At 44.4% G+C, this 72,089-nt stretch overlaps 1 protein-coding gene across 1 annotated transcript; it reads left to right on the top strand.

Moving 5' to 3' along the window:
- Window positions 1-24,644: 24,644 nt before the first annotated feature.
- CILP (cartilage intermediate layer protein) lies at window positions 24,645-68,532 on the top strand. Its single transcript, XM_083184314.1, has 9 exons — window positions 24,645-24,751; window positions 44,301-44,427; window positions 52,799-52,894; window positions 53,003-53,272; window positions 55,874-56,059; window positions 56,503-56,811; window positions 60,322-60,430; window positions 61,972-62,129; window positions 64,139-68,532. Exons 2-9 carry the CDS (start codon window positions 44,361-44,363, stop codon window positions 66,478-66,480), a joined length of 3,537 nt encoding a protein of 1,178 aa, XP_083040440.1. The 5' UTR covers window positions 24,645-24,751; window positions 44,301-44,360; the 3' UTR covers window positions 66,481-68,532.
- The last annotated feature ends 3,557 nt before the right edge of the window (window positions 68,533-72,089 follow it).

Below are 72,089 nucleotides of genomic sequence, written 5' to 3'. Positions count from 1 at the left end.
CTGTCAATCACTTGACCGCAGTTTATGTCGTTTTTTTTGCACAGAGACAAAGCATGTTTCCTATTAGCACTAAACTAAAATTATTATACTGTTTTAATAAAGTGAAGAATAAGGAAATCCTTGGGATTCATTTGAGAGTGTTTACTGCATACATTGGTTGCCCCACTCTGGGAGGGAGGGGTCTGTGCCCAGCAATAAAGTTGTTTGTTCTGGAACACAATCACGTCATCATGGCTCCGCACCCTGCTATACAGTGCCGCTGTATAGTGGTATAGTGGGGGGCGGGGCTACGATGGCACATATCAGCATGAATTGCATCATTGGGTTCCTTGGGTGAGGGGTATCTGGGAGACTTGCCTGCCATTCCGGATGGGGCGGGAGCACCATTTGATTTTCGGCTATTCCTGGAGGGTAGGTATAGTGCGGTATAGTATGGTTTACTGCTCATTTATATACTTTGCCATGCATTTCACTAAACCATTGAGCAGAACATATTTCTATACATGCAGTGCACTATACCCTTCGCCTGGCCGATTTACACCCAACAACTACCCTATGAGGTAGTGAACACTTTTGTGCGAGATCCCACTGCATTTTTTTTTCTTTTTATACACAGAGAAAAAGGACCTTCATTAAATAAAACAGTGCATACACACATGTAAAGTATTTACCCACAGAGAGCTGTTTTAACTCTCTAGAATGTGTTTTGAGATTTGCCTCAGAGAAATGAAAAGGAAATGTAGGTTCAGATCAACACATTCTATAGTGCCCTTTCACCTTTGAAAGTTAGAAAACAGCTTCAAGAATGTGGAAATGATCAACACAGATGGGTAATACTGCTACAGAGGCCTCTAGTGATGTGGACAGTGTAACCAGAGCATTTGGCTGTGTGCTAATCCAACTCCTATTAACATACCTCCCAACGTTCTTGGTTCCTAAATCGGGGCCTGCTGCACTGCAGGCATGCCCAGTACAAAAAAGGGGCCGAGCTAAGGTACAGGTGGGCATGGCCTCTAGTATAGGGGCATGGCCTAGCTCCAACAATCCTGTTTTTAGCAATTTTGAGGGCATGCCCAGTGCTCTCCTAGAGACTGGGCAGCCCCTGGCTCCCTCCATCCCTGATTGGGATAGTCTCCAAATAGCGGAACTGTCCCGTTGTAATTGGGACAGGTAAGAGGTATGTATGAAGGGGCATATTTACTAATTATTTAGAACTTATTCAAGCTATTCGTGGCAATGAGAATTTAGCATTTGCCGAATGTACAGTGGACAGGGGATCTGAGAGCAGCCTGTCCATGCAATGTGTAAAAATGTGCAAAAAAAGGTGTAAACATACTTCACTAGAAATGTTGTTACTTATGTATGTATACAGACCCATAGTGTAATATTAATGGATATGTATTATATATCTGTCCTAAATTGGGGTACCACCACTGACAGTTAGACATTACTACATACAAAAGGAGAAAAACATTTTCTTACTGTATGTGCTGCATCACATAAAACAATCTTTTGTCTTTACTATGTGGATAGAAGTGAGATAACCACAAAAGAATTTCATATGTACAGTATATCAGGAGCTGGGATCGTCCTGTGCATGTACAATCTGCAGACCATGTACAGTATGTGCAGTGGCCAGTGGGGTTGAGAGGGAGGGGAGCAGAGCAGTGGCAGATCTAGACTTCTCTTCTAGGGGGGGCAGTTTACTGTTTAATCTTGACCCTCCCCCTCCAGTCCTGACTCCTCCCATTGTAAGACTGCCCCCCCAAATAATAATACAGGTTGAGTATCCCATATCCGAATATCCGTTATCCAAATTATTCTGAAAACCATACATTCCAGAAAGTAACTAAAAACTCACTGGGGACATTTGTAACAGCACTACCGAGGACATGATATGTAACTGCCACTATATATGTGCAAGACAATGATTGCTTGGCTTTCAAATTCAATATCTGAGATAGTACACAAATTTTGTTTCATGGTTTGAAACCTTGATTTTTGAACAAATAAAATATATTTGTGTGCATTTCATGTGGTTGATGTGTTTATACAGCATAAATGCAAGATACTTCAAAATACATCATTGAAATATTAAAATATTCCAAAATACGGAATAATCCGTTATCCAAAATTCTCCTGGTCCCGAGCATTTTGGATACGGGATACTCAACCTGTAGTAATAATAATAATAATAATAATAATAATAAAAACAATAACAAATGTAAAAGAAAAAACCCTGCATGGGGGGTCTGCATTGCAAACACACTGTATGTGCAGCCGGACACACCAGCGGCCGGACAGTGCACACACAAGGGAGCTCCAGGCTGTGGCTGCTCCTGCTCATAGGGCGACTTCATCCTGAAACCAGGCACACACCCACCGTGTGCCCGCCGGGCAGTGCTGCAGACACAGCCCACCCCACACTGTCTGTGAGCAATCAGGGTGGCAAACCACCTAATTTACAGCCCACCAGCCAATAGGACGGCAGGATGGGGAGAGAAAGTCTCGCTATATCAGCTACTGGGTGAGAGAGGCGGCGTCATCATCTCCCCATCATCACTACAATCATTACTTAGTAGGTGCGGGTGCAGACGCGGCCGGCAGCAGTGAGGAGTATACCCCTCCCCCCCGCAGTGATTCCACTGGCCTAGGGGGGGGGGGGGACCGACCCATTTGCACCCCCTTAAATCCGCCCCTGGAGCAGAGCTCAGTGCCATGTGCTGAGCGGGGGAGAGAGACAGCTGCAGAAGCAGCCTGTCATCTCTCTCCCTCTCATTTATTTTTTTCATGTGGCATGCCCCCCCCCCCTTCTAGAGTCCCTGCCCCCACCCAGTGGCCACGCCCCCTCCTTTTTTTGGTTCCCCAGGCAGCGGCCACTGATGGATAAAGCCATCTGGAGATGGTTCTATATCCTATCCTGGCTACTTAATGCTTCTATTGGTGAATCTAACATCTTTGCAAACCCCATAAAAACCTAGTTTTGGTACCTTTATAGTACACTAAAGGGATCCTTAATCTCCAGAATGTACTAATGAGCCTTACCCTAACCATAAAGGTTTAGGATTAGGCTGCAGGGGAGGTAAGGGTTAGGTTATAGAGAGTGGTTAGGGTGAGTGGGAAAACTGTTTTTATTGTTTGAATTCTGAAAGTGCATAAACTTGCCTCTTTGAGCCATCAAAACATGTCAAAAAATTTCAGCTTGATCGATTATCATAATCTGTCAGAAGCAGAGGCCTGAATTATTATTGTTTTTGCATTTTTTGTGCTCTAAATGAGAGGCAAACCCCATTCTCAGCCGATTTTCTGGTGCAAGAACAGTTTGATTTACAAGATAAGATTGTCATAAGTGCAGCTCTTCGGCAATGTTTTATGTAACAGAGTGACTGAGAACCCACCTCGCGGAGATGGCTTCATGTTGCATTACATTTGTTTTTTGTTTGTTTTTTATTTTTAGATTTATTTTTACTTTTTTTTAATTTAGAAAAAAATGAACCATAGCTCTTCTTATCACCATACCATTTAGAGTTATTGGCCACTCTTACAGAACAATGATTCTCTGTCACAAGCTTGAGTGGACACTTCTTTAATGAGCTTATTATTTTTTTACATTCTGTCATGCATGCATCTATTGTTTTATTGCTATAACTAAATTTGCTGCTAATTAATTAGCACGTATAAAGCTGATTAAAAATTATTTTTATTATTTACTCTTTCAGTGCTCCCACTAATTTTTTACTTAAGTGGTTAATGACCTTCGGCTATGTGTATTGTCAATAATATTGACTGTACACGTTGGATGATATGCACACGATGTTGTGAATGATATTGTCCATATTGTTAATGATATATCGCCCATTGTGTACCCAGCTTAAGTTTTGGTGCTTTAGGACAGTTAAAATATAAGTATACTAGGTGGCCTCTGCAAAAATAAAAATAAAATACGATTAATTTTATAGGGAGATTGATGGTTTGTAGTAGGATGAAAGAAGAACCGGTTCATTTTAAGCCATTTCAAGTAGCTGAGCAAAACCAGGGCTGAAACTATGGTTCAAGGCAAGGCAGTCAGGCCAGGGCAAGGCAGTCATTTGGTGGAGACTGGAGGTACCTACATGGTGGCTGGACAGATGGTGGTTGGACGGGACTTCTAAGCAGTGGGCGTCTTTCACCAGTGGGCCGAAGTTAGTGGCTCACTAGTGCCCCCCTTATCCAATGCCTGGGTTGCATGACCCCCTAGACCCCCCTAGTTACGGCCCTGGTAAAACTGATCATCTTAAGGAGCCTACACATGGGGAGATGCTGAAGCATTCAGCAGATAACTTCATCTTTAAAATGGTACCTCATTTATCGATTTTGGGTAAGTATGAAGTGAGAAAAGGGATCGTCACCAAAAATCGCCTTCTAGAAATAATATATATGATCATTAAAATATGTTAGATATTAATGTATTTGTATTATCCGGCAAGTGATGTATTTTGGTATAGAGAAAGTTGCTTCATGAGCAGAAAAGAGAACTGCCTACCGCTACATTGATGATGTAACCAATATAACAAGGACCAGATCTGTCTACAGCTTCTGGCACACTCCCGAGCAGTGTATTTCTTTCCAGGGATTTTCTCATAAGACCTCTCAAACTAGTCTAATTTGATCTTGACCATTCCGCTTAACAGAACAAAAATACATCAGCAAGGCAAAGCAGCTCCAGATTAATAATAAAGTCATGTAATTAGCTAGCTAAAAAAAATCCCTTAATACAAAATCCCATTTAGCTTTATGGATCAGCAAGGGGAATTAATTTACTTTTAATAGACCATTGAGTAAGTCCTTAATCTAAAGTGCTATCGGGACATTTTTTTTTACCAGGAGCCACCACAACCGAACTCCCTGTCTTCCAGTAAGATAATGTTCATACCATCTCAGATGGTTTGATGTCCGGAGATCCAGCAATAGGAGATACTGTACAGAGGCCTCTTTGTACCCCCTTTTATTGTTGTGTGAATCCATGGATTTGCTAGGTTAAATTAAATCCAGTAATGTATTTATAATGAGTGACATGTGAGCGATGCACATGGACCCCTGGTCCACGCACTGCACCCATTTTTTAATACTTACTACACTCCTGTGATGAAGGCAGCAGCACTGCTTGAATTGCTGAAAAATGGGCACCGCAACCTTGTTTTATAGGTCTGCGCATGCACAGTAGTGCTCAGATTCTATTGCACTGCACAGCGGGACGCTGTGGCCAGCAGAGAGGCGGGGGCCCGAATGGTGGAAGCTGCACCTTCTCATCTCTTAAAGCACCCCTGATTCCACCGGTATGTATGCTGGCACTTGTAGTATCATAAGAGCTGGCACTATATTTGAGCCTTTAAATCTGGTACCCGCTGGTCAAGAGGGATAGAGCAGTATGGAGCATATGTAGGACCGGGTTCTTACACTAGATGGCCTGCCTGATGCTGAGCACGATTACTGTTACAGAAGGGAATAGAGGGTGGTTTGCTCATTTATTTTGTTTATTTACCCCGGCTAATGGGGTATGGGTCATAGGGTCGACAGCACTAAGATTGACATGCATTGGGCCGGCCACTGAAGGCTGACATGAGCCAAAGTCGACACATGGGAGGGTTGATATGGGCTTAGATCGACATGTAATTAGGTAGACAAACCTACTGTTAAGGTAACATTAACATTTGCTAGGTTGCCCAATCAAAAGGTCGGCATTGGGGGTTTTAATTTTTTTTACCTGAATGTCGAACACCACATCAGTGCACAATGTCTCCACGTGGGTTGGGATCATTTGGTCTACAGCATGATGGTCGACAGTCATTAGGTCAACATGGGAAAACGTTGACAAGGGTCTAGGTGGACATGGGAAAAGGTCAACATGGTTCTAGGTCGAAAGGACATTAGTTCGACAGGTCATTAGTTCAACAATGTCTAGGTAGACAGACAAAAGGTATTTTCCTTGCGATTGATCACGCCACCATTTCCCCAAAGATTTGCACATGCGCAGGACATAGAGTTCCCAGAGACAGTAGCGTAACTAGAAATGTAGCTCCATTAGGACAGGGTCAAGGGCAGCCCCTTATTTCTAGGGTACATCCCCTCTAGGGACATGGTCACGCCCACTCTGATCTAATCTTGTCAGCTTCCGCCATGAACCATCCCAATTCAATGTCTAAAGCACATTCTAGACACTAACTTGGAATGACAGTCGTAAAGTTTTCAGTTAGTCTAAGAAGTATATGAAGTTGTCAAAAAGTTTTAGAAGCAATTCTTTAGTGACAGTTCGCTAACTTCTAAGGCTGCTGGAACATGTTAAATTACTTCAACTAAGAAAAATGTATTGACTGGAAATCTTAAATGTTACATACAGATTTCAATAAGTACAAATTTGTTTTTCCTCGTGTAACCTATCCAGTTTCCTTTTTGGATATGCAGTCAAAACTTCCCCTCAGCAAATTCCAAAGTCTGATTACTTTTTGGGTTTCTTAGAGGATATTTTGTGTCATCAGTGTGGAATTCTCATTTGCTTCACTGCTACCAGGCACCGTCTCCAATGTGCTTTTTTTCTCCTCTAAAAACAATTAATGTAGCTATTGAGGTTAATGGTGATAACATTTGTCATTTCGGCTCTCTGGTGCAAGTGTGTCTTGAAGTAGGAAGTCAGCACGTCTTGAGACTCTTACATTACCTCAAAAAGATGGAACATAAACATGAATCAGGTTTGACAACGTACATCCTTGTTTCAAGAATTGCATAATGTATTCTTCCAAACCAGCCAGTCATGACCTAATACAATGGCATCTCTTACGCAAAAGCTAGTTGTACAGACAGGTCTGAGAACCACTAAAATAGTCATTACTGCTGATACAAGGCAAAAAAAAAACATATTTTGTACACAGGGTCTAATTGAAAAAGGCCCACAGTTGTGCAAAAATCACTAATTGTCGAGTTTCGCACCACTGCCCATGTGCACAGAATATCACTGCATTCTCATCCCAGAATCATGCTACCGCAGTCTGAGTGATGGTGGTGGTGGGACGGCAACCTGGTGTTAGTGGGTCAGATTTTCCGCAAAACTTCAAGTGAAGCTGAATAAGGTCCACTGACATGATCAGCAAATATCTTCTCATACTGTCACTGTGAGGAGCACTGCTGTGCAATATAATAGAGGGGAATGCCATGGCACTAAAGGGAAAGGACATTTTTGCTCTAAATTACAGAAATAACCCTCACCTGGAAAATAAGCAATTTGGATTACGATTATATTGCCGCTATGTTTATAGAATAAATATAACCTTAACGCCGCTCAACCTTTGTAAAGGTATATAGATGGCAATCACTTTTTTATATTGCAGACGCTCAATAAATGTAGTGATATTACTCAGGTACTTATTTTATTTATTATTTATTAACAGTTTCTTATATAGCGCAGCATATTCCGTTGCGCTTTACAAAGGGGACAGTGATACAACAAAACAGGGTATTTACAGACAGTCAAAATGTAGGAGGGCCCTGCTCGCAAGCTTACAATCTATAGGGAAATAGGCATTGATACATAAGGATAGATACTGTATTATTTATTGCATCGATTCCACCAGAATGCAAGGCTCTATGACTGGTTCTGGAATTTGATAAGCTTGCCTGAAGAGATGAGTTTTTAGGGAATGCTTATAGGTTTGGAGACTGGAGGAGAGTCTTATTGGGCTTGGGAGGGCATTCCACAGAGTGGGTGCGGCCCGTAGAAAGTCCTGCAGTCGGGAATGGGAGCGAGTAATGAGTGTGGATGAGAGACGCAGATCTTGGGAGGAGCGTAGAGGTCGTGTTGGATGATATTTTGAGATAAGAGAAGATATGTATGTTGGTGTAGTTTGGTTTATGGCTTTGTGTGTAAGTAAAAGAATTTTGTATTGAATACGGTAGAATGCAGGTAACCAATGAAGTGACTGACAGAGTAGCTTTGCAGACGATGAACGTCTGGCTAGGAAGATTAGCCTTGCAGCTGCATTCATAATGGACTGTAGTGGTGAGAGTCTGTATTGGGTAAGGCCAATAAGGAGACTATTGCAATAATCAATGCGTGAGATGATGAGAGCATGGATTAGAGTTTTTGCAGTGTCTTGTGTCAGGTAAGGGCGAATTTTAAATATGTTTTTTAGGTGCATGTGGCATGATTTTGAGACAGATTGAATGTGGGGTACAAAGGAAAGTTCTGAGTCAAGGATAACACCTAGGCAGCGAGCTTGAGAGGTAGGAGTGATTGTCATCTTCTCAACAGCGATAGAGATATCAGGTTGGTAACTACTATTTATTGGCGGAAATATAATCAATTCTGTTTTTGAGATATTAAGTTTGAGGTGGCGAGATGACATCCAGGATGAAACAGCAGAAAGGCATTCAGAGACACGACTCAATACAGATGGGGACAGGTCCGGGGAGGATAGGTAGAGCTGAGTATCATCCGCATACAGTTGATACTGAAATCAAAAGGAGCTGATTAGTTTGCCAAGAGATGAGGTATAGATTGAGAAAAGCAGGGGACCTAAAACTGAACCCTGAGGTACTCCAACTGAAAGAGGTAGCGAAGAGGAGGTAGAATCAGAGAAACGAACACTAAAGGAGCGGTTAGATAGGTAGGATGAGAACCAAGAGAGGGCTGTGTCTTTAAGACCTATGGATTGTAGTGTTTGTATGAGAAGTGTGTGGTCAACAGTGTCAAAAGCAGCAGAGAGATCTAGAAGAATTAGTAGTGAGTAGTGGCCTTTAGACTTAGCAGTGACCAGATCATTCACAACTTTAGTCAGTGCTGTCTCTGTGGAGTGTTGGGCACGAAAGCCTGACTGATGCGGGTCCATTAAGTTGTGCGAGTTAAGAAAGTGTGTGAGGCGAGTATAGGCAAGTCTTTCAAGTAGTTTGGAGGTGCATGGAAGTTGAGAAATGGGACGGTAGTTTGAGAGAGAGCTTGGATCAGAATTCTGTTTTTTCAGAATCTGAGTAATAACTGCTTGTTTGAACAATGAAGGAAAGACACCAGTAGAGAAAGAGAGGTTACAGATTTTAGTTAAGATTGGGATGAGCACAGGAGACAGAGATTTGCTTATTTGTGAGGGTATAGGGTCAAGAAGAGAGGTAGTAGAGTGGGAGGCAGAGAAAAGTGCAGATACTTCATCTTCATTTGTGGGATCAAATGAAGCAAATGCTTCAGAGGGCTCAGGTATGGAATTGAGCATATCACCAACTGAGTTGGAGCATACCAATTCATCTCTGATCTTGTCAATCTTATCCCTGAAGTAGAAAGCAAGATCTTGTGCATGGATAGTGGTTGGTGGCTTGGGTGAGGGAGGGTTGAGAAGGGATTTAAATGTATTAAAAAGACGTTTTGGGTTAGAAGCTTGAGCAGAAATGAAAGTTTGGAAATATGTTTGTTTGGCAGTTTCCAGGGCATAACTGTAGTACTGGCAGGGCCGGATTTCCCATTAGGCCCGTGAGGCACGGCCTATGGGCGGCACCTGCTGGGGGCGGCAGGGCATCACTCCCCCTCCCCTAACAGGACGTAATTTGTGTCTGCAACCCCAAGCAGCCGGCTCACCCTTTCTTCCCAGCGACTGCTCTTCCACTCTGGACCATCTGAACTGTGGGCATGGTAGGAGACACAGAGCCAGGTGCTGTCTCCGTCCTCAGACACTGTCCGATGCGGCGGCGCTTACAGTGACGATGTGTGGCGTGGCTCAGCATCAGTGCTGCTGCTGAGAGCCTGAAACACAGCAGAGCACTTTGTGCACGCACACCCTCTAGCCGTGAATCAGCCTGTGCGTAAAAGCAGTAAAGCACAGGCTGGCGGCGCATGCGCAGAAGGTCATCAAGGATGCTGGTGGGGCTGCACACAGGGTATGGGTGAAAACCGGACCAGGACAAAACCGCCGTACCGGACATCAAACTCTGCATTTTGGAGCTTGTAGCCTCCGGTCCGGGGGGTTGTCCTGTCCGGGGCGCTGCCTGTCACACCTGTCATCAGGTAGTGGAGGAGGGGGAGAATAAAGCCTCCCTGTATGGTACGGGCATGTAGCAAAAACCGGACAGTCCGGACCACACGGGGAGGCTGTAATTTCCCCTCCCCCATGTCCCAGGTGATAGTTATCACAGGGACCCCCCCGACAAGACACCCCCCGGACCGGACCCTACAAGCTCCGGACTGCAGATTTTAATGTCCTGTCCGGCGGTCCGTAGTGTAGTCCGGTCCGGTTTTTACATAGTCCCCTGCAACACAGCGCTTCTCTCACAGTCTCCAGCCAGCAAGTCCCAGCCAGTGCCTCAACTACTGTTGTTAATGTTACCATGTGGTAGGCTGTGAGGAGCCCTTGCCCCCCTAGCCCCTGCTGCTGCCTAGAGCTCAGGCTGCCCTAGCAGGGCTTGGACATGCTCCAGCCCCGTGTTTTTGGGCCCACCCTTTAAGGCCTGTAGCTGTCACTGTGTGGCAGTCTCTGAGGAGCCATAATTTGCCCTACTGGCCCCTAATGCCCTGCCCTAACAGGGCCATCCAACTCGACCTGTTGTTCATAGGGCAGGCTAAGTGCCACTGGCATCACACCAGGTGTCACTGGCTGGCTGTCCCAGAGACCCCAGTCAGAACATGCAACTAGTGGCGTTGAGCATGAAACCCCTGGCAACGAGCAAGAAACCCATAGCAACGAGCATGTAGGTAAGTGGCACTTATGTGGCGTAATATGCAGTAAGGCGTGTGTTCTATATAATGGGAATTACAGTGTGTGGCATAATGTGTAATGGGCAGTACAGTGTTTTGTAGAACGTGTAATGGGCATTACGGTGTTTGGTAGAGCGTGTAATAGGCATTACAACATGTGGTTATAAAGGAAGGAGGGGGATGGACCCGCAACAGCTTTGATTAGATTATTGGTTAAGGATAATCTGTACCAGCATTATGAACCACTCCTGGCTGATGCTTGTGGTTATGGTGCTGGTGGTGCGCCCAGCGTTCAGTAACTAAACTGAAAGTGGGGAATTTATTTGCCTCTGCAAGGGTGCAAAACAAAAGACAGCAAAACGCTTTGTGGGCGCACTCTTGTAATGGAATAATTCAATGTATTGTGGAAATTGATTAAAACTTAGCTTTTATTATAAACTCTTATTAAAAAGAATTAGGCGCGTTGACAAATTTTGTCCGAAATAGAAGGTATTATTTTGCTTAAGTTTTGTTGTGTAATTGTTTAAGATATATTCAAATATAGTATATCTAATGAAAAAAGATTACAATCACACTTTTATTTATCATTTAATGCATATAATCATCTCAGGTACATGAGCCCGAGTGACCGTAGGCTGCAAAAATGAGTTGAATCCCCAAAGAAAGATTATTTTTTAAGGGGATTAGCTGCCCCACGTCAAGAAAAATTATATATATCTCTCGTATATTTATTGTGGGCCTGGATTGGCTGATTTACTGGGAACACAAGCAGTAGGCGGCTCTGAAGCCACTGATTCAGCGACACCAGGACCCCACACGACAAATACCACACCTGGACTTCTCCAGGGGTCACCCACCTGGGTACTGTCCAGGCCCTTCACTGCTTGGCTTCCAAGTTCGGAAGGATGTTGGGCAGACCAGTGAGGTATGGTGGTATACTATATGGGGACCTTGGTCACATACAGTGGGTCCAGTCAACCGCTTGTGTATCCGGGATTATTGATAACACGGCTGTGCTCACACTTAAAATAACACGGCAAATTCTTGGTGAAAAAGTCAATATATAGAGTCACACTGTACTCCCAAGTACATCCGGATTGTATCGGGAAAATTTCACTGTGGGTGACGGTTATATTGGATAGTGCTCCTTGTGGATAGATATGCAGTTAGATAACAAATTACATTGACTTTACAGCAGAGTTATCCATATATTGTACCAAGATTGGGTAACTTATCCACATATGCTGTCGGGTACCAATTCACTGTGAAAATATTTATCTAGTACAGTATCTGATAGGTTCTGACAGTCAGAAAAGGATTCTATAGTGCCTGGTAGCTAAGCTTTCATTGCTGTACACCTTTCTATCGTTGTGTTAGCCACACAATAAGATTACATAAATTGTAGCAATAAAGTTGGTATGGGTTAAAGACCAGGAGAAAATGTAGCACTTTCACATAAAGGGTTACACTGTAACAGGACCCGTCCTTTGTGACTGATAAGTGAGAGCAATGTACAGACGCTAGTGGGTACTGCAATAGTTAAATTGACGGAGCAGGACTTGGACACTGAAAGAGTCCGCGGTCCGCTCCCGTACCTTAACCTGCTTGTGCTCCGGCAGGTGGATAGTGTCTCCTGTGGTGACGCTGGGTGACGCTGGGTATCCTCCGACCGCGCGAGTGTCCGCAGTGCGGTCTTCAGTGTGGACAGCCGCTGATGCAGGCTGTAAGGTCCCGGCGTGGATAGCCGCTGGTGAGCGTTGGATTTGAAAAAGCCGGTCTGTGGTAATCCCGCTGCTGGTTCTCTGATGACGTGGGGGGCGGCTGGACACGTGTTTCGCCTACGACGGCTTCTTCATGCAGCGCGTGTGGGGTCCTGGTGTCGCTGAATCAGTGGCTTCAGAGCCGCCTACTGCTTGTGTTCCCAGTAAATCAGCCAATCCAGGCCCACAATAAATATACGAGAGATATATATAATTTTTCTTGACGTGGGGCAGCTAATCCCCTTAAAAAATAATCTTTCTTTGGGGATTCAACTCATTTTTGCAGCCTACGGTCACTCGGGCTCATGTACCTGAGATGATTATATGCATTAAATGATAAATAAAAGTGTGATTGTAATCTTTTTTCATTAGATATACTATATTTGAATATATCTTAAACAATTACACAACAAAACTTAAGCAAAATAATACCTTCTATTTCGGACAAAATTTGTCAACGCGCCTAATTCTTTTTAATAAGAGTTTATAATAAAAGCTAAGTTTTAATCTATTTCCACAATACATTGAATTATTCCATTACAAGAGTGCGCCCACAAAGCGTTTTGCTGTCTTTTGCTTTGCACCCTTGCAGAGGCAAATAAATTCCCCACTTTCAATTACAACATGTGGTGTAATAGGTAATACGGTGTGTGGCATAATGTGTAATGGGCATTATGGTGTGTGGCGTAACAAGTAATATGTAAAAGGGGTATAAGAAATATCTGCAATCCTTGCCCTGCTCCATACTGTATTGCAAAATGCAGATGCATTGTGCAACTCTTTGTACCACCAATGTCCTGCTTGCTTTCCAGATGTATCTCTGATCTGTATTGCAGGTGCTCATTTTCCTGGATATTCTGCAGTCTGCCACCAGCTTTGAACTTTGCACCATGACCAGGGCCAGCAACAGAACTCTTGGGGAATATAATGGTGTACCGGGGTTTTAATGGGGATGGGGTTATAATTAATAACTGCTTTTTCATAACTGAGTAAGTGACAGCACTTCCACATGGTGACATTTACCAACGCACCTTCCTGGTACCGCTGGTGCCACTTTTCGGGCTCCAGACCATGCTGCTTGTGTTTCTTCTGCAGTCCTACTCCTCCTAGGTGTATAGGCCGTTACTACTGCAGGGACAGAACAGGGAAGAGCTGATGGGAGAGTGCAGCATTGTGCATTATGTGGTTCAGAGCTTTGCGTGATGTAACTAAACTCATTAGTACAGGTAGCTGGACAGGTGACCAGGCCCAGGGGGGCTAACGGTGAGGGGTCCGAGTAAGTTTCATTCAAGAAATCCAGGCCAGCAGTAGGCCGGCACCTTTAAAAATCATCTCTAGGCACTGTCCTGCCACAGCAGAGGATATAACCCCTGGCACCTCAGATCCTTGGGACCCCTTACAAGGTTGGGGCCAGTAACGGGTGCCCCATTTAATCCCCCTGTTACCAGCCCTGACTATGACCTTTTTATCTTTGGTCTGAAGCCTGACCTGAATTTGTACCATGACTTGTTTATTCCCCTGTTTTCTGCCTGTCTTGTGGTCCAAACCTGTTTCGTCATTCTGTAGGTCTCAGAGACCTTTGTTAATACAGCAGTTTTATGTGCCAGCGCTGGCTGAAGAAAAATCACAAGACGGTATGACAATTAATACATTTACTAAATTGATAAATGCAGCAATAAAAACAAATTAATAATACAATACACAATATATTAAAAAGAGAAGACTAATATTAAAGCTCAGTCTCTCAAATTGATTTGAGTGGTATAAATAAAAGTCAAAGGTCAGTTGAACAGGGGTAAATAAACATTACATCCATGGTCCTTTGTAGAAGGATTTGTAGAGGGATTTGTAATCCAAGGTATATGGTTAGATGGACCAGTTTTTCCCAATGCTCTATAATTTCAAGAGCTCAAGACTCCCATTGTCCGATTGAATTAGGGATCATGCTTTTATCCCACAGCTTACAGCGTTCTCAGATTCAGTTCAGTGCGGTGTGCTCATCGGTCGGGAGTAGTGGGTAGGTCCTCAAAGAAGACAAAGGTCCCCGTCAACTGACAATAAAGGTGCTCAACGCGTTTCCCCGTATTAATAGCTGCCTGGCTTCAGCCAGCGATGGTACGTTCATCAGCCAGCGATGGTACATAAAACTATTATATTTCCTTATTCTTTTAGGGGATTGACTACCCCTAGTGGCGGCCGCTGTTAATGGCGCACCACACATATACCTTTTATTTCTTTGTTAGAACAGCGCTGGTTCCTATACTGTGACAGGAGCTGGGTGCTGCCCATAATGTCAGAGTACAGCTCCTGGCTCCTGTCACTGAAGAGGAATCATCACTTTACTCAGGGGCGGATCCAGGAGAAAATGACAGGGGGGCACCATGATAGGAGAGGGTTTGGGAGAAGGAGGGGGGGGGGGTGCTAGTGGTGCCAGTGTACATGCTAAGAGAGTGGTGAGAGAGAGGGGAGAGCAGAGAGAGGGCGGAAAATAGGCCATGGCATTTAAAGTACACAGGCCAGCGGGGGGCTGCCCGGCTGTATTCAGAGTACTGCAGGTTCCAGTTACTTCAAATATTACCCCTTTCACACCAGGATATGCAGGGACTTAACGGGAATATGGTCCCAGGATCATGCAGCGACATTTCCAGGTTGGCCACTTTTGCCTAGTCCCTGCATTTTCTGGTGTGAGGGGAGAGAAAACCACCCCCATCTCCCCCCCCCCCCTTTAACCGGCTATATCTTCGGAACCAACTGACCCATTACAGAGATATCTACCCTCAAAGAACATGAACAGCCATGAAATAACATTTCAGCATACCTCCCAACAGTCCCGATTTTATCGGGACAGTCCCGATTGTCAGGGTCTGTCCCGATGTCCCACCCGCGGGCGGCAGTGTCCCGCGGTGTGGGGGGGCTGTTGGGAGTCCCCCCTGTCAGCTGCTAAACAGCGGGGAATAAACGCTGTGCGCATGCGCACAGCGTCTATTCCCACAGCCAGGGGACTGGGGGCATGGCTAGAGGCTCACAGAGCCTCTGGGTCATGCCCCCATAGCGCCAAAATGGGGGCGTGGCCTCGTGGAAGAGCCGCGAGTATAGGCCACGCCCCAAATTAGGCCACACACACACCCCCCCCCAAAAAAAAAAAATTGACGCGCCTCCGGCGCGCAGGAGCATCGTCCCGCCTACCAAGGTTCAAAAGTTGGGAGGTATGTTTCAGAAATAAAAAAATGGGTTGGTCCTCAGCTACAAATATGTCAGAAATGACAGGGGGCGAACCCCCTTTGTGATGCCACTGGTTGGATGAGACACTGCACATGTGCATGGTCATTGCACTACACATGCGAGTTACCATTGCCATTTGGACCCCTCTCTAGCTATGAAATGAGAGAATTGCAGCAAATATCTGTAATATCTGTTCATTTTGTACGACATCATGGGGATGCTATAATTATATGTCCGTTTATGGGGATTGTCTGCAAAATTACTTTACTAAATATACCCATTGTGTTCAATGAATATGTAGAATATACCTGAATTGTTTTATTATGTCTAGTTGTCAGGCTATGTAAGTATGAGTATCCAATATTGTATATTCATGGCCATCTAATTATGGATAGCTGTACAGATCCATATTTGTATAGAGCAGGCATGTCCAAACTGTGGCCCTCCAGCTGTTGTGAAACTACACATCCCAGCATGCCTTGCCATAGTTTTAGTATTCCCAGCTGGAGGGCCATAGTTTGGACATGCCTGGTATAGAGTGTCTGCAAATAGAAAGGCTCACTGAAGCATAGCAAACAATCAACCCAATCAGAACTTAGCTTTTATTTGTATAGCACAGGATGTACCGTAAAATCAAATGTCCAATTGGTTACTTTTGTAAAGTGCAAATTTTAGACCTAAATGTAATGTTAGTAAATGAGCCATGCATTTCAAACCTTACACATCCACTGACCAAAAGATAAAGGGGGTTATTCTGGTTGTTTTGCAAAAGCAAACTCCTTCTTTAATGGACAAAACCATGAGCACTGCAGGTGGGGCAGATGTAACATTTGCAGAGAGAGTTAGATTTGGGTGGGGTGTGTTCAAACTGAAATCTAAACTGCAGTGTAAAAATAATGCAGCCAGTATTTAGACTGCACAGAAACAAAATAACTCACCCAAATGTAACTCTCTCCGCACATTTTACATCTGCCCCTCCTGCAGTGCACATGGTTTTGTCCATTAGAGGAGTTTGCTTTTGCAAACCAACCTGAATCACCCCAAAAGTCTCACTACAAACAGAGTATTTCAAATGTTGGCAACTATACAGTTTTACTTCTATAATAAAAATATAAACAAATCACTTTTCTGTTGCTTTTATTAAGTGTTTATTAAGGATCTGTCATATTTATTTAATATTTGTAATGTGATGCATTGGTAGTATGTGGCCAATAAAAACAGAGGTATTTAATTTAGTTAGGCTTATACACATATACACAGAGAAAGATGTACTGTGCTTCTCTAACTCAAGCTTTCAGTGCAGCCGATTCTAAGCCCCCCATTGTTGGCTCTAAAGGAAATGGTGTAATATCACAAAAACTCGTCATCAGGGATCCGTGATCCCTGAGGACGAGCAACCTGCTTGAAACATATAGGATTTTGCCAGGCTACAAATGGGGACAGAGTCGACATTTGAGACAAAAAATTTGAAAACCCCATGTCGACATTTTGACTGTCTTCCTAATGCCGACCTAATGCATGCGTCGACCTAATGACTGTGTTAACCTAAAAATGTCAACCTTCAGTGGTCAACCAACTGTATGTCGACCTTCATTTGGTCAACCTAATGATCCGTACCCAGAGCTACAAACTGTCTCTAATTTTCAGGATCATTCCCATTAGTCATGTTACATAGTTGTCATGTATCCCAGGTATTAAACATGTTCTTCTGGAAACTTCTGTCCCTGGAAATGTCTTTTCTTTTTTTAGTACTGGCAATCTGTATTATTTTTTTCCTACCCTGTATCTAGGCTGTTGTTCTCATTATTCATTATTATTATAGCCACAATTTCAAGGGGTGCAAATTAAAGAAACTTTTACTCGCCACCAGATTCCATGTCCCTTTTAAAGTTTAGCTGTGATATTAAAAGTCAGCAGCTGAAATTGATCCCCAACTTGTCGAGGTGTAAGCAGCTTTGGTGCACTGCATGCGGTAGATGTGCTTGCCCGGCTGGACAGAAAACGGGTGCAAATTAGCAAAATGGGTGAGGCCACAGGCAGTGGCAGAACTAAAAATGTTGACACCCCCCCTGCCCAAAAAAAAGTTTCTGGGGCCCTCCTGCCCCTATTTCAGTTGTAAATAAATAAATTGCACGTACCTCTACACCCATTTCAAAAAGAGTGTGTGGCCTCGCTACACACCATAATGCTCATTAGACAATATGCCACACACTGTAACACATTATGCCTCACACACCGCAATGCTCATTACACTTTATTCCACACACCAAGAGAGTCCAGTTTGAGAATCCCCCCGGTACAGAAGAAGAGAATCAGGGCCAGGAATTCAGCAAATTTTAAAAGTACGTTCAATGTTTTGGGGTCAGACATGCCCCGTCAACAGGATAGCACTTTGCAATAAAGATGATGGGGCACCTCTGACCCCAAAACGTTTTTGCCAAGGCACACAGTCTTTTACTTCATCAAAGGGAGTGATGACATGTCCCAGAGTACTTCCTACTCTAGGACACGTGGGCATGAGTTTAGACTAGAGGAAAGGAGATATTGTACCCTTAAAAGAAAAAACTTTTGGTACTCTTTACCTAGAAAGGCGCCCAAGATTTGGATCTTGGGCATCGCAAGGTAAAAAATCGCGTCGGTCGCATCACATGCGACCAAAAAATCACATGCGATGCGACCGACGTGATTACTGCGATTTTACATAGGGAACAATGTTAAATGGCCGAATTGACCCGATTTTACATGGGGAACAATGTTAAATGGCCCACAGAGCCCAAATAGCCACCCTCAAGTGTGAAATAGCCCCCCCAATTGTTAACGCCACCCCACGATCAACGTCAACCCGAAGCGTGGCGAGCGCAGCGTGCCCGCGAGGGGCGGCGGTACGCGTCCTCCGACCTTTTCATACCCCCACTATCCACGTCGGCGTGGAGTTGAGAATAGAAAGTGTGGCGAGCGCAGCGAGCCACCGAGCCCGAAGCGTGGCGAGGGGACGCGGATACCTTCACAGGTATCCGCGTCCCCTCGCGGGCTCCACAGGTATCCATGTCCCCTCGCGGGGCTCGCTACGCTCGCCATGCTTCGGGCTCGGTGGCTCGCTGCATTCGCCACACTTTCTATTCTCATCTCCACGCCGACATGGATAGTGGGGGTATGAAAAGGTCAGAGGACGCGTACCGCCGCCCCTCGCGGGCTCGCTGCGCTCGCCACGCTTTGGGTTGACGTTGATCGTGGGGTGGCGTTAACAATTGGGGGGGCCATTTCACACTTGAGGGTGGCTATTTGGGCTCTGTGGGCCATTTAACATTGTTCCCTATGTAAAATCGGGTCAATTGGGCCATTTAACATTGTTCCCTATGTAAAACCGCGGTAATCGCGTCGGTCACATCGCATGCGATTTTTGGTCGCATGCGATGCGACCGACGCGATTTACATTTTAACATGCATTTTTATGTGAAATCGCGGCCATCGCATCTGTCGCATCGCATGCCATTATAATGTATAGTACATGCAATGCCCACGATGGGCGCCGTTCTAGGTAAGGAGTACCAAACTTTTTTACGGTCAGGGCAGTAAAATTGTGGAACTCTCTACCTGGAGAAGTTGTGTCGGCAGAGACAATAAATTATTTTAAAAGGGGATTTTTGTAAGAACTTACCATTCGAATCCCTTTCTCTGAGTCCATCCTGGTGACACAGCTAACCATGGGATGTAGGAGGGTCCGCAGGAGCCAGGCACCTATGCTAACATCTTTGAGAGGCAGGCTCCTCCCTTCTGCCTCCCAGCATTCCTCCGTTCAACTTCCAGAACACACTAGGATACAGGAATTTAAGGTCAGCTGTCATTTACACCACCTTATATATGTCTTCCAGACTCTATAATAATTGGCCGCCGACACAGGTTTCCGAGAACTGAGCATGGTTCGGATAATTGCATCCGAGGAACCTTTCTTCTTTAAGAAGGAGGTTTAAAAAGCCAGGCCATCAAATTGAGACGAGCTAGGTCCTGGTGTTGAAATGGTCCTTGCTTGAGTAGGTCTGGGCGAAGAGGAAGAGGCCATGATGCTATCGACAACCTCAGTATGTCGGAATACCAAGACCTCCTGGGCCAATCCGGAGCTATCAGGATGACCCTCAATCCATGTGGACAAGCGATCATGGGAAACGGTGGGAAGACATATGCGAGGCTGAAACACCACGGAACTGTCATGGCATCCACTGCCCACGCTGTCGGATCCCTGGTTTGTGAACATAACTTATGTACCTGAAAAATTGTGTCTGGACGCCATCTGATCCACCTCTGGGAGATACAAGAGAAAAGAGAAAAAGTATGTCCTTAGTATGGTGCACCTAAATTTTATTAAGTATTCGTAAAATTAGCTGTGAAATATAAAAAGAGAGAAAACACATTCAACATAAAGGGCCTTATTTTGGTTCACTCTTTCTGAAAAAATACTTCTTAGATGGACAAAACCATGTGCACTGCAGGGGGGCAGATGTAACATGTGCAGAGGGAATTAGATTTGGGTGAGTAATTTTGTTTCTGTGCAGGGAAAATACTGACTGCTTTATTTTTACACTTCAATATAGATCTCACTTTGAAGTAAAACCGCACACAAATCTAATTCTCTCTGCCCATTTTGCATATGCTCCCCTGCAGTGCACATGGTTTTGTCCATCTAAGAAGGATTTTGTCAGAAAGAGTGAACCAAAATAAGGCCCAAAGTGATATAAAGACAAAGACAATAAAGTGTTTACAAATAAGGTGGCGAGCAGGTAGCACACTGTATTAAACACTTTTAATTCACAATGTTTTTTGTTGGTTGTGAATTTGCTAAACTGTGATGGATATTTAACCATGTTCAAACTTATTCCCTTTAATAAAGGCTACATAGCCTGGGACTTGTCTGCAACGTTTCGAAACATTTTATTTCATATTCAATCAAGAGGAGATTTGTAACAATCTATTGGGGGTGCTGGAATTGCAAATGTGTTGGTTCAAATAGATATGTTGGAGATTTGTATCTCTAAATTTTGCTTTGATTAGTGAAAAGTGGGCTGACTTTATCAAATAGGGTTCACAACCTAACCATACACACACCCCCCGCAGCCTATAACCCTAACCATACACACCCGCAGCCTATAACCCTAACCATACACACCCTGCAGCCTATATTCCTAACCATGCACACACCCCGCAGCCTATTACCCTAACCATACACACACCCCGCAGCCTATAACCCTAACCATACACACACACCCCGCAGCCTATAAACCTAACCATACACACACACCCCGCAGCCTATAACCCTAACCACACACACACTGCAGCCTATAACCCTAACCATACAGACACACACTGCAGACCATCTTTGGCGCACACTGTACCCATTTTGAGTGTGGGGGGGGGGGGCAAAGCATATTTTTGCACCTGGGCCTACAACTCGCTAGTTCCGCCTCTGAGTGCCCCGCTGCGCTGGTGGGCACCTAAAACGAACTGAGGAATGCTGGGATGCAGAAGGGAGGAGTCTGTCCCTCAAAGATGTTAGCATAGGTGCCTGGCTCCTGCGGACCCTTCTACATCCCATGGTTAGCTGTGTCACCAGTATGGACGAAAGAGAAAATAAGGTTGAACAATCATCTATTGGGAAGAACATGTAGGGTTACAAATAGCAATTAAAATCTGTATATACTGTACTGTAATTAAATTAGGTTTCAATTTATATGAGGTGAAGCAAATAGATCATGCACTTTTAAAGGTTGAACTTGATGGACGCAAGTCTTTATTCAGCCTTAACTACTGTGTAACTAATGCAAATATATATACTGTATATCTTTCAAAACCAGCCTGAACGGGCCTACTTTATGAACATCCCAGCAGATCCCCTCCTCTCCAGCATCTCACACGCTGTACTTTGGAGGGACATGCTGCACTCGGGAGGGAAGGAAGTGACAGCTGTGATCTGGGTCCCTGCTTCTCCCCCGCCTGCCTGTTGGTACAGCAAGCACCCGAGACCCAGTGCTGCCACCAGACTCTGCCGGCACTGGCCACCCCAAGCCGCCATGGGGTCAGCGGTCCCGTTGTTATACCACTGGCCACAGGTAAAGGGGATGTGGCCTTACAGTGCTCCCATAAGAATCAATAGAGCTGGGAAACACTGAAAAACAGTACAAAGCCCTTTTTGGCCAGTGCAGACCATAAAAAATGGCACTATACTGGCCAAAAATGTACAGTAGGAGGGTGTGCACATTTGCCTCTAAATCTCCCATTTTTGTTATAGTTATGTTTGTTCTTTGTTGCACTTTGCATCCAATGACAGTCCAATGACAGTCACACTGTATAACAACTGTTAAGTGTTCTTTATGGTAAAAAAGAAGGCTGTAGATGTATGCTCTGTGTATTTTGAGTTGGTGGAAGTTACATCATTGCCAACCACTTTGTCTTACAGAAAGGGATTGTTATACATGAAGTGTTTATTATATGGGAAGTGCCTCTACAGCCATTTTGTTTAGTGTGAATCCACTGAGTGAAAAAAACACTTCTGAAGCTCTCCTCAGTCTTATTGTAATTTTAATACAGACCTGCTTACAGTCTTAGGGGGTTATTCCATGTGTGCTGATATTTCCTGACAGGGGAAATATTGGCACTCACCTATTCAATGCTGTCATTAACAACAGCATTGAAGTGTGTCAGATTCGACTTTTTAAAAAGTCAGATCCGTTTTGTCAGAAACAGCAATGGAATGTCATTTGTTTTTCCAGCCATTTTTCAACAATCTGCAGCAGTTTTTCGCTGATTCACGCACTTACCGTCACTTGACAGTCGGAACATTGATTTCTGACTGTCGCGTTACTGTTGGATTGGACAAAAATGGCTTCTGACTGTAGGGATGTTCTGACAGTCGGAATCATGAATTGAATACCCCCTTAGCTTATTACAATAAACTATGCAATTTGTTGTTCTTATGTCTCTCACATATTTACTTTCCAAAATATTGGAAATCCGCTTCATACAGTATCTATATCACATGCTATATGTAACAGGCAGCTGCTAAGAAACTGGTGAGCACATACCACTGCCACTTTTGGCATTGGGGCACAGGATACCAACCACTGAAAAAGTCACCATTGAAAAAGTCCCTTTATGGGATGAAACGCGTTTGGGACACCAGTCTTTTTCATTTGTATATTGCTTTTTGCTTTTACAATAAATTGTGCTTTACTTTAAGCACTAGCCTCATCATTGATTCATTTCCTCCTGCCGCCGATCACCTCACCAGGAAACATCCAGGACAGGAGTGCATGCTGATTCAACAAGACCTAAGGGTAAGTTGCTACAGCAGCAACCATTCCGTTATCTGATTTAATCTGACACATCCTCCTTGCATCTGAGGTACCAACACCACAGCCCAGAAGCAAGCAACTTATACTCAGAACTCCCAGCCTCAAGTCCCCCTGATATAAAGAACACTCTTCGAGGGACAGGTTACTTAAGGTCTACAGACCACACCGGCCCTCTACTGCCTACCTGCTAAGAGTACACCATCAGTGACTCTTAAACATTATCCACCCCTTACGGCAACCCCAGAGCGCTAGCACCAACCAATTTCTTTACCATGGCCAGAGCCTGCTGAATCTGAGGAGCAGAGGAGATCCACTACTTCAAGGCAGGTGAGAAGTAGCCCTGCACAGTGCCACTTGTACTTTGGGGGATCAAATGATGCCTGTCAACTTCCTCAAACCCCCCTCACCTCAAGTCACCTTGTCTCATCCCCTCCCCCCATCCCTCCTCTCTCTTCCCCCATCCCCCACTCTGTCTCACTTCCCTTACCCCTCTCTATCTCATCTCTACCAAGCACTAGTGGAAATGGTGTGTGTGTGTGGGGGGGGGGGGGGGGGCTCTTTCAAAATGTTGCTATGGGGCCCTCATAATCTGCAATTTAGATTTCAGTTCGAGCACACCCACCCATATCTAAAGGTACATACACACTGGGCATTTTTGCCCAGTGTGTATGCTGAGCAAAGATGTGAAAATGGCTGGCTGGTAAATCGCTCAGTGCATACATATTGAGAGATTTTCATTGGGGGTGAACCACTTTCCATAGTAGGAGACTGTGGAAAGTGGTTCACTCGGTCCGTTAAAAAGGCCTACGAATGGCAGTGTCCGACAATGATGCTGCTCACTGCTCATTGCCCACCCAAACACACCCATACACACTCAAGTAGCTTACAACACCAAACGTGGACTACGTTAAATCGCCTAGTGTTTAATTCATGAGCCTTAACGCTCTCTGCAACATGTTACATATGCCCCACCTGCGGTGCAGCATGGTTTTGCCCATATTGAGAACAATTGGGTCTTATTTAGGCCCTTACTTCCAATTACACTTGCAGCTGAAGGGGCAAAACTGTGTAGTAACAGGAAATGAACATGTCTGCTAGGTCAGAGCGGGCAATGTGCTGGCTATGGAAGTTGTGCGCATATGTAGTTACACCGGCTGGCAGATGGGTCTTGTGCTCCAAGGATAAGACTAGGATGATGATGGTGGCAGAGAAAGTTATTATAGGGCTATGGGAAATATAAAGCTGCAGCAATTACAGCGTACTTGTGTTCATCACTGCATTGGTCCCTGTGTCTGTTTACCCAGCAGTCCCATCTTTAGAATTTGTTTTTACACTGTGACAATGGGGTTTAAATAGGAACATTAAGTACTGTACGCAAACAGAAGCGACAGGTTCATTAATTATTATGCATATTTTCACTGTGGAAAATGAGTGTAATAGGTTGCGTTTGCATTCCTCTTTTATTCTGGATATTACTTACTAGAATATGTTTGTTTTATGTTATTTATCAGCTTGGGCGTGGGCTGGCAGAGATGCGCTAAACTAATGTTGTCTGCCCATTCAAATGTTGCTTTCCCTGTTTCCTCAGATCTGGTTTCCACTGTGTCCTGTGGCTGTCTGCCACTCCCGGGCTGTTAGCTGAGCTGTTATATAAAAAGACCCCTGAACAGCTCAGGGCTGAGAACACAGCTCTGCAGGACAGCTGGAAACACACTTCTTTGGTAAGACTGAGCACCTAACTGGGATAACAATAGCTTGTGTGTACAGTATGATGTATCCATATTACAAAGTTATTAATGGTTGGGACAGATAACCGTTACATTGTAACTCATCAATCCTGGGATTCATTTTAGTTATTCTACATACAGGACAGGGTCCGATATTCTGCAAAGCTGAGCAGGACAATTAGTTACAAATTAAGATAGATAGATAGATAGATAGATAGATAGATAGATAGATAGATAGATAGATAGATAGATAGATAGACAGACAGATAGGCAGGTGGACAGATATTTATTTACTGTTTTTTCCTTAAGCATATAGAAATGTACATAAACAATCATTTTTTTTCACAGTGAAATTAAATCTGAACACCTATTTATTTATTTATTTTAAAATATGGATTGATATTTAATCAATGTTTGTGCAATGGCAAATCTACTGCATCTAGTTGATATCGAATCTTGTGGTCTATTAATGTTTCATAGTTCCTATACAGGTTGTGATTGCACTATTGTATTTTATCATGCTGCCTGCCTAATGTTGTGTACATTATAGCGTATCTACATTATTCCAGGTTCCAGATAGTCACACATCACACACTATGACTGATGCCCGAACACGGCACTTTGTTGGATTATTCTGTTTATACTTTGTACTATACTAAAATGTGTTATATACATAAGCTGTAGAATTCATTATAGGGCTAACTGGAACTTAGAAAAACTCATAGGGGGAAATTTACTAAGATGTGTATTGTACTTCAAATGTGGTGTTGCTTTGGGCAACCAATTAGAAGCTAGTTCTTATGTATTTATCACCCTCTAAGATAGTAGACAGGATCTGATTGGTTGCCCATAGCAACATCACATGTGAAGTAGAATACACATCTTAGTAAATTTCCCCCACAGTGTTCTAGCACCCATTACAGTATATTATGTTATACTTACAATGTACTGTAGGCATAGTTTCTGTAGCTGCCTAGCTCCAAGGTTTGGTTTGAGCAAAATTAAGCTCCATACACATTAAACAATATATTTCCGACCAATATCGTCCACAATTCCTCACTGAACTCCTGGCAAACGATATATTACACACTGAACCATATAGTTACCGATATCATTCAATGGTCCCCCACTGAACATGCAGTCGTTGACGATATACCAAGATTGAGCTGTATGTATAGATGACAGGGGGGGTCATTAAGGACTCATGGGAGCGCATATTATGATAATTATAATGATATCATTAATGATGATTAAGGCACACACTGGACAAAATGAATAATATATTGTTAATGATATCATTATCGATCACATCATTAATGCTGTATCGTCTAGTGTGTATGGGGCTTTACAGTATATTGATACTGTATATACAGGACTATGTAGTGCAGCTTTTATGACTGTTGTTTATTGTTATCTAAATGTAAAATTGTAATTATAATGTCGCCACTATAGTATTCAGACCAGAAGAACACAATATAGGTATTTTGCACGAGAAGAGTATGATTTCCATAGATCCTACAATTTACAAATAACATACAGATACTATCCGAGAATGAATGTATACAAGTGCTGTCAATGACACTTGCCACTACTACAAAGTGGTGGTGTGCGAGGTTGTTTGTGTCAGCTGAATTGGTCCCACGTGTGTTCACACGAGGAACCGATTTTTGGCGACTGCGTATAGTTATTTATGCGCATGTGCAGCCGATGTGTGCGAGCAGTACATGTACAGTATCTCCCTCAGCTTTTCTCCCTTTACAACTGTTATGTGATGCTTTCTTTCTGAAATGCAATAAATATGTTTCTGTCAGAGAGAGGCATCTAAGCAGGAGGCACACAAGGGAATTCCTGTCTGACGGTCAGAACCTTCACTACGTATCAGTTACTATATATACGAAAGAACTGTGACTCGCTTATAGAAAACTTTTATGATCATTACTGCAATCTCTTGGTAACAAGACATTTCCTTGAGCCTGTCCTGTTCCATGTAATATAATTTCTGTTCCATGTTATATAATTTCTGTTCCATGTTATATCAATGTTGTGTTATTTATTGCAAGGGAATTGCAGTTAAATTGAAACACGCTATTAACTTCTTCAATCTCACAGTATATCAGTTGTTTATTATTTATTTATTATGAGTTTCTTATATAGCGCACACATATTCCGCAGTGCTTTATCCCAGTCGAGCCTACAATCTATATTCCCTACCACATGTACACGCACACACAGACATTCTAGGGTTAATTTTGTTGGAAGCCAATTAACCTACCAGTATATTTTTGGATTGTGGGAGGAAACCGGAGTACCCGGAGGAAACCCACGCAAGCACAGGGAGAATATACAAACTCCGCACAGTTAGAGCCATGGTGGGAATCTAACCCATGACCTCAGCGCTGTGAGGCAGTAATGCTAACCATTACACCATCCGTGCTGCCCCTGTTTGCAAGTCAATGTATTAACATCAGTATTAATAGTTTAGAATGATGCATTCTGTCATTATGTACATTAAGACAACATATGCAAATTGCTTATTACCAGCTGTGGGTTTCTCATTTAACTGTGCACCAGTTTCTTATATTGTAAATTGCACCTTATAGGTGTCTTGTCATTGTGGGCCTGTTTATTAACCACAGTAGCCCTCAATGGAGCTAGGCCCTTGAACATCTTGACTATTTATCTATAAAAGTCGCTATGTATCTGTCACCTTATGGTGTGGGTAATTCCAAAGGACCACAAACATAACTGCGTATGAGATCAAGTGGCCTTGAGTCTCTGCTCTTATTTATTTTAGGAGTTGTCCCTCTTGTGATGTAGCTTTTCAGACATAAAATTTCAGCTCATACTATTAAGGTCAACAAGCATTGGGTCAACACAAGCATTAGGTCGACAGGGTCTAGGTCGACAGTCAAAAGGTCAACATGGGGTTTTCCACTGTTTTTTGAGCCGACATGTGCCGACAGGTGGTATTTCATGCCCTACCATCCACTAGGGCGTGGTGGGAGAATAAAATAGTGTGCCGAGCGCAGCAAGGCACCGTGCCAAAAACATTGCGAGCGACTCGAGCGATGTGAGGGGATGCGGTACATTGGAAACGGTGTCCATGTCGACTGTGTCGACATATGAGTCAAAAACCTGTGAAAAACCCTATGTCAACCTTTTGACTGTCGACCTAGACCCTGTTGACCGATTGCTTGTGTTGACCTATTGACCTGTGGACCTAGACCCATGTTGACCTAGAACCATGTCAACCTTTCCCCATGTCGACCTAATGATGTCGACCCAACACTTGTCGACCATCTTGCTGTAGACCAAACGATCCCAACCCCTTTGTCATGTCCTGTTTTGGCATTGCCTTGTAAGCTTTCAAGATGTTTCAATTTAATTGTGATTACATTGCAGGGAGGGACTTTACATGGTGGGTGGTATTGTCCTGTGCTGGCCAGCCTCCAATATGCGACAGACAGCAGTTGCAGTTTTACTATTTAGCAAAACTGCAACTGCTGCTGGGCAGGGCCGGTGCTAGGGTGTCCGGCCAGGGCCGGTGCAAGGCACCGGAGCGCCCCAGGCGAGTCGGGGTGGGGGCACCCCGGTGCCGGGGGGGAGGTACCCACCGGGCTATGCGGCGGCGCGGGAAGCGCTTCTGTTTTGAAAACACTGGCCGCACGCTGATTGGCTGAATCTCAGCCAATCAGCTTGCGGCCAGTGTTTTCAAACCCGGCAGCGCTTCTCGCGCCGCCGCATAGCCCGGCGGATAGCAGGGACCCCCCACCGCCGCCAGTTTTATACACAGCGCCGCAGGTACCCGCGCGGCAAGGACACCACTGCAGGCTCCTGTCAGAAGCCGGCATAGACTCCCCTGCCCGGTCCCCAGACGGTGCAGCAGGTACCCCCTTTGCACGGGGGGCGAGGGGTGAAATGCCGCCCTCCAGTGGCCGGCGCCCTAGGCAAATGCCTAGACCTGCCTAGTGGTGGCGCCGGCCCTGTGTCCGGCGCCCTCCTGCAAACCATAAATTTTGCATCTTTTCACATTGCCATTGCAACAAGCTGCAGCCCGATTGTGGGAGCGTATGCAACATGCGATCCTATGGAGGATCTCGGGTGCATGTACATGTATGCATACACCATCTCAGTGCTGTGTCCGCAAAATGTTGCAGGCACTAAAGGTGCCCATACATGCTGTGAGAATCACATACGTTATGGGCTAGATCGCATCGCACGGCATGCATGCAATGTGTGTGCGATGCGATCCAAAAGCAGTACAAAAAGTGCAACACATACTTTTTGTACTGTGCGATGCCCGCAGGAGCGCACATCGCATCGCACGCTGCTATTAAAGCGTGTATGGCCACCTTTACTCACATAACCCAGCCCATTATTTAAAAAGTGTCTAAATTAATATAAAAAAGATCTACAATTATTAAAAAATTTGTTATAAACATGCAAGTGTCCGTGAGGAAGAGGTCACAGTGCAGGGAGCTGCTCAGCTTCAACATACTGCCGCCCGCTGTAAGACAGGCACTGCGGGCAGTGTGTAGACTGTGTGCACTCGCGGTGCAGGGAGCAGCTATTTATACTGCCGCCCGCCCGCTGTCAGACAGGCGCTGCGGGCGGCGTGCAGGAGGCAGTGACAGTGAGGGCTGAGGCAGCTTTAACAGAGCAGGGAGGGAGACAGCGCCTTTCCAGCATGGCGCCTCCCTGCTTTGCAGGAGCTGCTGAGTGGGTAGCGCCGGCCCTGCTGCTGGGCCTATCACCCACAGGTTCCGCCGCTGACTTATAAGGGTCCTGTGGTTATTTATGCTGCAACTTATAGATGTTGTGGTAGCCCTTGGATAAATAGAATCCCTTGGATAAATAGAAATCTATAGGAATATCACTTTAAATATAAGTATGAAGAAAAGGGGTGCTGGATGATGGGCTGACAGTTGGAATTCTGATGGTCAGTACTCTAAAGGCCCCCATACATTAGGCCGACTTGTCCTAGAAACAAGTCGGACCCAATTTACCTGCGAGCCGCCCGGCAGCTCCCCGGGAGGCTCACATACAATTTGGCACTTGATGTGCCATTTTTTACATGGGATAAATCGCATGCGATTTATCCCATGTAAAAAAAAACCCCGGGGAGCTGCAGGGCGGTGAGGAGTAGTGGGGGCGGGCAGCGGCGGCGGTGGTGGGGGCGGGCAGCGGTGGCCAGCGGTGGTGGGGGCGGGCGGCGGGGGCGGTGAGCGCTGCTGACCTGGCCGGGCAGTGTACTTACACATAGCAGCAGCGGGGACGGGACGCGTAGTGGCGGCTATTAGATTTTTAAAATATTTGTCAAATGACCGGCCGCTCTCTGATTGGCCGGAGAGCTCTCAGCCAATCAGAGAGCGGCCGGTCATTTGACAAGTATTTTAAAAATATAATAGCCGCCACTGCGCTGCCCGTCCCCGCTGCTGCTATGTATGAATGGGCAGCCTGTGATTGGCTGAGCGCTCTCTCAGCCAATTGCTGACTGGCTGAGAGAGCGCTCAGCCAATCACAGGCCGCCCATTCATTGTATGGGCTTTTTTTTTTTATTCCGTACTGACAGCTCCCGCCGGCTCCCCCTGCCCGGCTCTATGCCGTCCCCAGCCCCCCCTGCTCCCTCTACCGCCGCGCCGCCCCACTAGGTCCCAAGTCGGGTGGTCGGACGTGCAGCAGGTCCGACCACCCGACGCAGATCCGATGCGCACGGGACCGCGCATCGGATGTGAGGGGACATCAAAACTAGCCGATTTTGGTCCGATTTCGGCCAGATCCGACTGATCTGGCTGAAATCTGACCAAAATCGGCTAGTGTATGGGGGCCTTAACATCGGAAAACTGAATGTTTAAATGCTTGACATTCCGGATCACAACTGACATGGGGCTTTTCTCCCTCATGGGGGTCCATGACCCTGGTGGAGTCACTTGTAAAAAATCGGAATAGTGGTTGAAACCTAAATCTAATAACCTGGCATTGTACTTTCCTGCTTATCTAGATTTAACCTTTACATCAGTAAAACTGTGAATAGCAATATTTTGTTGAAGCAGTCTCATTGCATTACAAACAAACCAGATACCTTATCTAAACATTTTACCAAACACTCACACTAGGACATTCTGGTTTACATGCACCGAATATTTATTCCTAGCAATCTGAGAATATATGTATGTAGTTACATCTGTGAAAATGTTTAACATTTAAATAGGATCTTTCATGTATCTTCTCTAATGTGCCCTTTCTGCCTTATGTAAATGAACTGCTCATCTTCAATTGATAAGCTTAGTTGGCTTGTCTCTATCTTCATTATCCCAGTTTTGGTTATTAATGCCTCCACTGCAAACCAACTGGGAATGGAAAATGATCTAAGTGCTCTAGTTATTTATGCTTTCACTCTAAAGCTGTGTACACACGGGGGAGATATATTGCTGAGCAATATATTGCTCTGTGTCTCCTGTTCATCAGATGGTCGCCGATGAACAAGAAACTGCCAGGGGGAGCCCGGCAGTGGAAATCAGCTGGTCGCAGGAGCATGTTCCTGCGACCAGCGATCACTACGGGGGGAAAAACGGGAGCTCGCACCCGGCAATATATCGCCGGTGCACACTCCGATATTTTCTATAATCGCCCGTGTGTACGCACCTAGAGACAGGGCCCTTGTGATGTCATTAGCTATGAATGTGATTATGTGGTTATGCCCTGCCCCTTCCATGAAAAACATTGCGGACATTTTTAAAAGCACTCTATCTCCCCATTCCGGAAGATAGATGCACAGGGTTACCCTTTTCAAGATTAATTTGACCTATTGAGAAGTTATTCATTCTTAATCCTGACTCATCCCCAGATAGCACCCAGAAGTCATTGTGAAGTCCAGGTATGAGGGAATATCTCCCATTCTGGCTTCAATAAACTCTATTGTCGATGATTTGAAAGAGAAATGTCCCCAGTTTCAAATGATAAGGCCTCTTTGTGTTTATTGTCTGGTCATTACTGCGGATGGGAAAGGCACTAAACGTATATATGGTTTCCCCATCCTGGCAACTACACACAGGGTCGCCGAGAGGGGGGGGGGGGGTGTTACCATCAGCAGCAGCACACACCTACAGCATGTACTGAGCTGACAACAGGCTCATCATGAGCCCTCACGCTGTCAGTGAGATGCTCATGCTGATCCTGCTGTCAGCACAGCACATGCTGTAGGTGTGTGCTGCTGCTGCTGCCCGGGAGGGAAGGGGGTGGGTTGGACCAGGGCCCCCGCCAGGCCCTCGAGCAAGCCCGAGCCCAAGTAATTAGTACCTGCCCGCAGGGGCGAATTTAGGGGTCAGGCCGCCCCTATTTTAATTTAATCATATATGTATATACATTGTTATTTATATATATTTCATAAAAATATTTTTTCATTTTTTTAAGCACTCTGGACTGCTCACTTTACGGAGGACCCGGAGGGAGGGAGGCACCTATTAGTACAGTGATTAGCACAGTGTCTCTGTCAGTCTCTCTCTGGCTCACACACTGTGACTGACTGAGCGCAGGGAGGATCTGTGCACCGCTCAGATCAGCTGCTGGATACACAGCAGCCAATAGACTGTGTGTGTGTAGAGTAGCCAATGGGCGGGAGCCGGCAGCAGTGAGCCTGAGACATTTCTGGATGCGCAGGGGGACCATCGGACCCAGCCACTAAGCGGTGATGTAATGTGCATGGCAGAGTGGGTGGGCAGTGGCGGGTGACAAGCGGCGCTGCCGCCTATATATGATAATTCATGTCTACGGCAGCGGCGCTCGTCACTCGCCGCTGCCCACCCGCTGTGCCATTTAGCAGAATGTCAGCCTGCCTGCCGCCCTTAGTTGGTGCCGCCCTGAGGCCGGTGCCTCACGGGCCTAGGCACAAATCCAGCCCTGCCTGCCCCCCTCCCCTGTCAGTGGCCCCGATGACTACACACTCACACACTCTCAGGGCGGTATTCAATGAGCCTGATTCGCCATGTTTTTATGGCGAATTTGTGCTGTTTGGCGAATTTTTGACAAAAACGGTGAATCACCCTATTCAATGACCACATGGCGAATACATTTGAAGGTTTTTTTCGCCATGATTCACCGAGTAGCAATCGCTATCTTTTTATGGTGAAGTGGAATGTGAACTTTTAAAATAAAGTGTTTTGTTTTTTACATTTGGTGTAAAAAAATCAGGAATTTTATTCTGAGGAGGGGCATGCTATTTTTATTCATGTGCTGTAAGCACATGAATATATATTTAATTTTTAAAAAAATCTTTTTTTTTTTTTTTTTACACAGCAGCCAGCAGGGGGCGCCGGAGCCGAGCCGCTCATTACATATTCATATATTCACTGCACCCGATGTTACGATCGGGTATAGTGAATATACGCGGCCCCCTGCTGGCACCCCCGGGGGGGCAGCCTGTGCTGCCTGGCACCCGGGGAGCCCACCTGCCCCCCACAAACGTTCAGGGGCAGGCAGAGAGACTTCCATCTCTCTGCCTGGCACCCTCCTCAGGCTCCCTGCGGCATTCGCCGCAGGAGCTCATATTCGCCTGTCAGGGGCAGCGAGCCCCTGACACGTTGAATACCGGAGCCCGCTGGCTCCGGAACGTGGCGAATGTGCAGCGAATCCTAAAAAGGATTCGCTGCACCTCGCAGGTATTCACATTGAATACCGCCCACAGTGTGAAGATGAGTATAATCTCTTTCAACCAATGTGATCCTTAGCAGTTACTTTCTGACTATCATCAGACAGTAACACCTTATAATACAGAAAGTGTTATTAATACAGAAAGGAAGATTAGAGTTGGTACACATGCTCAGATCTCCCATATCCTGGTTCGGAAGAGATATAGAAGTGCTGCGCTTTTGAACTTTCACCAAAAATAATACACAATATTAAAATCAAATGTATTTATTCTGTACAAAGGATTTTTTCAGATTGGCAATTCACGTACAGTTTCAATATTTGATCTAACGCCTGATTTACCCCGTTTTACATTTTTAAGATGGTATTCCTTTTGGGCGACCATATTATTAAATATATCATCATTTTCAAGAGCAGATTTTATTCTGAAAAATGTAAGTGTAGAATCTGTTTTTCTACTGTTTTGGAAAGGTGGATTAATGCTGAAATAAAATTGACAATGTGTTCTTGATCGTATTAGAAATTAAAGATAACAACACTAATACAAAATTATATTCAGCATCAAGGGGTTAATCTCTGATCCAGTGGTAGCCAACCCTAGCCCTCGAGAGCTACCAACAGCTCACAATTTCCAGACAACCTAGCTGCTGCACAGCTGCACTCATTAATCACTGACACATTTTAAAAGATACACAGGTGGAGCTAATTACTTCACTTGTGATTCTGTGAGGAGACCTGCAAAACATGCACTGTTGGTAGCTCTCGAGGACTAGGGTTGGCTACCCCAGCTCTGATCTGTCTGTACTGAAAACACACAAATGATCTAGGAATAGTTGCATTTCAACTTTAAATGTCCACTACTGACAATTGTGAGTATGCAATTTAGCTAGTTCTCGTTTAAACTCTGAACTGCCATTCGTTTTCATTACTTTGCTTCCTTTGAAAAACAGAGTTTATTAACTCATTTGCAAACAGCAAATTTCCCTGGAGGATTTTATTTTTTGCTTAAAACCTACTGGCTACATTTGTAACTGGCGCTACTGGGGAAATAACATGTAATTGGTACTAAATATGTGCAAGGACATGACTACTTAGAATTCAAATTCAGTATCTCAGATAATACACAAACCTTGTTTCATGCTTCAAAACCTTGTTTCATGCACAAATAAAATATATTTGTGTGCAATGCATGTGTTTTATGTGTTTATACAACATAAATGCAAGATACTGCAATATACCTCGTTCAAATATAAAAATATTCCAAAATACGGAATAATCCGTTAACCAAAATTCTTCTGGTACCGGGCATTTTGGGTAAGGAATACTCAACCTGTATTACTTTGTAAAAGCATCAACACGCAGGGAAGATTGTGGTCACACTTTATGATGGTCGAAACAGGGAAAATCTCATAATAGGACTAGGATTAGGATCAATCACAGGATTAAGATCAAGATTCTGGAAGAGAAAACTATAACAACAAAGGTAACAATAAAGATAAACTGATTAAACAGAGACAATGTCACACACTGCATCACCTACTGTCCCCGCAGTACAGTTTAACAAGCAATATGCAGACAGAAGGTTTTGCTAGATATTCAAAAGGTAAGAACTACAGGTAATTAAGCAACATCAACAATGGAGCACAATTGTGCAAGAGTAAAACAAGCAGCAGTGGAAACGGTACTTGTGAGTTATCCGGGCGTCCGATTTTTAAATCGGGTCGGATCGGGACATCGCATCGCATCGCATGCGACCATCGGATGCGATGCGATGCGATGACCCGATTTTTCCATAGGAATCAATGTTAAAATGGACTGAGTCCATTTTAACATGGAATTCAATGGGAAAAAGGGGTCCTTTTCATACCCCTACTATCCAAGTGGGCATGGAGTTGGATATAAACCTGTGGCGAGCGTAGCGAGCCACCGAGCCCGAAGCGTAGCGAGCCCCGCGAGGGGACACGGAATACCGTCCCCTCGCGGGGCTCGCTTCGCTCGCCACGCTTCGGGCTCGGTGGCTCGCTACGCTCGCCACAGGTTTATATCCAACTCCATGCCCACTTGGATAGTAGGGGTATGAAAAGGACCCCTTTTTCCCATTGAATTCCATGTTAAAATGGACTCAGTCCATTTTAACATTGATTCCTATGGAAAAATCGGGTCATCGCATCCGATGGTCGCATGCGATGCGATGCGATGCGATATCGTATCGCATCGCATCTGATTGTATGCCTTAACTTAAGGCATACAATCAAAAAATCGGACGCCCAGATAACTCACAAGTACCGTGGAAACTATATACAATGGACCTTATTCTGGTTGACGCGCAAGTCCCCCAGACACCGCCAGTGCAGCCGCCCACCCCCCTCGCACGCCACGATTTTACGCAGAGCTGCAAATGGATGATATGCATAATCATCCATTCGCAGCCTTGGGTGCGGGGGAGAAATCTTTCGATGGTTGGCGACCATCCAATGATGTCTCCAGTGCTCACAGAACTGAGACACCTCTGTGGTGTATCAGATCTCCGAGTGCCCTGTGCGGGAAGTGGGCAGACACCTGACATCCGCTGACGTCAGAAGCCCAACCCCCGTAACCGCGTCACTGGGCCATTACCATGGGAATACCCAGCATTTTTATGGAAACGTCCATGAAACGCTGGGCGATCCCATGGGCTGTGCCCCCCAACGCCGCCCCACGCCTCCCGCCCGCACTCTTAGGCGCGATTGGGATGGTGAACATGCAGTTCGCCATGCCCGCTCGCACCAAGCAGCTGCACATGTGTATAACTGCACATGCTAAAATTCGGTCCCCTGTGCGCGGGGGACCAATTAAATTAAAATAACCCCCAATATCTACATTTACATTGCTATAACTCTCATGATGTGCTTGATATTTGCTGCTTGAGATTCGATAGAATGGATTTGCTCTTAAGGTGGCCATACATCAGAAAGATATTGTACCCAATCATACAATCTCAATTGATTGTAAGATGGATTGTATGCATATTGGGTGCACATCTTGTGTACATAATCAATCAGCAGATGGATTGTATGATGGATTGTATGCAGATTGTGTGCACATCTTGTGTACACAATCATACAATCAATCAGCAGATGGATTGTATGACTGATTGTATGATGGATTGTGAGTAGATTGTGTGTCCAAAAACCCCCAAGGACTGCCGGGGATTTCAAAGGAAATTGGACACAATCATGAGCGCATTCGATCTTAAGATCGATCTTTCTGATGTATGGCCAGCTTTAGTTTTCTTTAAAGCAATTACCTAGGGGGCGGGACTGACAAAGTTATATTTTAAAATACATCTGCCCCATTTTTGGGAGCCTCTCAGCTGATCAGAGAAAGTAGGCAGGTATGCACCGAGGCAGTGATGGTACCATTCATCACACGGCTTTATCTCGTTACAAGATCTTTTTGCTAAATTAAAACTCCATACTTTACTACCTTACCCCACCAAACTCCTCCCCACCTTATGTGAGAAGTAGCAATCTCCTTCTGTGTGCAGATAACCTGCCTGATCCAGCACATAATGGAAATTCTCTCTGGCGCATGTGCTGAAGGTCCCTAATGTGGGAAGTCTATATGAATATTGCTTAAACCACTGGTCAGTAAGCCAGCTAACAGGAGGGAATGTGACACGTCCTCATTGCACGTTGGCAGGCAGACCTATATGCTCTATACTGTATATACTACAACAATGCCAAGAATACTAATGGCACGTGGGGCAGTCTGCTAGGGGTGTACAGTTATCCCGCTGTATTCAGATAGGATTACGTGCTTATTTTCATTGGAAGAAATACAGACAACTGATCTTGGACTTATGCCTAAAGGATGCAGGAAAAACCAGTGACTGCAGTAGGACCACAATTACACACTCTAGACAGCGAGACATTGCTCTTAAATCACTTCACTCTCAGTGTGGTATAAATAGCATTACAGTCCAACAAGACCTAGCAGCTCCTAACACAGGGAATTGCTCTGGCTTGTTGCTTTAGATTAGAATGACAAGTGAGGCATTTCCTTACTCCTGATGGATAATGCAGCCTGTGTTCTCATAGTATCTTTAGACCAATGCAGAGCCTATAGCAATGATGTCACACACCTTTGTGCGGTCAACTGCTTAGGATGGCCCGTGATCAGTCGCTGGTCTAACAAGTAGCACATTTGCTTCTCGTGTGTCGCATACTGTGCATTGTTAGTGCTGAAAACCAGCTAGTCGGTTTCCCGTTTCAATGCAAAGAAAGCCAAAAGTCTTGTTGTTAAAGACCTCTTGCTCCAGAATTAGATTTGAAAACTTTTTAAGATCAGGATTACTGCATTTGTGGGTGGAGCCTGCCGTTTTCTGGGTGTGTCAGAAAAAACAAAGGGTGTGTCTCTGACGTCAGCGCTGGTCTTGTTCAGCCTTTCTTGGGTGCAGATTAGGGGAAGTTTCGGACCTACTCACATTTGAACATACAGCAAAGTCCTTTCGATGGTTAGTGAATTGAGAATGGATTTGAAAGTGGATAGCGGTTAGGCATATTTTCACAATTTAATTGCAGATTTGCATGGGGCAAGATACCCCATGCCACATGCCATTTGTATGAGCAAATGGACATGCTACTGCAAAGGCGCAGCCGTGCCAACTTTACTGTTTTGAATGTCTTTGTGTTAAAAAAAGTGTAGCCCTTGGTGCCATCGCATGGACTTCTACATGTCAATGGATGATATTTACTATTCCACACCTGAGAAATTCCCCATATATGAATATATATGCGTGGATTGAATTAAAAAACACCTCCTCTTACATAAGTCTAATTCCTCAGAACCTATAAAGTCATCACCACACCAGGGGAGTCTTGGGCAAGAACGGACCTAGGAGTTGTCATACGAGTTCTTGACTTAGCTGATAGCTGGACAGAATCCTGATATATGTCTCTACAAGCATATCCCCCCCCCCCTCTTTCCCCTCTGCCCTTTCTGTCTTTTTATCTGTTCTATTCTTTACTATCAATCTGCTAAAATGTTTAAATGCTTATATATTTTGGTGTTGCGAAATTATGGATTATAGTGTCTATACGGCTACTTATATTTAAGATGTGTGGTGATCGTCATCTTTGTGTTTCGTGGCTATGTTATGTCTTCAAAATGTTTTTCTATAATATTCGATTTCTGATTTTTCATTTATTGATTGATGGAAAATTAGTTTTTTCATATATGAAAACTTTTGAAAATAAAAAATTTATAAAAAAAAAAGGTGTAGCCCTTAGCTCCGGGTGTGAGTACCTATAAATACCCTGTATTTCCTGTTACATTATCGGATGGCCTCACCGTTATTAGTTTTAACATTTAGGGCGGGATTCTCTAAACCAAAAATGTGGTAAAAACCCTGTCACCGCAAAGGACAGCTCTTAACGTAAGAGCTGTCCTTTGCCATAATTATCGCATATGTTAGAGCATATGAGATAATTATGTCAGCAGTAGCCGGCGATATGCGGCGGACGAGGGCGCGGATATTAGAGAATCCCGCCCTTAAAGTTTCCTCCTGATTACATTATTGCTTGGCTTTGTTGAATTTAAGGGTCCTATGCATTACCATCTGCATCTGAGGAAGTGCTGTAATAATATCGGCCCAATCTGCAGTGCGATAATTACATCGCATGGATGTGTCAACTATCGAATGCTGGGGCAGAGCTTGCGAGAAATCTCTGGCCTGTAATGTCACAATGATTGCCTCTTGCCTGCAATGATTATGGTGGTTAGTGGGGAAAGAATAATATAATACTTATATTATTGTAGTTTGTTATCTAGATGTTATAAATTAATTTTATGACTAGAGTGCGAAGACTGACACATTTACATCATACTGGAGATTATCTGGCACATGAAATGTACAAAGTTCTTGGTTATACTACAGAAAGCTCACAAAAGGAATATTGTTTGCCGGTGCACATAAGTCAATTAATTTGCCATTGTATATATGCATTTCTGTATTGAGCAAGTGTTATAAAGCATCCATATTATTATGCATTTCCTAATGCCTAGAGAGGGTGCTGGCTATCCACTTCTGATTGGCTGTGTACTGATCACTCCAGCGGAAAGTTCTTTATTAGTTCTGCAGCTATTTCATGTTGTGTCATTGCTGTACCTGCCATTTGGATAGGGGTACTACCCATTGCATACCCAACTCTCCTTTTTCAGGGTACTTTCATGCCATCCCAATTATCACAACTTTGTACAGTTGGGCAGAATAACCCCATACTATTCAACATCCATTCAATGCAGCGTGTACTAGCAAAGGATTATTTTTAGGGGAGTAAAGATGATATTGGGGCAGCCTAACATTTTCAAGGACCCAGGAAAGCCCCCAAGGGAATGGTCATGCCTATTGTGATGTGGGCACACTCATTTTAGTCATGTTCAAATTTAGAGTTTCCCATTATTAGATATAGTTCTATAGCAGTTAAGATTTAATGTGGGGGAGTGTCTACATTATTAATTTTATATGGAAAATACTATAAAAAATGATGAATTGGAGAGCTTACAATCTATTGTGGATGAGCAGACAGAGATGGGTAATACAGAAGGGTGAGCCAGTATGCAGAGGACAGAAGGTGGCATGATACACTACATTTATAAATATGTATTTTTTGAGACCGATCTTGCATACATTTGGTGCATAGAAAACATGAAACTCTAAATGAGTCCTGTAACCGTTGTAGATTTCCTATTGTATTTATTGAAATTACATTGGGGTAGATAGATGTATGAATCAGTGATAAGGGAAGAGAAGTGAGCCAGACAGAGGAGAAATGGACCATGGCAACCAATTAGCTGCTCTGTATAATTGTATATTATGCAAATTCTAGATGTTACTTCAGTGATGATTGGTTGCCACTTCTCCTCTGGCTCACTTCTCCTTCCTTATCACTGCTTCATACATCTAACCCTTAATGTAGTATCTATCAGAATAGAAGTTGAAGATTTCACAGCAATGCATTTTGTATTGTGGACAGATTATTGGAGAAATCATGTATATATGAGATTCACATGCTGCAATTGGGACTGTACAAATTACATGAGTACATTAAAATGCAGGTCTGTTTAGTTCACATAGACTGACCTAGACCTCCGTGCAGTGTATTCATCTAGCCAATTGATTGAGGTATTAACATAAAAGTAATTGACCTTGGATGCTGGAGTTATCGTAGTATTAAATGATTTGTAACCTGTCACTCTAAGCCCCTCCCCCACACCCTCTGCTGCTATATATCTCTGTTAATTACATCCTCCAATCAGACAGTATAATAATATTCCTCTAAGGGTAAGAGTTTAATACGTGTCTGGTTTTTATGGTTGCCATGGCAGCCGTAACATTTTATACTTTCATGAATGGAGACCATGGAAAAATATATTTACACATTCCTATTCTTAAATTTGGCATTTGTATTATCCTGTATTTATAAAGTCATTCAAAAAGTAATCAAATGAATGTGATTGAAGGCCTGGCACTCTTGAAGTAAAGCATCAGTTATTGCACTACCGCTAAAATTGAACAAAACCAGTCATGGCAATCCGTGAGGGTTATGTCCATAGCAGCTATGTACTTGGCAGCGAATCATGGCAAAAGTACCAAAATAACTTTAAAATAAAGCAAGGAGAATATGAGGAGTTCCTCTAACCAGATGTTTTCTCAAAGATCCAGCATTCTGCCATACAATCTAATGGACTCTCCAGATCAGCGGCCCTCGTGTTGATTTCCGGGGGTTTAACGTGCTGAGTTGAGGAATACGAGCCAGCAGTTTACGGCTTTTTAAAACCTGAGGATTTTCGGCTCCTGGACAAATCCTGGCTTGGGTGCTTCTTCCACTGGATGTTAGGCTGTGGGCGTAGGCAGCAATTGACTTTATGGCCTTTCCAAGGTGTCCAGGACATGGATGTAAACAGGGCAAAATATCAGAGAGAGCTAGACTGTTACTGAGGACTAAAGACACCTAAAGGCTGATGTAATGTCTCAAAGGACACTGAGGAGGTTGAATTCCTCCAGATAACCCACCAGAAATAAATATCTACATTTAGGAACTGTTGCGTTATACAGCCATGGTTCTCAGACCGTATTTTTTTTAACCTGCTTGGCGCACCACCTCCTGTTATGTTATTAGGGTCTGCAGTCTAAGCCCCCCATTGTTCTTTATAAATTCTATCAATTAATAAACAGTTTAATCTTCGGATCACTGGTACCACTTTCACATCGCTATGCCGAGGCGGGCCCAGATTCTCAATCCCAGGTCCAACCTGGGTCCGGCAATTTCACATTCAACACAGGGTGACCTGGATTTAAAAACAGAAAAGATAATATACTGAATGTAACGCATATAAATATGAAAATAAAAATAGATATTACACAAAAATGTATAATGACACACTCGGCCCCCAATGGTAATTAATAATTAATCACTGTTGAGGATTTTTAACCCCAAAGTAATTGTCCCAGCAGGATAAATGGGAAATGAGAAGTTTTGTATTAAAAACTGTTGTTAAAGTCCCAATTTTAATATTAACCCACTGGGTTGTGCGTTAATAATAATAATTAAAATAATCCACTTCATAGGTGGTGGAGGCATAAGCTCACTATTCTCGTGTCTGGCCAGACACAATAAAAAAAAAAAAATATATATATATATATATATATATATATATATATATATATATATATATATATATATGTATAAAAGGGAGAGACATCCCTATACCTGTACCAAATTTGGACCAGATTTGGTTTCCTTATGGCTGTATTAGCAGCAATCCAGTTTGGTGGTTTTCCAGAGACCTGGGCTCTTAGTTAGAGCTGTAGTGGCAGCGGTCTCAGGTCTATATATCTTTAGCAGGTATAGAGGCCGGTCCTTTTTTACTCCGGAGATAAAAAAATTAGTGCAAAGAAAAGAAGATGAATTTTGTAGCAATGACGCTTTTCCCCGCCTCCTTACGGGTTCGGCGGCTTCCTCAGAAAACAAGCTTGTTTTCTACAAAAACTTTTAAATAAGACAATTTTGTGTTGGGTTTAGCGCCAATACTGTACCTCATTTTTCTGACCTGGGTTTAACACTAATTTTAACCCAGGTCAAATTGCTGGGTTGGTTGACCCAGGTTATTAGTTTTGGTGCTTTCACACTGCACCTTGACTTGGGACGACGCAGATTTTCAATGCGATGTGAAAGAGATATTAGTGAACTGCATTATTAATAATAATATTAATAATAATAGTAATTATAATAATATATGGGTTGTGTGGGGAATGTCCTTTGCAGTGTGGGGTTGAAAATGTGTACCTTGCAACAGCTTCTATTCTGGGAAATCAGAAAGGAAGCGTTGCCTGCTAAGAAAAAGCTATCTTTAACCATCTGTTGAATGCATTGAGCCACCAGAGAACCGGACCAGTTTATTAGCTTATGATCTGCTTTAAAACCTGAATAAGTAACATTTAAGCAACCCTCTGTTTCTGCAGAATGCATTATAAATTTGCTATGTAGAACAAGGGAGTTGGCGCTAACTTACAGAATAGACGTACGGCCGGATATATCATCTGATCTCCTATAAAGGAAAATGCTAATATAGTAAGCAGCTGAGGATGTGTCAGTTTAAAGGGTGGTCTTGATCAAGAAAGCTTCAAGCCTAACCACTAACCAGAAAATGAGCTTCCTGTACACCATGACTTGTTTCAATTCTCAAGGCTCAATATTGGCTGATGAGGAGCTGCCATAAAGATGTCTGTAAAACTATAATGGTATGTAAATGCTGAGATTAAAGAATAAAATGGAAATGCTGAGCTACTGTATGGTTAAAATATCCAACAATGTAGTCAGGGCCTCACTGAGGAAAGTAGTCAGGATTCCGACGGTGACCATTCCTATGGTCACTATATTCGAATGTGCTGGACTAGCAACCGTCAAAATCTTGTAATGCCCTATACACTGGGTGATTTTTAGAAGCTGCAGGGACCCGGCAGGGTGCCGGCATCGACAAGTACATACACACAAAGCGCTCCCTCATCTGTACATGCACATCGTTTCGTCGGGCAGAGCATACACACATGGCAGTATAAAGAATAATATCGATCAGAAGGGCCAAGGTTTTGGGATAGGCTTTGTGGGATCGGGGATGGTTAAGGCTAGGCTTACAAAGGGGAAAGTTAGGGTTAGGCTACAGTAGGGGTCAGTTAGGGTTAGAAACCTTACCAAAATCCATCAGGATTTTGACTGTTGAGATTCCACTACCAGTATTGTGACCATCTGGGTATCGTACCCATCCTTTGCTGACAATGAGGCCTGTTAAGCACCTTTGGGTATATTCAATTGATGTCCAAACTGCCGTCTTGCCAAAAAGACGTCAGTTTTCAACACGAATGGGTCGGAAGGGGTTCCGACCTATTCAGTGCTGGCTGGGGTTTTTTGGCATGTTGGAAATGTTCCGAATTTCCAAAGCCCAGGTGTATTGATGGAATAGCCACTAATCCCCCTGCTTTTGATGGAAACACAGCAAAAATCGAAAGGTTTTGGCCATGTTTCCAGAGATCTCAATCCGACACAAAAAGATTTCGGATTGAGGCAGGGCGGACGGCGCCGGGTGAGCAGCAGCAGCTACAGAGTTTCTCTTAAGTGCGAGTACCCTGTTACCAACCAGTTGACACTAATATAATATTCAGTGATCACAGAGAAAAGACTGAGATTTGTTTGACTCACAATTACTCGTAAGGTCCTAAAGAAGACAAAGCATAAAAGTTTGCTAAAAAATTCAAGCAGTGTTCGCTTTCTAACATGTGTTCTACTCAGAATCATTCTGTCGGTGTGATTTTCATGTGCAATACATGATAAAGGATGTTGTGATAATGTTTTGGCAGGTGTTTTGGCATCCAGGACTTAGGACCAGTGTAATTCAGCAGAGAACACCCCAGGGGAAGATGAGACCTGGCGTACTTACTTGTCTGCTGTTCTTGGAGGTGGCCTGCATGTCTGCAAATGGACAAGGTTAGTATTGATGTTACGGGATGTACTCTTACTCTGGCACCAGGAGAGGAAATGATCTGCATGAGTTACAGATGTCTCCAATAAATCAAGAATAAGGAACGTAAATTCCAGATTTGCCTAGTGTCACTGAGGAAATACTATCAGGCACAATTGTAGATTTCCACTTATTTGCAGCTGTTTGTAATCAGACCCTACAGTATTTTTTTTTCCAATAAGTGTTTATAAAATTTTTGAGATAGTAACAGGGCAGACGACAGGGTGGGTCAAGGGGGACAAGTGTTACGGGCCCCAGAGATCTAAAGGGCCCCAGAGTTTCCATAGCCCGCCACGGCCACTGCCTGTACTAGCTGGCCTGTCAGTGACCCTCGCAGCTTGGCTGTCTACTGTGCACCATCTGTGTGTGGCTGAGTCTGACTGACTCACTGTGTGCCACGGCAGTCTACTGTCTGTGCGCCCTGCCACTCAGCGTGCAGAGCCATCTACTCTGTGTGTGCGCACAGCCTGGTGCCTCAGGCGCACAGCCATACCCGCCATAGAAAGCATAGAAAGCTGGAGATGCAAAACAGAGGCGTAACTATAGCACCGCAGCCCCCGTGGCCGCGGGGGGGTGCTGTGCATGTGTGGGCGCCGGGGGGCTGTGGTGCTATAGTTATCCCCCTCCCGTCCGCCCATCTGCCGCCCGCCAATCCGCCGCCCGCAGCCTTACCTGACTTCACTGGTCCCGTCCCGGCTCCCTTGCTGGCTTCATTCTTCTGCTAGTGAGACGGACCACAATAAAATGTCCGCCCCATATAGCAGACAGTTCTCTGAAACTGTCTGCTGTATGGGGGCGGACATTTTGTGTTGGGCCGTCTCACTAGCAGAAGAATGAAGCCAGCAAGGGAGCCGGGACGTGACCAGCATGACACGTAAAGGTGCCCACACACGCACCGATCCCGGCTTAACTAGCACACATAGCATCGCATCGTATGCCTTGTGCATACGATGTGCATGCGATGCGATGCTATGCTAGAAAAAGCTAGTACAAAAAGTATGTGCAGCACATACTTTTTGTACTGTGCGATGGGGTGCCGCGGGAGCGCGCATCCCATCGTATAGCATCACACCGCCGGGATCGGTGCGTGTGTGGGCACCTTAAGGCTGCGGGCGGGGGGTGCGGCGGGGGGCGCTCCCCATTAACGGCGGGGGGGGGGGCGCCCAATTCATAGTTACGCCACTGATGCAAAATAATAAAACCAAGAAGAATTTCCTCCAAAAAATACCAACAGTCTGTTATTTAAGTAACAATCCTGCTTATACAAGAGAACAAGCGAACACTTGACATGAATAGGTAGATATCCAAAAATAAAATAAAAAGAGAAAATAGAGAAGAAAGAGAAAGAGGAAATAGGGAAGGATTGTATTCAGCGGCTGTCCCAAAAAAGCAACTAAACCTACAAAAAGGTAGGGATCCTCGGTGTGATGGTTAACAGAGATTAACTAGGTGTACAAAAAAAGGGGGGCTTTCTTTAAGACATAAACCCTAGGTGTGTCTGGGAAGAAGTGAAATCCAGCCAAGCTAGCCATGTGGCTGTGAATTTCTGCTGGTTTTCTGGGGCCGCTCTCATCTCCTCCACAGACATATACATAGCTATCCTGTTGAACCATTCCTTTATGGTAGGGGGAGTGGTGCTACGCCATCGCACAGGGATGACTGATTTGACTGCACTATTTAGAAATAGACTTTTTATAGGTTGATCGGGAACCAGAAACTATGTTAAGGAGCCAGAAAGGCGTTGAGGGGACGTTAGGACCCACAATTAGCCTAGAGATTGAGATAACATTATTCCAGAAGGGGCGGAGTGAGGGACAGTTCCACCAAATATGTATTGGGGAGCCTGTGGCGATGGCACAATACCAACACGTGTCAGGTACACCAGGGATCATTTTGGCAAGGGTCAGAGGGCATCTGTACCAGTGCGACAAAACTTTAAACTGTGTCTCAATAACTGAGTTACTAATCGAGCTAATAAATGTGGCCTGAAAGCATTTTTACCATTCCTTCTCAGTTAAATGAAGCTGTAGGTTCAAGCCCCAGGCCCTTTTATATTTACAGTAGGAAGGACTGGGAACTTATTTTCTATCAAACACCCGGTGACTGAATGTAAAGAAATTTATAGCAAGATATAAAGTCAAACAGAACTGATGTTTCCATCTGCTAGTAGCTTTACCCATGGAAGGCAACAGCAGCTATAGACTGTATGCTCTGCTTAAAAATGATTAATATTATATGATTAATCCAAAAATATAAATATAGCAATTCTAGGCTCTGATGTCTAGATATCATTGGTGTGTAAATGAAGGGTTATGTCTTTAGCCTCAATGGAAGTAATCACAAAATTCTAAAAGAGACAGCACTTTGCCATACTGCCTTCATATGGGAGTTAAAATTTGGGACTAGAAAGGGGGCATGGCCTCATGGCATATCCTGTGGCGTACCCAGGGCTCCCATAGATATTGGGCTGCCCCAGGCACTGCATGCACACACCGCCCTACGCCCTGGCTGTACAAGTTTATTTTTATCCCGCAATTTAGATTTTGTTTGGTCTCTTTAAAATCTTAATTTTTCTCTGGACATTTTCAATCTGCCCCAGTGGTGCAAAGGTAACCCCTGGTGGGCCCCAGTTCCTGAAGTAAAAATACAAGTAAAAATAAAATATTCTCAAATTTACAAGTGCAATATTGTATTTATTTTTTACTTTATTTTTAGATTGTTCTATTCTAGCAATTTATATGCTATTCATCATAATATCAAATGAGAGGACCTTTATATTATTAATAAATCCATTTTAATTGTAATGCCCAATTGATCATCTTTTAGTATAGTGCTCCACTCCCCCTTTTTCTTCCTTTATCTTACATGGGTCTTCAAACTGCGGCCCTCCAGATGTTGTGAAACTAAAAATCCCAGCATGCCTTGCCACAGTTTTGCTATAAGGGAGTGTTAAAACTGTGGCAAGGCATGCTGGGATTTGTAGTTTCAAAACATCTGGAGGGCCACAGTTTGAAGACCCATGCTTATCACATCCTATCAGACTGTGATAAATATGCCCCATGGCCTTACCATATCCACACTGTATAAGCAACCACAGACTAGCGATCTCAGCCCTACTTATTACATGCAGTACATTCTTGTTGTGATGTCACACAATGAGGAAGGAGGCGTACCATTTGTACAGTAGTAGAGATGTACTTGTGATGAATGCATAGTTGTACCTAGTATGTGCTGCGCATAAGCATATGGAAAAGAACTGCGCTGGATTGTCATAATAACCCAGAAGAAGGACAGAGAGGGATGTTGCTCACATGCTTGATTATTTACAGCGCAGTTTACACTTCTTAAATTAACCTTCTCACTGAAGACCAGCTGTTTGCTTTGTGACTCCTCACACTGTCGCCCATCTCTGGAATTCACCACCAAGGGGATTATTTTAAAAGTCCTCTTCCCACCGGGTCTAACTATAGATGACTTGAGATCAGGTGGCCTGAGTTTTATTTTGGAAACGTGACATCCATTTGCTGTCAAATAATAGATGAAATATTGTATTCTGAGGGTCATCCTGAAATAACCACCTATAAAGAACAGGCATAAGACCATTTCCTCAACACCAGTCGGGAGATGTATCAAGGGGAACGAAATAAAACATTACCCATAGCATCTAAAAAGCTTCTCGTTTCAATCTATCAGTATGTATATATCAAGTATATTCAATAACATGATCGCTAGAACCGCATTAGTTGCTATTGCCAAATTCTCCATCTAGTCTCTAGAGGACTCAGACATCTCCCTATACAATTTTACTACCCAATGAAGTAAGTCATTAATCATTTACAAGGTTTAATTTCCATATTACTTGTTAACTTTACTACCTTGCTCACATATTTGCTATCCTTTGCCCTACGGTACATACTTGACATCAGTGTTTCCCAGCTCCAGACCCCAGGGATCTACCTGCTGGATTCACAAATTACTTTTTGAAGAGACCAGGAAAACATGCACTGTTAGGGTTCCTTGAGGTTTGGAGAGGGGAAACACTGCTCTACATACAGATGTAGCCTCTCTTCTTTGCCCAGGGCCTGCCAGATCCCTTTCACTGGCGAGCGCCGGCGATAGGGGCCGGTGACGCCCAAGAGTCTCACGCGCACGCATGTCCCAGTATCACGGCGGCTGGGCAGCATCTCCCTGCCAGTCTCCGCTTCAGGGAAAAGGGGGGTCGGGGTGGCGAGGGGGAGCGGTGGTGACGGCGGGGGAGGCGGCGGGGACCCCCGGCAGGCTCCGTTGCCACGGGGTGCACGAGCGTCTTGTGTTCGTGCACCCCTGGCGGTAGCCAGCCGCTGGCGGTGGCTGGTGATGGAATCGCCAGCCCCTGCAAAGATGAAAAGAGCTACATCTGTAGTAGGAGATTTCAACATTCCAGATGACAACTTTCCATGTCTCACAGGAGATTTCATCTCTCATGCACTGTGATGGACATTCCCTGGCCCTTGTCTGTTTCTGATACTTCTCTATCTGTAATTGTTCTACTCTTTAAGCAGAACATCCTTCCATCACCTTTCCTTATTCTTAATCCCCACCATTCAGCCAAGTCCGTCATCTAGTGTGTACCCACTATGTCGCTGACGATGTGCACTCCCCCTGGTCATAGGTGATCCTCCTCTGAAGGGAGAATGTCATTAACAAAGGCCATGCTGCTCAAAGCAGCATGGCCCCTGCCATCGCTCTGTTGTTGAGCCATTCACAAGGATCGGGGAGGCCTGGGAGTGGACGTTGGTGGGATCTGGTGCCGCCAATGGGAATGCCCAGCGTTTTATGTCCCCTTACAAATGCTGGGCGTTTCCATGGATACGTGGACAGAACAATGCCTGCCATGTCTTTGTCATGGCAGCCACAAATAAAACTCAGTTTCTACTGACTTTTATTTGCAAAGGCAGGAGAAATTGTAGGTGTTTTTGTTACACATCCCCTTGCATGTTAAAGAGGGGAATCCTCGGTGGCGGGGGGGGGGGGGGAGCGCTCGGATGGGTGGTGGGCGGCGTCTCTGGTGCTCAGTAAGCTGCGATCCTCGCTTACCGAGCCAACCAGCATCAACTCCTATGTACCAACATTCCTTTCAAGCTGACTTCACAAAAGTGATAAACATTCTACTTACATCTAAAGGTCACTTCTTCATCTACTTTTTCCTTTCTGTAGCATCAGCACCAGCTGGAACATCAATGAAAAGTTGCTGTTTTATTTTATATACTTTTCACACATGACTCTTATAACATGATCGCTAGAACCTCATTAGTTGCCTTTGAAAATAACGTCTTTCCCTGAAGGTTCCATTAGTGTAATTATTTGAAACCTGCAGACAGTTCTGTACAGAACATTTTCCTGGATGCTTCTATATATACGCATGACCTTTCAAGATTTCTCTTCAAGTCATACGTACAGTAGGATATCGGTGCATGCTTTTTCTTTGACTGAAAGACACAAACACTTTAGTCACTCTGTGATTCACCAGAAATTCATGCACTTTGTTTTAACTGTACAGTGTATTACTGCTGACATTGTTCCCCACTGTTCCCAGGCTGTAGTCACGATTGGGTGCTAATTCCTGATGCTGTAGCCGCAGGGACCTGAGGCCAATACCGCAACCAATTAGACCTCCGTGACCTGCGGATGTTAAGATATTGCCATGGTTTCCAGATAGATGATCACCATGATTCACAGTAAAAAGTAATAAAAGTAAACAAGACTCCTCGTTTGTCCACATTGGGAGTCAGTGCTAGACACTCGAAGTGTACTCAAGACACAGCTATCCACTTTAGGGATTTAGGTGGGATTATCCCAATTTAAGGGGTCTGTCCCCTCAATCTAGGATAATTAGGGAATAGCACTATTATGTTAATGCAGCATATTAATGCTATCACTGCTGCTTCTCTGTAAGCAGCAGCGAAAGAACCTCCAACCAATACTGAATCAGTCCCGCAGTCTTTATTTGAAGGGAAACTCATGCCATCCTCACAGTTGTCACCTATGCCTCAGCTGTCAGAACGCGGGGAAGTATGGGAGAGATTTATCAAGTCTTCTAAAGAGAACAGGTAGAAATGTTGCCTATAGCAACTAATTATATCTTAGTTATCATTTTTAGAGAATGAACAAGATAAATGATGGCTAGAAGCTCATTGGTTGCTATGGGAAACACATACGCTCGGCACCTACGGTCTGTTTGACACTAGTCACAGTAGGTCACGCCATATGTTAGTTTTCAGAGGAAGAAGATAATCATTTTTCAGGATTCTGGATGTGGTATTAGCTTTCCATTGTACTACAATCAATCAAGAGTGAAGTTAGTAAAAACATTCTTATTGGACTATGATAGAAAAATAAATTTTTATGGATTTGTGTAGTGTTTTATTCGCTGCAAGTTTCTTAAAATCCTGTACAATAATGTTTTAATTTATCTATATACAGATTGAGTCTCCCTTATCCGTATATCCAAAAACTGAAATATTCCTAAAACCGTTGTTTTTCAGGATTTTTCGGGGGGGGGGGGGGGTTGTTTTGTTTCCTCACCCACTCCCACACCTTTTTCATACTTACCTTGTCCCCCGGTATCCACGGCAGCCATTGGAATCCTCTTCAGCGCCATCCCCTCAAGTATGCATTGCGCTTGCAAGCCGGTGGCGTCACTGGCGAACCCGCACAATGCATCCTTGGGACCAGGGATGCTGCTTAAGAGGATTTCAATGACTGCAGTGGATGCCAGGGGACACCATGGACTTCGGGGGACCATCAGGGCATCGCCAGGGGACCAGGTAAGTATGGAAAAAAATATTCTGAAATCCATAAAAGTCCCTTATCCAAAATGCTCGTGGTCCCAAGCATTTCGGATAAGGGATACTCAACCTGCAATAAGTTGAAAAGTGTGTGCGCGTGTCTGTTGCATTTGGCAACAAGGTATCTCTGGACCCGGTGATGTGCACCTCAAAGCCGTTCTTTGGGAAAATGCATTTAGAAATTTAAAAGACACCAAGGTTCAATTTTCCTTGATTGATGATCTGGAAAAAAGATAGATGATCTGGGAAACCGATGATGAAGAAACAACACCACACCTGGGGGATTATTCTGGTTGATTCGCAAGGCTTCAAATATGCAGGCTTGCGACTTCACCAAACCACACCCGGCGAATTCCGGGCCGCCCCCCTTGTAGCATGTGTTCTCACTACCAGGTTGCTAATGGATGTTTAACATAAATGCATGTTGCGAGGGATGTGGAAGGTGCACGCATATAAAAGTGACCCAGAAATGGGTGGGCAGTTGACATATGGTGATGTCAGCTGTCCGCCCCTCGCACCCATGACCTCATTAGCATGAGAATTCCCAGTGCTCTCATGGGAACGCCTATGAAATGCTGGGCATTCCCATATGCTAATGGGACTGCCTGACGCCCTTCTCTGCTCCCTGCCCACTGTCCTGGGTGCGTGCACCCGGCGAACAGAAACGCATCTGCGCAGGCGCACACCATTGGTCCCCTGCGTGAACGCATGGGGGATGCAAATGAATATGAATAGCTCCCCTGATTTTATTGCTGTCATTGAGTATGATTGCAAACAAATATCTAACATTATGGTGGAGGCTTTAAACAATTAGGAATAATTTGGGATATACATATACCACACATCACACACTCATACACAGGGCCAGACTGGCCATCTGGCACTTCTGGCAAGGGGCCAATTTCTACTTGCAAGTGGAGGCTCCGCCTCCTGATCGGCGCACAGAGAGAGCTGCTGGACTCGCGGCAGGTCCGGCGACTCTCTCTGTGCGCCGCTGAGGTTCAGAACAAAGGGGGGGTCTCACACACCTTCAGATCACTTAGAAATAGCACTAAAATCACCCCATGTGTATGGGCCTTTAGAGTGTGTGTGTGTGTGTGTGTGTGTGTGTGTGTGTGTGTGTGTGTGTGTGTGTGTGTGTGTGTGTGTGTGTGTGTGTGGAGGGGTACAATACAAGATTTAACTAGTTTACTTAATATCTCAATATATTGAAGACTGTGGTACTGAAACACATGGATAAATAATATTGTATAGCGGGAAGGAAAGTATTGCATGCCAGGAATTATAGTCTTGTGTGTTTTTCTTTGTGCAGAAACTTTGCAAACTTCATTTTTCGAACGCATAAAAATAATAGTCAGTCAACTGAAATTGGGAAAGAGAAATATTTTCTCCAATGAAAATCAGTGAATCGGCACCGCAAGCCACTTCGCCTAAATGTTTAAAAATAAATATCATGCAAATACAAGTGTCTGGACTGAACTTAACATGATAACATTGTCATCAATTGCAGGTTTGCAGAATGGCAATGCTGTCCTTAATCATTCTACAAGGAAAATCCGCATAGGGAAGAAAATCCCCACCCCAGTAGTAAAGAACAAAGCAGATGGTACAGAAATGACGTCTTTGTTGGCATTTTATGTGATTTTTATACAACTTTAAATAGCTTTGCCTACCTGTGCCACACGTGATTATATATTGTTCTCATACTCCTCAGAGTTCCAGGAATGGACGACCTGGTTCAACATTGATCACCCAGGGGGGAATGGGGACTATGAGCGTTTGGATGCCATTAAGTTTTACTACTCAAATCGGGTTTGCCAAAAACCTCTGCGTATGGAGGCACGGACTACAGAATGGGTGCCAGCCAGCAAGACGGGAGAAGTGGTACACTACAGCCTGACAAAGGGATTCTGGTGCATCAACAAGGAACAGGCCGAGGGCAAAAACTGCTCTAATTATTCTGTTCGCTTCCTGTGCCCTGTGGGTAAGTCCACCATCGTTATATTGTCAGTTAATTGGAGAGTAGGACTATTGGTGCTAAATTAGCATGGACTGCTCATCAGTGAATTAAAACATTAAGTGATTATCTACATGCATTCTGCACACATCAAGCAAGGGCGATTTGCGAGACAAAATGTGTATGAATCAAAAACGCAATCTAGTCGCAGTTTGACTGACGGGAAGACGACATTTGGGGGTGGAAACCTGCCGTTTGCCTGAGTGTGCCCAAGCTTTTTCAGGGTGGGTCCCTGATGTCAGCAGTGGCCTTGATCAACCTGTCAAAGTCACTGATTACTTGAAGCCTCAGTGCTACAGACTGCAAAAACCTTTCATGGTTCGGGAAGTGCATATGGATTTACGAGTGGAGAGCGATTAGCGATCCATTTGCAAATTTGCAGTATTGCACAGGGTGTTTTCTTTTTGTGTATGGGTGACGGCAATTTCTTTGCAAATTAGTGATCCTTGCTGAATTAGGCTCATTGGCCCTTATTCTGATTGAGTCGGATGGCTCCGAATGCGGACGGACAGCCGATGGTTGGTGTTTGCGCATGTGCATAGGCGTCTCTGCGCATGTGCGAACGCCGCGCACGTCCAAATACGGCATGAATTCTGTACAGAAAACAATCGGTTGGAGCAATCGAACAGGGGGTGGAGAGGGGCGTTAAGGGCTGTTTGGGCTCATTACCATATGCGTACGCCCCGCGTTTCATGGCCGTTCCCAAGAAAACGCTGGGCGTACGTATGGTAATCCAGCCTTGATGCACGTGTTGGGGTGGCGGACATATGACATAGACGGATGCCATCTGCCCGCCCATATCCCTGCGTTTGCAAGGAGAAATGCCTGAGTGGTCTGGAGCACTCGGTGCTGCCTGACCACTTGGTACAGCATTCGATGGTCGGCGACCATCGAATGATGGGGGAGGTTCCCAGAGATGGAGGAGGTGTTCACATGAAAAATCCACTTGCAGTCCGTTCGGTCTGCGTCTTACCGCATACGGACAGTGTGAGCGATCCGTACGGAAGGCGGGGCTAAGAACACTCGGTTCTTGTCCGAAAATACGCATCCGACCACCGATTCAACTGGAATAAGGGCCATTGTGTGGTGGTCTGTGAGCTGTAGTGAGTTCTTCGGGTCACTGATCATGGGAAAACAAACAGTAATACTGCATAGAAAATATGAGCCCAAAATTACTAATTTTGCTTTTGAGTGTGAAAAAAGTGTTATTTTTAGAAAAGGGTGACAAGCTTTGGTACTTGTGAATTATCCGGGCTGCCGATTTTGTCCTAAAGTTTAGTTAACTTAAGGACACCCGACGCGATGCCCGCGATTTACCCCAAAATCGCGGGCATCGCGGCGGTCGCGGCCGTTATAAGGGGCCGCGACGCGACCAACGCGATGCTCGCGATTTCCCATAGACAGCAATGTTAAAATTATTACACTAATGTTAAATGATGTGCAAAATAAAATGACAATGTGAAATGGGCCAATATGGCCATTTCACATTGGATATGTTTAAAAAAAAAATGTTTCATGGCCCCCCACCACCGTTAACGCAACCCCGCTATTGACGCCAACCCGAAGCATGGTGAGCGCAGCGAGCCCGCGAGGGGCGGCGGTACGCGTCCTCTGACCTTTTCATACCCCTACTATCCACGTCGGCGTGGAGTTGAGAATAGAAAGTGTGGCGAGCGCAGCGAGCCACCGAGCCCGAAGCGTGGCGAGCGGATGCGGATACCTTCACAGGTATCCGCGTCCCCTCGTGGGCTTCCGCGGCCCCTCGCCACGCTTCGGGATCAACTTGTAATGGGCATTATGGTGAAAATTGTTTGTGGTGTCTTTTGGTAATTTTGGCGCAATCCATGTGGCATAATGTGAATTTTGGCTCACTTAGTTTGGCATAATGTGTAAGGGGCAAGTATAATGGGGGTCTACTATTTTGTTGCACAGTGTGTAGATGTGGTATATGGTGTGGTACACAACACTCAAGACCACACACCCTTTTCCGCCTTCGGCGTGCGCATAACTGCATCCTTCAGTATTGACGCCAAGGTGGGCTGTGTACTTTCAATGCCAGGGCCTAATTTTTAATCTCATTCCCGCCCTCTCTCTGTCCTCCTTTTCTTCCTCCTCAGCGTGCACACTGGCACCCCCCCCCCCTCCCCTATCTGGGTGCCCCCCCTGTCATTTTCTCCTGGATCCGCCCCTGGTTCCATATGTAGCAAACATTAATCTTGGCACTTTGGGGTAAATTTGCTAAGATGGGAGTTCTATTGTCAAAACATGTGACAGCCGATAGCCAATAAGAAAATCCGGGTAAATCCGAACCTGTACATCTTTAATAGATACCAATCAGATTCTATCTATAATCTTCTAGTAGGTGCTAAATAAATAAGTAGTAGAGTTCAATAGAACTCCCATTTTTTGTGAATTTACCCCTTTGTGTCTATGAACTGGATTGCATGCAAGTGCTTTATATCTAAGAAAGTAGGTAACTTCATGGAAAACTGTAAAAGCATATTCATATGGTTGGGGCCTCGTCAAAGAACTTGTTCGTTACTATACATATATACATTATTGTTACAGTTTTTAGTCCCGTGGTCCCGAAAGAAGGTTGGTCTGAGTGGTCACCATGGAGCGCCTGCACAGCCACATGTGGCAGTACCGGTATGCAGATCCGGAGAAGGACCTGTCTATCAGAGGACTGGTGGCAGGACGTCTGTAATGGGCCAACGGAGGAGGGACGCAGATGTACTGGCCCGCCATGTACAGGTAATCGGAGGCTTGCAAACATACCTAACATACAAATGTAAAAAGAGAACAGTATAACTCTACATGCCTCTACATGAGTGTTTAGTATGCAGTACACTAATTGGGGGTCCATGTGCTGAAATCCTCAAACTGACACCAGAAAAATGTGTAAACCTCTTGTCAACCTTTTTCCTTGGGTCGACCTTGTGCATGCCAACCTTTTGAGGTCGACCTAGACACTATCAACCTTATGATACCCCGCCTCACATGTACTGTATGATCAGAAAATTACATAAACCAGCAACACTTTGGCCAGGTGAGTTTGGATCACAACAATGGATGTTCTCTTTAACAGGTCCAACAATGACTTGGTTTTAGCTGCTTTTATCAGTTATAAAAAAAGTAACTTTGCCAAAACTGAAATATAGGTGCTCAGGTACATCTCTGATCATTTCTCTTTACAGTGTGCAATATCAGCTGTCCCATGGGCAAAGTGAGCGCCGACTGCAGTGTATGTGAATGTAAGAATGAAATATTGTATGGCAAAGTCGCACTGACAGATGGAGCGCCCGCTGCTGGTGTGAACGTGTATCTCATCTCGAAGAAACCTAGAGTGAAAGCTGTCTCAGATGGCCAAGGAGAGTTCCGGGTGGTGGGACTGTGCCCAGACACCACGCTGCAGTTGAAGCTGGAAAAATATGCTGTTGTCAATGTAAAAATACCTAAGAGAAATGGCACATACTCATCTATCAATATTACTTTAAAGAGGAAAGGTAAGAACATTGTGTCTGTGTTACCGGGCCTCACTAGAGACAGCCCTTTTATAGGTTATATTAAAATTCAGCCAGTTAAGTCACTAGGAATCATTGGTATCACAGAGGCAAGTTTATTTGTGCCTTTTGTCATACTGAAGTCACTATATATTCTACTGTAGTTAATTGATATATACGGTCAAAAGTAACAGCACCCGAGTTCGGTGGCAGTGCAGGATGCCGGAGGAACATTTTTTAAGTTGTAATTACAAAAACATCTGGTCTCATCTGGCCATCGGCCTAGCAGGGTTCTCATGCAAGTGAGCATGCTGTTCCCCCCCCCCCTCCATCCCCCCACCAAATGGTGTCTCATATGCCTAGTAGGTAATCATACTTGCCAACCCTCCTTGAAAAGTGGGCAAATTCCCAACAGTCCCCACAGCCCCCTCAACCCCCTTGGCACTTGATTCATTCTGAATGCAATAGTGTGCAATGCCTGTAATACCGGCATTGTGCAGAACCACAATGACACAATTGTGCATGCCACGCCTCCTGTACAGCCTCTTCATGTAAATCCCAGCCACGCCCCACACCTTGTTTGCATCATGCTGGTTGACTCCACCCCTGCTTTGCCGAGCTGACTCCCCTCTCCCAGAGAACAAAGGCAGAATGTTTGGCAAACCTGTGGGAAATCCACCACCGGTTGCAAGCATACACTATTGTAAATGGCAATTTATTATTACAAGCTGCATGTGGTCAGCATCAGTAGCATGTAAGCCAGGTATACAGCTCATACACTTGCGCCTTTTACACTAGCAACCCAGCTCCAACCTGGCTTGTTACCCCTCCCGGCGGATGATGTCACCAGAGGTGGGTCCTGAGCCGGCGCAAGGAGATGAGAGCATCTCTCAACACCGGCTATTGCATTGCAGTGAACCCGTTTAGACTGTACAGTGAGCCAGGTTGAACCCGTGGTTCAACCCTGCTCGCTACATGGGTTGAAATGCCAGGCCTCATGACCCGGGTCCTTTCAAATGGGAACATTTACACTGCTTTCACATCCGGGTTTTTGCGCGCTCCCGTGCAAAAACCCAGGTTATTTAGGCTAGTATAAAAGGAATATTACACTCATGCTTTTCATGCATCTTTTTCTATGTGAACCCTACTTGCTGTACTTAGCCAATGTTAGTTACCCTTCTCTCCTCCTCTTCTCTTCAAACACAGTCTGTAACACGGCACGTACTATAGGAGCTGATTGGCTGGCTGTTTATCACTTTCCATTTTATCACTTTTTGAAGCTTAGTGCATCTGGCCCCTAGAGTGGGAAGGCAGATGTATTACACAGTCCACGCAAGGTATTCTGTGAATTTGAGTCTGCAGATGGACTGAAATTCACAAGGGCCCAGAATAGTCCCCAAGAATAGCTCAAGATATATGAGTGAGCTGGTTATATGTAACCAAGCATTCAGCTGTCTGAAGCTATAAGACAGCATTACAATTTTGTCCTTTTTACTTAAAGTAAATTAATAAGCATTATTAATTAAAGTCCTAAATTTATGGGCCCCACACACTGGGCGATATTCAGGCATTTTCTGAGCGATTTTAATATATCGCTCAGGAAATACCTTAAAACACATGTAAATAGCTGTGTGTGTATAGCCCACGCAGTGATGGGGGGGGGGTTCCACTAGCCACCAATGATTTTACACCTTTTTTGGGAGGGGGGGGTCCACTAGCGACCAATGATTAAACTTTTTTTTGGCAGGGGGGGGGGGGGGGGTCCACTAGCCACCAATGATTAAACTGGGCTTTTTGGAGGGGGACACTAGGGGGAGGGGAAAGAACACTATGCCACCAACGTTTATTTGGTTGGGGGAGGGGCACACACACTATGCCACCGATGTTTATTTGTTTGGGGTGAGGGGGGCAGTATGCCACCAACGTTTATTTATAAGGACGCTAATAATGTTAATTATCAGCCTGGTGCCCACTCCCCTGGGGCGCGAGGGACAGTCTCTGGCTTCAGCCAGGGCACCTAATTGACTACATACTTCACTACCAGAAACCACAGGGAGAGGAAGAGCTTAAGCTGGCCATACATCTACAGATCGATTGTCAGATTGGGCTGGTTGGAACAAAAACATGGTTATGGATGAGTGACAGTTTGGCAGTTTTCCAGCATTTCAAAGCAAATAGTCAACATTTGCTCTCATTTATTACCAGGATTTTGTTCCACCCAGTAATATCTGACAATCGATCTGTAGATGTATGGCCACCTTTACATACTCCAGGGCATATGTCACAGCAGCGGCGGCTCCTACCTCAGTGCAGGAGGGGGGCTGCTGTTGGCCATAATGTGCCCCCCCCTCCACTGCTGCTGGTCCCCACTGCCACCAGTCCCTGCTGCTGCCATCCCTGCTGCCGCTGTCCCTGCCATGGTTGCGGGACTGACGCATGCGCAGTAGCATCCTCGGTCCAGGCGCCTGTACACAGTATGGACCTCAGTATTGTGCATGTGCAGACCCCAGATTGTATGTGCTGCAGCCTTTGCAGCCCATAGACAGGGCAGTCAAGAGGAATGCCAGACCCCGGTAAAATTTTGAGGGCGTGACCTAAGTGTGGGAGGTGTGGCCACCTGCCACGCTTATGTCATGCCCACAACATGTTTAGAGGGGGGGTGAAAGAATACTCTAAACTCAGTAGCACACACCTACAGCATTTTCTGTGCTGACAGCAGGCATGAGCTCTCACGCTGTCAGTGAGATGCTCATACTGAGCCTGCTGTCAGCACAGTACATGCTGTAGAAGTGTGTGCTGCTGTTGCTGCCCAGGAGGGACGGAAGGGGAATGGAGGGGACGGACCAGGGCCCCTGCTGAGGCCCTCCACCAAGCCCTGGCCTGGGTAATTAGTACCCACTGCCCCCTCTCGGCTGCCCTGCCCATAGAGGCATCTCGGAGGGAGGGAACACCTCCCAATGGGACTGCCTTGGGTGACTGGCAGGTTGGACTTCTAATAGGAAGTCTCTGTCAGTCACAGTGAAGCCAGTGCAGTCTCACAGAATGCATTTGGCTTCACTCATTCACGGCACAGTGGCAGATTTTACCTAAGGGGCTGTAGTCTTGCAGCCCATAGGTAAAACCACCACTGTATCACATATGCTTTCTAAATTATTATTTATCAAGCAATAGGTACTTTGTACCTACAGGTATGCCAAGCAACAAGGAAACCTCAAGATTACGCAATTATGGCCACATTTAATAAACAGTCCCCCATTGCCCCATTCAGCTGTAACACTAAATTAATAGTAGTCATATTTAAAGCAACAATCCGACATGGACTTTTTTAACTAGCAAGTTAGTGGCCATATCATTGGAGAACGGACAAAATGTGAGGATTTTACAGTGCAAGACCAGGTAGAGCTCTGAGAAGTGTTCCAAAGCCTTCCTGCTCACCTTATAATAATGAAATATAGAACAGTTAGAATTAGCAATTGTCACAATTGGAAATGTGTAACTCTTTGTCACTTACAGAAAAGCCCTACATAGTGGAGAACCCTGAGGCCAAGATGCGTCGCGTGGGCCAAAGTGTGACATTCTGCTGTAATGCTGTGGGAGAGCCAGCTATAGAGCAGTATCTGTGGTAGGTGACTTGAAATATTTGGCCGAATTCTGCGTTGGTAGGTACCAAAAAAGTGACAGTACTGATTGGGACACATGGCATCAGAAATACGTCAGCAATATATTTGGCGTTCAAGGGTGGTGACTGACATGAGGGTACTTGTTTCCTAGCACGGCCACAATCGTGGGCATCGTGTGCCTTAACTTTAAGGCACACGATGCCCGCGATTTCCTTTGAAAAAAGCAGTACTCGGGTACATTGCATCGGTCGTGTGCCTTAAGAAGGCACACGACGCGACCGACACGATGCCCACGATTTCCCCATAGGCTTCAATGTTAAAATATTTTAACATTGAAGCCTATGCGCGCCCGACGCGATGCCCCCGATTTCTCCATAGGCTTCAATGTTAAAATATTTAACATTGAAGCCTATGCGATGGACCAGATTTGTCCATAGGCTTCAATGTTAAATCATTTTAACATTGAAACTGAGTCCATTTAACATAGGAAAAAATGGGAAAAGGCCGAATAAGGGCCATTTCTCATTGGGTATGGCCCCTTCATGTGTGTAAAAAATAATGGCCCCCCATTGTGGCCGCCACCCCCACGATTGACGCAAACCCGAAGCGTGACGAGCGCAGCGAGCCCGCGAGGGGCGGCGGTGCGCGTCCTCCGACCTTTTCATTCCCCTACTATCCACGTCGGCGTGGAGTTGAGAATAGATTAGTGTGGCGAGCGAGCGCAGCGAGCCACCGAGCCCGAAGCGTGGCGAGCGCAGCAAATACCTGTGAAGCCTGCGAGGGGACGCAGGGATCTGTGAAGGTATCAGCGTGCGCTCGCCACGCTTCGGGCTCGGTGGCTCGCTGCGCTCGCCACACTAATCTATTCTCAACTCCACGCCGACGTGGATAGTAGGGGAATGAAAAGGTTGGAGGACGCGCACCGCCGCCCCTCGCGGGCTCGTTGCGCTCGCCACGCTTCGGGTTCGCGTCAATCGTGGGAGTGGCGGCCACAATGGGGGGCCATTATTTTTTACACACATGACGGGGCCATACCCAATGAGAAATGGCCCATATTGGCCCTTTTTTTTTAAGTTGGGGTTTGCGCGTGCTCAGTCACACCGTGGCAACTGTGCTGGCACCAGTCCGGCACCTGGCACATTCTTTGTGCAGGTGCCAGGATCCTGGATTGGCAGCTTTCTCCTCTCTGGGCATGGGTGGTAGCAGCAGCACACCTGCCAAACTGAAGTGGGAGCAGCTGCTGGTAAAGAGCTATAAAAATGTTCTATATTCCCCATCCTGGCAGATACAGACCACCAGGCAATATTCCCTGCACTGCAGAAATCTTTATGAAGTTCAAGGATGTTAAAGTATCTCCCCAACATCTCTTTAACAAAGTTGTCTAGTTATCTGGTAGCGCAAAATGAAACTAATATAGTAATTCAGAATAGACATACAAAATTAATTTTACATTTATGGGGAACCATACTAATCTTTAGATATTTGTAAGGTGGAATTTAAAGGTTAAATTCTTGCCTTACCTTTGACCTTGCTTGTTTTGAAGGTACCACAATGGGACCCTACTGGATCAGAGTGTACATAAATCCAGCAACCAGCTGGTCCTACGCAAGCTGAAGACGAACCAAGCTGGGGATTACTACTGCAAAGCCAAAAATGAAGCTGGATTTGTAAAATCCAACCCCGCAAGGCTCACACTTATCGGTGAGTTGAAATACGGCAGAGAGTGCACACTTTAGGGTATACTGTATTTACTAAAGTGTGGGTTTATATAAGTGGAGATGTTGCCCTTAGCAACCAAACAGATAGCATCTTCTAGAAGATAGATACAGTAGCTAGAGTTTGGGCAACACCTTTGGCTGCTGTACAGAGACAAAAACCTGCAAATGTCTAGATACTGTAGGTTAGGTTTTACTTAAATATGAGATTCTAGTCTTTGGACAATCCAGCATGATTTCCTACAAATACTAACAGCATTACATGTGTCATGAAGTGAGAATGAGGGGTCAACGGGACTGTCTTGGTATCCGGATGGCTGATAGACAATGTCTGGGTTTACAATCAATAGCTTGACACCAACACCTAAGGGAATACATCACCAAAAGGTCCACACAAGCGAAATGTGGAAATGGCTATGGTGGACACATGAAAAGGTCCGCATGAATTTTTGGGCTTCTTTCTCATTTTGTTTTACTCTTTCATACTTTGCCATGCACGTGGACTCCAACTGAGAATTGTACAGTGTGCCAAGTCCAATGGTAGCAGAGCAAAACACCTGGCCCAAAAAATGGCGAGCGAGGTGAACCATGGCAAGGGGACACGGTACACTAATTAGTGTCCACATGCTCAGGTATCAACTTTGGCACAAAAAAAAAAAACATTAAAAACCCACGTCGATCTTTTCATGTGTCAACCTTTTCAGTGTTGACATGTTGCTTGTGTCAACCTTTTTCCGGTAGACCTTGTACATGTTGACCTAGACACTGTTGGACCAATTTACCATACCCGCCTTTAATACAAGAGTCCTCAAAGTGAGGGGACTTCAGGACTGTCAGTACTACATACAGTATGTCCTGGAAGTGAGGGGACACCAGGACTGTCTGTACTACTAGTGACATGCAGGGAGGTCAATGGCTGCACAGGGAGAACATGTGTTCATAGAGAGAGGACAACAGGACTGTCTGTATTACATAAGATCTGAGACTGAGGAGACACCAGGACTGTCTGTTACATATGTCTGAGTATGAGGAGACACCAGGACTGTCTGCATTACATGTGTTCTGAAAGTGAGAGGTCACCAAGACTGTCTGTATTACATGAGATCTGAGACTGAGGGGACAACAGGACTGTCTGTATTACATGAGATCTGAGACTGAGAGGACAATAGGACTGCATACCTCCCAACTGTCACGATTTTAGAGGGACAGTCCCGATTTTCGGGTCCTGTCCCGCTGTCCCACCCGCGGCAGGCATTGTCCCGCTGCGGGGGGTGACAGTTGGGAGACCCCCAATCTAGTAGAATAGACGCTGTGCGCATGCGCACAGCGTCTATTCTCGTATGAAAATGAGGTCGCGGCTAATTAGCATAAGCCGCGCCCTCGTTTGCATACGCCCCGCCCCCTTTTCGGCCGCTACTTCATTCGGACAGAAGTTGGGAGGTATGTGCATTACATGTGTTCTGAAAGTGAGAGGTCACCAAGACTGTCTTTATTACATGAGATCTGAGACTGAGGAGACACCAGGACTGTCTTTTACATATGTCTGAGACTGAGGAGACACCAGGACTGTTTGCATTACATGTGTTCTGAAAGTGAGAGGTCACCAGGACTGTCTGTATTACATGAGATCTGAGACTATGGGGACAACAGGACATTCTGTGTTACATGCATCTGAGAATGATGGGACACCAGGACTGTTCCCTTAAAGTGAGGGACAACAGGAATTTCTGTATCACATGTGTTCAGAGACAGGGGACACCAGTACTATATGTATCACATGTGAGAGTGAGGGGATAACAGAACTGTCTGTATTACATGTGAGAGTGAGGGGACAACAGGACTTTATGGATTACATGTGTTCAGAGACTGGGGACACCAGGACTGTCTGTATCGCATGAGCTCTGAGACTGAGGGGACAATATTGCTGTCTGTACTACATGTGTGTGTGTGTATTCTGTCATTAATTCTATCATTAAATGTATTATTTCACTGCAGCTAATGAAGCCAATGCCTGCAATCCAAAACCAGAGAAACATCTAATCCGACTTCCTCATGACTGTTTCCAAAATGCCACAAACTCATTGTACTACAATGTGGGAAAATGCCCCTTGACTTCCTGCCCTGGAGATCTGGACAACAGTCTGCGGTGTAAGGACACCGTGCCCTACTGCTGTGGAATCACCAACACAAAAGTGAAAGAGGTCTCTTGTCAGGGATATGTTCTTCCAGTCAAAGTGGCTGTGGAGTGTGGGTGCCTAAAATGTACAGAGACAAAGATAATTGTTCGTGGGAGAGCAGTGGCAGCTGATACTGGAGAGCCACTGCGATTTGGACAAATATACATGGGGAATTCCAGAGTCAGCATAACTGGATATGCGGGTACCTTCTCCCTCCAAGTTCCAGCAGGAACGGAGAGGTTGGTTCTCACTTTTGTTGATCGTTTACAGAAGTTTGTAAACACCACAAAAGTTCTACCATTTAATAAAAAAGGAGGTGCTGTATTTCATGAGGTTCTCCTTCTCAGGAAAAAAGAACCAGTGATATTGGATTCTATGGAGACTAGCCAAATTGCACTCGGAGATGTAGAAAATAGTGATCCTATAGCTGAACTGGAAATCCCACCAAATTCTTTCTATCGACAAAATGGAGAGATCTATAATGGAAAAGTAAAGGCCAGTGTCACATTTTTGGATCCACGTAATATATCAACAGCTGCTGCTGCCCAAAGTGACTTAAACTTTGTCAATGAGGAAGGAGACACCATGCCGTTACGCTCCTATGGAATGTTCTCCGTAGACTTTACTGATGAAAAGGCAACAGAATCTTTGAATGCTGGTGCAGTTAAAGTCTACCTGGACTCCAGCCAAGTTAAAATGTCAGAACACCTTGAGAGCATGAAATTATGGTCTCTTAATCCAGAAACAGGCCTTTGGGAGGAAGAGGGAGACTTTCTGCCGACAGGAGTTCGACGTGGTAAAAGAGAGGAGAGGACTTTTCTTGTTGGCAACATGGAAATTAGGGAGAGAAGACTATTTAACCTAGATGTACCTGAAATCAGAAGATGCTATGTGAAAATTCGTGCATATAGGAGTGAACGATTTCTGCCTAGTGAGCAAATTGAAGGCGTTGTCGTGAATTTAATTAATATGGAACCTATGTCAGGATTTTCTTCCAATCCCCGAGCATGGGGACGTTTTGACAGTGCTATAACTGGTCCAAATGGAGCATGCTTGCCTGCATTTTGCGATGATAGAACCCCAGATGCCTACTCTGCATTTGTTACTGCTACTATGGGTGGAGAAGAGCTGGAACCAGTGGAATCTTCCCCCAAGTTCAACCCAAATATAATTGGTGTGCCACAGCCCTACCTAAATAAATTGAATTACAGAAGAACAGATCATGATGACCCTAAACTCAAAAAGACAGCTTTCAGCATCAATGTAGCTAAACCAGGTCCAAATGTTGCTGAGGAAAGCAATGGTCCTGTTTATGCATATGAAAAACTTCTGGAGTGTGAAGAGGCGCCATACAGTGCTGCACATTTTAGGTTTTACAGAGTGGAAGGGGATATATATGACTACAACACTGTCTCTTTCAATGAAGATGACCCATTGAGCTGGACTGCTGATTATTTAGCTTGGTGGCCCAAGCCAATGGAGTACAGGGCTTGCTACATGAAAGTTAAAATAGTTGGACCTCAGGAGATTACGGTGAGGTCCCGAAACATGGGTGGCACCCACCCACAGACTGTTGGTCAGCTGTATGGCATTAGAGATGTCCGGAGTACCAAAGACCAGGAACAACCCAACATCTCAACAGCATGCGTGGAATTTAAGTGTAGTGGGATGTTATATGATCAAGATCGAGTGGACCGCACACTTGTGAAGATTGTTCCACAAGGAAGCTGTCGGAGAGAAGTCATAAATACCATGTTGCATGAATATCTTATCAACCATCTTCCAATGGCAGTTAACAATGACACCAATGAGTACACAATGCTGGCTCCACTTGATCCACTTGGACATAATTATGGTATCTACACTGTTACTGATCAGGATCCAAGAACAGCCAAGGAGATAGCACTTGGTAGATGCTTTGATGGTACCTCTGATGGGACTTCAAGGGTGATGAAAAATAATGTAGGATTAGCTCTTACTTTTAACTGCTTGGAGAAAGATGTGGGGCATCAAAGTGTGTTCCGTGGAAATGGATTGGCAGCTGCAAGTGCTGCCAGGCAAGGAGGCAGACTTGGAAGGCAGCAAAGAGCAAGTAGCAGATCAAGGTCTACAGGCAGCCTAAACTCTCTTTTAACACGACAACGCAGCCCTGCACAGTAACAATGGAATTAATGTCTGGACAGATAGTTAGCTTAACTCCATGGGCTTATTAAAGCTTTCTTTTATCAGGACTGAAATCTCTAAAGTCATTTAAAATCATTATCTCAGATGAGATGTGAGGATTGATTGATACTGTACATGAATGTATATCAATATCTGTATTCTTAGCTTCTTTTATTATTCATCTGATAATTATGACAATTAAGGTCATGCAATAATAGACATGAACATCCAATGAAACAAAAAAAATATTGCTTTATATGGTTCCTTAAATTCTACAGCGGACAGAAATTTTATGGAACAATGCTTTTCTTTCTCCGTCTTCAACATGTTAAAAAAAAAAGTCAATATCATTAATAGCACACAGGCTTCTCACCTACGCACATACTTTTTTGGGATCTGAATACTATATATCTGAGTTATGTATCTGACTTAATGACTTCCTTCCTTTCGTCATTCTTTGGATTGTACTTTTCAGCAGTGAGAATGATCAGGGGACTGCTTGAAGATTATATTATCCATTTTCCATAGTCCGAAGCCCTCACAACCTTCCAGATGTTTAGGCCATTGAAGTTGTGATACGGAAATCAGAAACATTCTAGAATGTTGCATTTACGGTGCGAGGGACAGAAGTGACCTATATACTGCAGTCTGTATGAGGGAACGTCTTTTCTGCTTTTATGCAATATTATATTCAAAGTGACTCAGAAGGAATCCTGTCACAGACGTCTCATAATGGAGTCAAAGGCTACAGCCATAATGGTATTTTCAGACATCACTAATAGAGAAGGAAGCTGTGTGAGTTCATGTCATATAACATGTTCCCAATTTACAAAGCATATGCCATTTTTAAGTGGATTTATTTATCTCAATGAAGAAATGTGACATCATGAAAAAGCAAGTAAACAAAAAAGTGAATAATAAAGTTATTTTCCATCATGCATTAGCACCCAGATTAAGGTGAGCAGAGATCAAATGGAAATTCTAGAGGGGAAATGCAATTACCGGCCTCTGCATTGCCAATGACTATTTGCCAGAAAATGCTGACTAAAAATATGGTTCCAATAAATGTTCAGTCTAAAATGTGTTTTATCCATCAGTTCAATTGGGCAAACTGCTAGCTTCCGTTCTTGAATTGGCCATGCATGCCCTTGGGGGACATTACATTTCAAACTGTAATAATGTACTTGAAAATGTAAATAACATTTTAATTTATTTCCTTTTTTATTTTTATTTTTATGTAATTGTTACAGACACAGAGTCTGACTTTTCACTTTACTGGGTCATGCTGGGACAGTGATATAAGATATTATTACAAAACCATCTTCACACTATAAATACGAATGCAATATACTGTAGTTAATGATCTGATGAGGTAATAGTTCTGGCATAGATTAGAGTTGTCGTATCTTGTAGTATCATTGTTTGCACACATAGGAGATATTATGCTGTTTATGTATCAAGCAGTGAAACAAGTGGAGAAGTGGACCAGTGGAGAAGTTGCCTAGCAACCAATCAGCTTTGAGGTAGTATTTGAGGTAGTATTCTGTAAAATGAAAAGTAAAAGTTGATTGGTTGCTATGAGCAATTTTACCACTCTTTTTACCGCTTTATATATGCAATTAGAGGGCTTATGATGATGGCCAGCGCTTGCGTGCACAGCGGGGAAGAATGGGAGGGATCTGATTGCATCCCTCTCAGGGAACATTGCAGAGAGAAGGCTTCTATTAGGCAACGCCATCCGGATGCATATGGTCATGCCCCCAAAATTATATTTCTGTCTGTTACATGAGCAACACAATATCTTTTTTCCATTGCTCTATGGAATAATAAAAGATACAGAGGGGCATTTAAGAAAGCCTGTGCTGAGGTACAGTAAATACTGCTAGAATACAATTAACTCAGACAGAGTAAAATTTAGATTGTAAAAACTTAAGTGTTTTGGAGCTGATTCTGAGTCACACGTTGCTGTGGTGGTGGCGGCTTTAGTGTCTTTTGTGGTAATTATGCTAATGCTCGTATGAGTCTTTCCCCTGGTGTACAAGTGCATACCCTCCAACATGACCCATCCCATTAGGTACAAAATGCTCTGTTCCTGGACTTCCCTGCCAGTGGCAGTTACAGATGTGAGCCTGCAGCACAGTCCAATATTCAAAGAGGGGGGATCACCTCAACTCTCAGTGATGTTTGGGATGGCAGCTGGTGTGGCTCCCCTTTTTGAATATTGGACTGTGCTGCAGGCTCACATCTGTAACTGCCACTGGCAGGGAAGTCCAGGAACAGAGCATTTTGTACCTAATGGAATGGGTCATGTTGGAGGGTATGCAAGTGTGCTCCTGAATGTGCAAGGCCTGAGAAGCCCACTGTGTCCTACTAACTTTACTGCAATAATTCTGGTTGGTGCTTCTTTAGATGGATGGATGCACCATCAAAGCTCACACCTACCCGATGCTAGTTGCAGATTCTCTGTCAGAGTATGGCCGCCAATGTAATCGATTGAGCATCTGAGAGGGAGTATATGTATAAAGCAGTGAAAGGAGTGGAGAAGCATACCAGTGGAAAAGTTTCCCATGGCAACCAATTAGCTGCTATGAATAATTTATATCCGCTCTCTTCTCTCCTTCATACATCTCCCTCTGTGGTTGCAACTGTGCCTGGGCCTTTGTGCGTATTCTCCATGGAATGCATGCTTTGTGAACTTAGAGGTACTGTATGTGCCATTGAAAACCATTGACCATTTGTGCAAATATATGTATTGGGTGGGACAGAATCAAGCCCTACGCTGTATGTTCTTTATACAGTAACCTCTGCAACAATTTTCATAGATGTCCCCATTATGTAAATAATCCACATAGTAGTTGCGCACAAGGCTCTTTCTGACCATAATGAAATCTCAATTATATATTTAAAATGGTCTTGTTTCTGTACATACTGTAAGCAAATTTTTATATTCAAAATGTGTGTACCCGAAAATTGTAGCCAAGCATCGTGTATATTTTCATATATTTTTTACTTAGATAAACTTGGGAATTCAATGACAACAAAACAATCGGGAGCAAAAGCTGTGTTGTCCGCTCCACTAATATATTTATATATATATAAAAGTCTATTCGATGACAAAATATAATGGGTTAAACAATAGCTCAAGGCTGCTCCCAGTGGCAATCTGGAGGTTGCTCAAGTAGAAATAAAATATAATTTTTTTATGTACAATTATGTACTCTGATTTATTTATTTAATTGTATATATATACAGGTTGAGTATCCCTTATCCAAAATGCTCGGGACCACGAGCATTCCGGATAAGGGATTTTTCCGGATTTTGGAATAATTTTTTTAAAACATACTTACCTGTCCTCTGGTGGTGCCCCGATGGTCCCCCGGCGTCCACGGCAGGCCTCCAGCCCCGTCTCCGGCATATCCAGTGGTCCCAGGAGTGCATTGCGCGAGTTCCCAGGCGTGCCGGTGATGTCACCAGCGCAAGCACACTCTCGCGCAATGCACTCCTGGGACCACTGGATATGCCGGGGACGGTGCTGGAGGCCTGCCGTGGACGCCGGGGGACTTGGTAAGTATAAAATAAGGGTTAGGGGGTAAAAAAAAACACGTTTTTTGGAATAATTCGGATAAGGGATGCCCGGATGCGGGATACTCAACCTGTATATATATATGAGAGAGAGCGCCACACATCTGGAGAATTATATGTTCTTCGCCTTCAAAATAAAACATAAATAAATAAAAGTCTCAAATTGATCTGGACTTATGAAAAATTGATGATGTTATTATTATGCGATAGTTTCATTAAGTCCCAGCGTTGGAGAAGTACAGGTATAGTGGTTATCTAATGTTTAGTCAAACTTAGCCAGTTTTATTATAGTGTGGAGAGCCTCAATGGCTATGAACCGCACTGTCCGGTGCTTGGATGTAGATATGCTGTTGTAAGGCTGCGGGAGTAAGCAGGTAAAACGCTGTACAGGCATCCAAGCACCGGACAGTGATGGTACATTTATTCAGAGTACATAATTGTATATAAAAAAATTCTATTTAATTGGGAATTCAATAATCTACTTGTAGCTTTACTTCCTTGATTTCTTTGTCAAATCCGGCTAAGGTCTCAGACTATAGACAAAGGCTTATATTCAATGCTAAAGGGCCAGCTATGATGGCCAGCAGTGCCTATTGCTCGCCATCATAGCTCGCGGGACAGTAATCAACTCACCCCTGCACTCGCCATTTCCACCTTGCTATTTTTAAAAGGTGAGGTGGAAAAGGCGTGTGCGGTCGCCAACAAGGCGAGGCTAGTAGCTATATGCAGCGGGCTCGCTACATTGGCCGCGAACCTCGCTGTTCGGGGGAATCTCTGCAGAGGACGGAGAGGATTCCCCCGGAACGTAGAATAGGATGAGTGTCCGGCAAGGGGGTTAAACGGCGAGGATGGCTTGTTTTTGGTGATCCTCCTTGAAAACAAGCCATCCTCGCCATAAAAAAACCCTCGCTGGCTGCATTGAATACATTCCAATATGTGTGGCTATGCTTGGAGCAGATCTGTTTTACAAATAATATGTAGCAGGGGCAGAAATAGAAATTGGCTCTGGCTTGCACATGTGCTGCTGATGTCTCAGCAACTTGCCAATTGTACATCTGGGAGGATAAAGATTCCTTATTGCAGCAATTGGAGCTAATAAAGACTCTTTATGTTCAGGTGCTATCTGATAATAAATAGACATAGGGGAGGAAGGGGGGGTGGGATGGGAGCAGGCTGGTTATCAAAGCTTTGAATTGAAATTAAATAGTGAAAGATAAAATACAGTACCAGCCACTCAGCTTCTGCTTTCCATTTTACAGGCTGCATTTGATACATTATCTCTCACAATATTATCTATATCGAAGCTTTGATTAAATCAAATCCCAACAACCTGTTCTCTCTTTTCTTCCGTCATATAATACACAACAGCAGAGCTGTAGCTCACTATACAATACACACTGTGATCTGTTATCACACATTCCACTAAGCTCAAGGTGGTTGTAAAGGGGGATTGTGAACAAGAACAGCAGTGTCTGTAGCAAGTCATTATGAAAGGAGTGGAGAGAGATCTGTCTGAGTTCAGCAGCCCCTCAGTCTTTCTTTCTTGGTGCCCCTCTGACAGCTGGAGCCCTGCAGCCAGGACCTCCACTGTCTTTGGGAGCTATGCCACTGACATGTAGTTATTGTATACGATGCAACTCTTTTAAGAATGCAGGTGAGTATTTTGTTGCAGGAAGGAGAGGAAAGTGCTGCATAATATTCTGCATGGTAATAAGTAATCTAGATACTATGTTGCATGGCATAAATATAAGTAACAATGGAAATTTTACACTTTTTCCTCCATTTTTGCCTCAATATCCTACTCATCTACTTCTTCTATGGAGAATGCGGGAGATCCAGGTGGGAGGGAAGGGCATGGCTCCGGGAAATTGTGGGAAAGGATGTTTAATACATAGATACATACCTAATTTACTGTATGTTTCCTGAATTATTACATGGCATGTTGTTTACTGCATTGTTTTTTGTCTCTTATTAATAAAAGATTGTACAGCAAAACATATCGCGTTCTGCTATGACAAAAAGGA

Source organism: Crinia signifera, chromosome 4, assembly GCF_055691185.1.
Source record: "Crinia signifera chromosome 4, ASM5569118v1, whole genome shotgun sequence".
NCBI classification, from domain to species: Eukaryota; Metazoa; Chordata; class Amphibia; order Anura; family Myobatrachidae; genus Crinia; species Crinia signifera.
The sequence above is the reverse complement of the archived record's forward strand: the minus strand, read 5'-3'. Positions and strand labels throughout refer to the sequence as shown.

Excerpts from the sequence above, each read along its gene's own strand:
- CILP (XM_083184314.1), top strand. The coding sequence starts at position 44,361 with ATGAGACCTGGCGTACTTACTTGTCTGCTGTTCTTGGAGGTGGCCTGC. Across the intron at positions 52,895-53,002 it reads AGTAAAGAACAAAGCAGATG|AGTTCCAGGAATGGACGACC; the intron begins GTACAGAAATGA and ends CATACTCCTCAG. Across the intron at positions 56,060-56,502 it reads TACTGGCCCGCCATGTACAG|TGTGCAATATCAGCTGTCCC; the intron begins GTAATCGGAGGC and ends TTCTCTTTACAG.